The sequence below is a fragment of the Mesoplodon mirus genome (genome assembly GCF_964341445.2).
Source record: "Mesoplodon mirus genome assembly, chromosome: 11".
Classification (NCBI taxonomy): domain Eukaryota; kingdom Metazoa; phylum Chordata; class Mammalia; order Artiodactyla; family Ziphiidae; genus Mesoplodon; species Mesoplodon mirus.
The window spans coordinates 16,569,797-16,641,885 of record NC_138987.1 but is presented as its reverse complement, the minus strand read 5'-3'; the positions used below and the strand labels follow the sequence as shown (position 1 = coordinate 16,641,885).

The following is a 72,089-nucleotide window of genomic DNA, read 5'->3' as shown; positions in this document are numbered from 1 at the left end:
CATGGATAAATGGGCATTACATAATGATAAAAGAGTCAATTTTAATTTCTCTTAAATGTGTGTTCCTAACAATAGAGTGTCCAAAAAAATGAGGCTAAAACTGAAGGGAGAAACAGACAAATTCACTACTATAGTGGGAGCCTTCAACACTGTTCTTTCAGCAACTGATAGATCATCAGACAGAAAATCAGGATATATTTAACCAAATTTAATCAGTTTGAACTAATTGATGTTTATGGACCATTCCAGCCAACAACAGCAGGGTACACATCCTTCTCAAGCTCACGTAGAACATTCACCAAGATTGACCACACTCTGGGATATAAAATGTGCCTTTACAAATTTAATAGAATAGAAAACACACATAGTATGCTCTCAGACCCAAAGGAATTATAATACAAATCAAACAGAAAGATAGCTGGCAAATTCCCAAATATTTGAAGTTAGACAACACACTTCTAAATAACTTTTAGGTAAAAGAAGACAAATGTTTGAAGAGAATTTTTTGAAAATACTTGAAGTGAATGAAAATGTAAAGACAGCTTATCAAATCTGTGGAATGCAGTAAAAAAGCAGTGGTAGGAAGAAATTTATAGCATTAAGTACGTGTATTACAAAAGAAGAAAGATCTAAAATCCGTAGCATCAACTTCATCTTAGGAAAATAGACAAAATTTTTTAAAAATGTTTTTGAATCTTATGAATAGCCAAAATTTAAAAAAATGACACGATATATCTAATTTGTATATTCTTGTAATTATTTTACTTTAGAGCTATTTGTAAATATGAGAAATTGTAGTAAAGTAGTATATTATAGACTCAATGTTTACAGCCCCTCGAAATTCATATATTGAAATCTAATCCCCAATGTGATGGTGTTAGGAGATGGGGGCCTCTGAGAGGTGATTAGGTCATGAGGGTGAAGCCCTCATGATTGGGATTAGTGCTCTTATAAAACAGGCCCCAGAAAAGATCTCTTGCCCCTTCTACCATGTAGGTTATAGCAAAAACACAACCCTCTGTGAACCAGGAAGCACTCTCTCACCAAATACAGGATCTCTGGAACCATGATGCTGGACATCCCAGCCACTAGAACAGTGAAAAATAAATATCTGTGGTTTATAAGTCTCTGATATTTCGTTATAGCAGCCTTCGCAGACTAAAACACTGTGTCTTCTTCATAGATATTGTATGAAATAACTGTTGAGAACTATTAGCTTTTTATGGACTTCTTTTCAGTGATTGGGTGATGTGGACATAAAATGTCAGTATTTTTCTAGTTGCAGAGGAGGTTTGGGGAAGAATCAGCCATTTCTTTCCTCAACCCTCAAGTGCTAGTGTGTTTGAAACCCCTGGATTAGATTACAATTCATCATACTTTTATAACAAAATGCTATAATATATAAAGTCATGTATAAGTCTGTTGGCTAAATTTGTAATTTTTATATACAGTTGTCCCTTGAACAACACAGGTTTGAACTTGGAGGGTCCACTTATACATGGGTTTTTTTCAATAAATACGTATTACAGAACCACACTATCTGTGGTTCATTGACTCCACAGATGTAAAAGGACTGTGTGTACAGAGGATCCAAGTATGTGGAGGGCCCACTAACACCAGCGTTTTTCAAGGGTCAACTGTATTATTAATCTGTTGTAATTTGCTTGCTTATGGACTTGTGTCAAATGTCCAGTTTTTTAGTTTCAGTGTTTTAACAATCTTTGAGCAACTATATACCTATTGTGCCAGATGTCAGGAATTGAAAGTGGAAAAGTCTTGGCCCTGACCTTCAAGCAACTCATAGTTCAGTGAGATAAACAATTACAAAGGCATTTTCAAAATAATGGAAAATACTGTGAACTTGATTCATATAAAAATTTGGTTTGTGTTTTCCTATACTATAGGATAGGAAGTTCTTGTGGTGGATGTGGGTCATTGCTCAGATCTCCTCTTCAGTACTGAGGCAATTATTTCTCTAGCTGCCAGAATTTTTGTCATCTGACAGTTCACGTCATGGTCCCTTGGTGAAGGGAGCTACATTGCACAAGGTTAAGTCCCTTCTCAGAGGCAACTCACACACTGTATCTCGCTGATGCTGGGGTATAAGGAGTTCAGCTGTCTTGCTGAATTCGAGTCAAGTCTAAAGTCCACTCAGCTTCAGAGCTTTCCACCGGATTCACCAAGGTTGTAGCTGTGACCTCAACACAGTTCAACTTCTCCTTCTGTCTAACCCCTGCTTCCCTCTCTCCCTTACAAGGGTTGTTTCTGAGAGCTTTTATCAATCAACCTACTGCAAGAAAACTTTGTCTCAGGATCTACTTTCTGATGAACCTGACCTAAGGCATCTCTGAGTATATGTATATATATGTAAGAGTCTTAACTGTCAAAGAAAATATTGAGGGGCAAGTCTGGAAATAGGATAAGGCAATAATAAGGGAATCTATTAGGGAAGATCTAACGCTGGATTGATAGGGCGTTAGAAGATCTGTGAGATTTGGTCTAGATACTGTTGTTCCAGGTAACTTCACCCAGCAAAAGCATTATGGGTAACCAGCCCAGGATCCATACAGAGTAGATTTAACACAAAGAAAATAAGAGTAGTGTAGCCTTTAGATTGCTGTTATTGGGAATCTCTGTGACACTTGGGAAAGAGGTTTGAATGACCTCACAGACATGGAGAACTAGGGATATGTTTCTGACCTGACCCCAGCAAAATAAAGGGGCATCAGATAGGAAGCCCTCAAATATCTACATGCCTGATATCTATTATGGATTAATCATTACTAACATTGTCAAATATAAAATATTGGAATTTGGTTTTAAGAGCATTGGGTTAAAGATTATTAAATATTTTCCAAAAAGTAAAACCTCTCTCATTGAGAGTAGACAATGCAATTTTAGGGGGTTCATTGATAAATAGTTTTATTATTATAATTATTTATTTAAACATATAATAGGAAATATAACTACTATATAGAGATGGTTTTTCAGACTTTTTTTTAGAATAATAGTCATTAAGTAAATAATTATGAAGTAAAACTTATAATCATTAGGTAAGACAGAGAAGATAAAAGTTATGATGTTGGTAATCAACGAATTTTGAAGATCACTGAGTTATGGGGGAAATGACAGTTGTGAGTGAAAGGATGCAGGGTGAAAAAAACTTGGGATACGGAAATGGAAGTAAAGAGGCACATAAGGAAGTTTAGACAGATGAGGTTTTGCAATTCTATGTGTGGGTACCTGGGGATCATTTGTGGTGCTTTGAAGAGCAATTAGGGATGGTGAAGTCTGAACTCTGGAATGTGGCAGGGAAAGCTGGAAGGACTATCTCCAAAATTACCAGTCTGAAGGAGGAACTTGGACTTGATCTTGTGCCAATCTAAGAGGTCTTAACCAGTGAAGACAGATTCTTCTAGGTGTTTAAGGGATGTAACATGGAAGAATTGAATGTTGTATGCCCTGAGGTTGGGGAACCTCAGACCCTAGAGGGCTAGTGCTCAACAAATATTTACCTTGGCCAACCACGTGCCATGCTTGTTTAAGCACAAGAAATATAGCAGTGAAACAAAGGGCAAATATCCCCGCTTTGATGGAACTTTCATTCTGGCACCCACATCTAGGATGCCTTAGTATAAATTAAATTTGGAGGGAACTGAATTTTGATTTTTAAATTATGGATGAAAGTAACTTCACTTCTCCCAGGGTAGCTTTTGTCTGGTACTGATATCTTTTTCTAAAAATCTTTGCATGGTGCTTAAATTATTTCTGTTGTTTGGAATTAAACATTTAAGAAGTTTGTTTTTAATTTTAACATACTCAATTTTTTTTTTTTTTTTTTTTTTTTGCGGTACGCGGGCCTCTCACTGTTGTGGCCTCTCCCGTTGCGGAGCACAGGCTCTGGACGCGCAGGCTCAGCGGCCATGGCTCATGGGCCCAGCCGCTCCCCGGCATGTGGGATCTTCCCGGAGCAGGGCACGAACCCGTGTCCCCTGCATCGGCAGGCGGACTCTCAACCACTGCGCCACCAGGGAAGCCCATACTCAATATTTTTAAAAGAAATATTAAAAGCACTTTATAGAAATAGATGCTATTCTTTCAGGAAAATATGTTCTTTAGTACTTTCATAAAAATAGTTGGTTCAGAAAGTATTTCTTGTAAGACCAAGATTAAAGGTTTTATTTGGCTATGCCACGTTAGTTTAAGTGTATTTTATAGTCACAAAACATACCCTTTTGTTCCTTATTTCACAGAACTGCTGTGACAAGACACATATACTTACTATAGCTCAGTTACCAGCACTGAGCAAAGAACTGAAAATAAATGCCTATCAGTAAGGAGTGTCAATACCCTCATTCCAAATGCATTAGCTGGCCTGAAAATTATATTCTCAATGCTTATAAACAAACATTTGGTGATAAGAAAGTTTCCTTGGTGAATTATTTTCTACAGAAAATTAATATATCTTAATTGTTACATTTTTGTTTGGTGCTGATTTTAATAAAGAATGTTAGGTGCCTTCAAATCACATCTTTGACATAAACAGAGCAAGCTCCCAGGCCCATCTATTAGGTTTAATGACTGAGGCCAGGGTTTTCCTCCTGGAAGAAGCCCTTCCCTTGGAGCAACATGGTTCCAGATCTTTCATTGTCCCTGATAGTTCCTTTGCATTCCACTCTCCCTCCACTTAAATACATTCTTTTTTTAAAAAAAAAGCTAAAAAAAAAAAAAAAAAAAAAGGAAAGCTTATTTTTTTCCCTAAATTAAAATTTTGTTGTATGATTCCATTTTATGTGAGGTATCTAGAATAGGCAAATTCATGGAGAGAGCAAAGTAGAGGTCACTGAGGACTGAGGGGAGAAGGAAATGTGGAGTTGTTAAATGGGTACAGAGTTTCTGTTTGAGATGATGAAAAAGTTCTGGAAATGGATAGTAGTGATGGTTGCACAACGCTGTAAATGTACTTAATGACACTCCGTTGAACACAAAATGTAAAATGATAAAATATATGTTATGTATATTTTTACTACAATGAAAACATACCCAAAAAAGCCCTTGACACCACCAGATTTGCAATGGCATCATTAAGTACTTGTTAATGTAATGTTGGTGCCATTACATTTTAATTGCCAGCTGGCAACCACTGGGGTTTGCAACTTCATGGATTAAAAACAAAAAAAGAATCTTCCCCGTATTTCCTGTCATCTCTCAGCAGCTTTCGCTACGTGGTTTTACTCTTCTCAGACAAGTACATAATGTTCTTATCATTCAGAAGGTAACAAATCTTTAAGAGCTGTCTTGATAGCACCAACTTGTATGATTCTTGGCCTATGGGAAGAATTAAATACTTAATTTTTAGTTGGATTTTGTATTGTCTCAGAGCATGAGGAATGCCAGAGAAATATATTGAAACTGGCCTCAAGGAATGAAGATGTTTCATGAGAAGCCAACCTTTTGATGAAGAAAGCCCCAAAGAGAATTTAAACCTGAAGCACCATAGTGATCATGCCTCCATTTTCTGTTTTTTCCCCAGAGACTCATAATTATAAAGTAAGCTCACACATTGGTGATTTAATGCTTTTATAAATAATATGCTCAGACATCATCCTACAAAAAATGGGCACATAAATTATTTCTAAACAGTAATATTTCTTCAAGAAGTTAAAATGGTTTTATTCAAAATAGAGGCTTGTTTCCAAAAATAAAAACACTCATGTGATTTAAATGGGAAAACATGGTTCACTTTGTTGTCATGTTAATATCTATCTGCATCAAAACTTTCATCTCATGAATTATTAAAGAAATAACTTAAACAAGAAAAAACTACAAGGGATGAATTATTGCTATTGAAGGGACAACTTGAATCAAGTCAAATAATTCTCAGGGGGCTATAACTATCTCAGAAAAATTTCTTGAACAAAGCCATTATTTTACAGTACAGACATTAGAGTCCAACTTTTCATTCATTTGCCTACTTAAATTCTGGAGGACTGTTTTCTGTGGTGGAGCATTTATTTTTCCCTAGGATACAGGGTAAACTGAAAGGAGAATATTTACAGACCAAATAGGTGCCCTGCAGTAAGTACACTGCACAGACATGACCTGCATTTGCATGCTCCAAACTAAACAGGACATAACTTTCAGGTGAGAGTATGAATAAAAGGCAAGACGAAGAAGCAAATAATCTCTTAAAATTCTCAATTTGTTCTGAAATTTGCGTTACTTGACATAAACTTACATAGGTTATCCTATAGGACAGCCTCTGTTCTAAACCCTTTGCAAATACAGACTCATTTTATCCTTCCGTGTAATAAGGTGTGATCGTTAATGGGGAAACTGCCTGAGGTCACACACATAATCAGTGGCACAGCCAAGAATCAAACCTGAGGGCCTCCATGGTGGCGCAGTGGTTGAGAGTCCGCCTGCCGATGCAGGGGATACGGGTTCGTGCCCCGGTCCGGGAGGATCCCATATGCCGCGGAGCGGCTGGGCCCGTGAGCCATGGCCGCTGAGCCTGCGCGTCCGGAGCCTGTGCTCCGCAATGGGAGAGGCCACAACAGTGAGGGGTCCACATACCGCAAAAAAAAAAAGAATCAAACCTGAGCATTCTGGCCTCAGGGTGTGTGTGCTCAACTCACAATTCAGGCATTGCACATTATTGTGGTCTATCTCATCTGCTTGGCTTCAACTTTCAGCTTCACACAGAATGTTTTTCTTCATTTGAGAAGGAAGTATAGCATTGGCAAACTTTGGTGGGTTTGTGGTAGCAGGTTTCATTTCCAGCAGCACTAGTTAACTAATAAGTAAACAGGCACGGCTAGGAGATGGTCTTTCAGAGAACGTCTGGCTTTTATCTTTCTTTTGTAGTTTCCACTCACTTTTGATAGGCACATCTCCAAAGGTGGTCTTGTCTGTAAAATGTCAACATTTCCTCCATCACTCAAGGTGGGAAGCAAGCCTTCATGCAACCCAAGGGCTTTTCCCATGTGAGAATGCACAGAGAAAACTTCTATGTAAATCCTTCCTTTCTTTTTTTTATTCCACAATTTAGATTGCATGATTTCTCCATAATTACTCACACTAGAGTCACTATCAAGATGACTGATTATTTTAGTGCCTTCAAAGTTGGACTCACATAAAATAGTTAATTTCTTATGACTTTTGCAGACATCAAGAGCTTTAATTAATCATCTCTGTTTGCTGCTCTTTTCCATTTAAACAATGTTCTCCTTGGAGATAAAGATGCAAGCAAAGAAGTTAACTATTTTCCTGCCATTGCTTATGGGACAAAAGCAGCTGGTTGGAGTGCAGTGGGTGGAGTACAGAGCTTCTTCAAGCCTTAGTTCCAGGCTTTTAAAATTGATTATGAAAATTAATTATGATAGTGCATAACTGATAAGGTTAACATGAGTCTTAATTGAGATAATGAATTTCAAGAACACACCACAGTGCCTGGCACAGAAGAGGTGAGCTAAACATTTATCTTTAATATATCACATCAGCTTCCTGAGCAGTGGCCCAATTTTTGGCCATGATCGTCTTCTTGTTACTAAGGTATTAATACTTCAAGACTAAAGCAATAGCCTCCTAATTTCCTTGATTCCAGTTTCACCATCCTGCATATACTTGCTAGATTTGATTTGTTAAAATAAAATTGTATCATGTTATTATCTCATTCAAGTACCTTTGATGACATCCAGATGCTAGCATGGGAATTGGCACATATTAATCATCAAATGAGTATTTGCTTAACAAATGAATGAGTAAATAAGTGCCCCATAGGAGACTTTCAAGTCCTTCCACAGTCATACTCTACCCTCATTTCTTTCCTTATCTCCCTTTAGTTATTATCATAAACATGGACCATTTATTTATTGTGTGATATCCACATGTCACACACCACTGTAGTTGTTGAATGTTCAAGGATGAGAAAAGAGCTCACGGCTTCTTTGAAAAGTGTCCTTTTAAGCCAAATTTATTTATTTATTATTTCTTGCTTTCTCATTGCCAAGGTTTTGATAGTGCTGTTCTGCCAGCCTAAAAAAGCTGTCCCTCTACTTTCACACTCTTTTTATCCTTCAGGATTCAGCTCAAACTGTACCTTATTTAGCTTAAACACTTAGCTAACCACCCATATGTAAGGTGATCTCTCCCCTGTTCCTCTTCTGACTTGCTAAGACAATTATTTTTAATGACATCATACTTTACTTTGGCCAGGAGTTATAATTGTATAATACATTATAAGTTTTATGGTACTACAACTCTAAAATGTTATTATATATATATATATATATATATATATATATATATATATATATATATAGCTTATGCCCTATCTCCTTACTGCAGTGTAAGTCCTTTGAGGTCGTGCCCTTCACCTTATATTTTCTGTTTATTAGTATCCTCCACAGGACCTAGTATTAACATTTTCTTCCATAGTGGTTCATCAGTCAATATTTGCTGATTGATTGATTGCTTGATAGGTTACTAGATATTCAATAAATCTTGGCTTGGTGTCCCCGTACAACCTACTGATCAATTCTGTGAAAGGAATAATACATCTCTTGACTGCACTTGACAAAAGAGATGCTCCTGAACATTCAAGAGTCAGAGAATTAAGGAACTGAATACCTCCTTGTCATGAAAGAGAGGCACGTATCTCCATACCGTTATCTTAGTTCATAATTTACCCTGTCCTTGTTTCTATTCCCACTTCTCCTTCATTGTTCAGATTAGAGATTCTTTACCTGGAGTCTCTGGATCCTTATAAAGTCTATGAATGGATTTCAGCAGGGCTTGGAACCCACTAAAACGTCATGCATGAAGAAAGCCAGACAGTTATTTTACAAGTACAAAGTAGAGGTTTAAACCCAAGCTTATCTAACTGCAAAGTCCCTGTTTTTCCAACTATATCAACGTTTAGGTGATATTTTTCGTTGCTAGGTAGGCAACACCTTAGGCTAGGACAGGGGTGCAGTCTGATTACTGGACTGGAGTGTCCAAGGAAAGGTTTGTAACAACCATGCCCACAAGAGTGGCAGCGGCAGAGGCAACGACAAACACTTATATATTGTTTGAGATGTGTCAGGTGCAGTTCTAGATGCTTTATGTATTAATCTTTTTCTAAACCTTACCACAAACCTATAATGTAGGTGGTACTATGTCTAGACACATTTTATAGATTAGAAACCTGAAAAACAGAAGGTTAAGTTACTTACGCAAGGCACAAGGACACTGAACACAGTGGCGGTAGGTTGAGGGAGCAGAGGCATATGGGAAAGAAAGAAGGTGGCCAAGGTGATCGTTTTCTACTAACAATTGTGTTTCAAACCTGCATTCTAGGCCACCCTGAATTCCACTCTAGCCTTCTTTCTGGGCTAAAGAAGAAAATCTGTCTAGGGTGGCAAAAGAAAGAGCCAAACAACCCATTCCAGCTGCTGACCTTACTTTGAAGTCAGTCTGAGAATAAAACAGTCACATCAGGTTTGTGAAGATAATCACTTACTTCCAGACCTCTTTGAAAATAAAAGGGTGTCAGAAGGAGACCTTCCTAAACTCTGGCATTCTTTTTTTTTTTAAGATGTTGGGGGTAGGAGTTTATTAATTAATTAATTTATTTTTGCTGTGTTGGGTCTTCGTTTCTGTGTGAGGGCTTTCTCTAGTTGCGGCAAGCGGGGGCCACTCTTCATCGCGGTGCACAGGCCTCTCACTATCGCGGCCTCTCTTGTTGCGGAGCACAGGCTCCAGACGCGCAGGCTCAGTAGTTGTGGCCCACGGGCCTAGTTGCTCCGCGGCATGTGGGATCCTCCCAGACCAGGGCTCGAATCCGTGTCCCCTGCATTAGCAGGCAGATTCTCAACCACTGCGCCACCAGGGAAGCCCTGGCATTCTTTACATCTTAGTATGCAGGTACAATTTAAATCACTTGTATTTGATGTCAGTGAGAAAGAGTGACTAGCCTTGAAATGAACCTTGATAACATGCAGAATATAGTCACTCTGTTAACTAGTGGCTTGTCAGTAGAAATCACAGTTTAAGTGGTTTTAACAGCAGATTTGGTATCTGCTCTGTATTTGAATATTTCAAATATCTATACAGCAGCCAAGATTTCAGTGAACCCTACCCCCAAACATTCCAAGCCAGGATAAATTTCAGCCTCCTTTGCACAAGCATGGTTTCTAGCCTCAAAACTGTTTCATTTCCCATTTGATTGCAAGTGACCTAGGATTCTGACGATGATCCTTATGGCTTCTTTGTGACTTGCTGTATATGACTTTGCTGTGACTTAATTTCTTCCATCTAAAAGTGGATATGACAACATATGTAACAACATCTGATTAAAGGTACAAATTTTAAATAAAATGATGTTCAGTAAAATCCTTGGGATTTTGGAGGTGAGGTTCTTACTAAAACTTAAAAGATAGAAATATTTTTTCCTGCACAAAGATAAAGTTTAAAAAGAAGTGTAAAACTTGGTCACAGTTTTTAAACTAGTCTGCAAAGGCATGTTACCCAAGAATTTTTATTATTGATTTCCTATAACTTAAGAGTTTGATCTTTCTTAAAATGCAGTAGAGTAATGGTAAACTAGATTAGGTATGAGAAGGTTTGGGTATTCATTTCTGTTGGGCTTCTTACTAGCTCTGTGAGCTTGGGCAGAGCATTGGACTTCAGTTTTCTCATCTATAAACTGGAAAGAGTAAAAATGATTTCCCTTGCCCAACTCAAAGGATTGCTATGATGTACATCAGAAAACAATAAAGACTAACATTTACAGGGAGCTTAATTTATCCCAGCCATGCTCTGAAGTATATGCCTTATACCTTTTGCCTCATTTCATCTTTATTTCAACATTATGTATTAGGTAATACTTTTTATGTATTTTACAGATATGGGGACTGAGACTCAGGATAAGAATGCTGAGTTCATATAGCTTACTATCAGAGGGAAGAACCTGGATGTGAAACTTGCCAAAATGGTTCTGCTTTATAAAAGTAAGATGATCTACATATCAAGATAATGTGTTTTCTTCTCCTCCTGTCCTCCTCCTCCTCCTCCTTCTTCTTTCTTCTTCTTCTTTCTTCTCCTTCTCCTCCTCCTTCTCATCTCCTTCTCCTTCTCCTTCTCCTCCTCCTTCTCCTTCTTCTTTTTTCTTCTCCTCCTCCTCCTCCTCCCCCTCCCCCTCCTCCTCCTCCTCCCCCTCCCAATCCCCCTTCCCTCTTTCTCTCTCTCTCTCTGGTAACAATTACTACTGTTATTCATCATATACACTATAGCACTATAGTAGATTGGGTTTTGATAAGGAGCAAACCAGACCTGAGCAAAACAATAATCATGGTATGATCCATAGCTAATGATCTATCTTCATGTAATAGTCATTCATCAATTGTTTCTTGAGAATTTACTATATACTTTGTGCTGAGTGTGGGGACTCTTACAAATATGAAGAGAATGTGCTTTATTCCTTGGGGTAAGAGATGTACATAAAAAACCATAATATGAAGAAGTGATTGCATGTTATAAGAATGAGATAAATACAAGAGGAGTTCAAGTGGAAAAGTTAATTGATTCCAGGTAAGGGGATCATGGATTTTGCACCAATGTCCAGGAAAAATATTTTCCTTTTCCTAAACCATCAGACTAACTGGGCATGGGTTTATTAAATGCCAAGGAGAAAAGGAGTGGGGTAAGGTGTTAAAATTATGGAGACTGGGCTTGGAAAATAAGACAAAATAGCATGTGATAGTACCCTTCCTCCCTTCTTTAGATGCACACTCAAAATTTTAATTTCTTCACATTTCATCAAGGCAAAAGTATATTTACTGTAGAATTGTGCACTTAGATGGCTAGAGGAGGGAGGGAGGGAGGGTGGTGGATGGGAGGGTTATCCTCTCATGTTTCACAGATGTTGATTTCAAGTTTCTACCTGGTAACAGCCTACGGGCCAGGACATAAAGATACAAGTCAAAACATAGAGACACACACAGAGAACTGACAGCATCCAGCAAGGGAATTATAAAAACTCAAAAAAGCTTCCACTGGCTGAATAAATATCTCTCCTTGAATTTGCACTTTCTATTTACTAAATTTGGAAAGAGCCATAGACTTTATTGCCATTTTCAAAGTTCTGAATTATATAAAAGTGTAGCCTATGAAAATAAAATTTTTCATATACAGGCTAAATTAAATTGTGATCAACTTCTAAGATCTATGTGTTTTATTAAAAAAACACACACACAACTGGTAGACAACAAGAAAGGTTTTAAACTATGAGTAAGGAAAGTAATAAATGACATGCTTTTCATATAAAACCATGGCTTTCTTCCAGGACACTTTAGAAATACGTTTAAAATACATAGAAAACCTCCACAGCGTAGTACTTGAACTTGCACAAACAGCCCAAGGCAAGTAAGAATCCGAATGACTACTCATTTATTTTCACAGACCACACTAAAAATAATTTCATTCCATTTGCTGGACTTACACATCCTGAAAGCAAGAAAAAGCTGTCATTTCAGTAATATGATAAATGTGACTTATAAACAAGACTAGAAAGGGTGGATAAAGGAGTAGGGTTGGGGGTGGGGAAATAAACCCTTTAGTTACAATTTTAGGGAAATGAATCCACACGGTAAAACAAATTCCAAGTCAAGTTGCTCCACTGCTACACTACAGAAGAAGTTTAGAATCTTAAGCAGATGAAAAAGGAATAAAGCATTTAAATGGGGAGAAAAAAAGGCCGATAAAATTTCTGGCTACAATACAAGAGACATATCATTACCATATGATCTAATGTGGGTGTCAGCCGGATTGTGTTCATTGAGGGAAACCTTATTTTTTAACTGTGCTATGGAGTAGAAGCAGGAGGTTTTCAACCTAGTGACAGTCACAGAGCAGCACCTGCCCCCTCCTCCTTTCCACACCTGCAAACTCTTTTGCCTGGGCTGAATATTTAGTGTAATTACATCTCAGCTTTGAGGGCTCCTGTGGCAGATCCCCGGATTAAAAGGTATGGTTTTCAATAATTGTCCTGAACTCTGCTACAGACTAATAAAACTTTGATCAAGTTGAGAAAAAAGGGATTATTTGGTAAGAGGAAAAAAGAAAACAATGTGTGCTAAACTTTTAGTAACCTTTATGCAGCATTTTAGACAAGTATTGCTTGAAAACAGAAAGTAAATATTTGGTAAAAATGGTTGAATGCATTGCTTTAGTTCTTTCTCTCTGTTCTTGCAAAGATGTTTCTTAAGAAACTATAACCTAACACCATGACTGTCTTTACTGATATATTTTTTATTTGTGCTAATTAAATGTTTAGCTCTTTGGGAAATGTTTATAGAAAAGTATTCTAGACTGGCATATTATTCGTAGTTGGATTATATATTTAAGGATTTATTCTCCTCCTGAATTCTTGTATATTTTAAGAACTTTAAAACCTCAGAGAAGTGAACTCTGGTGATAACTTATAGAAGTCTAATGTATACTATAAAATAATAGAAATTATCACCAGAGAGGTGACAATAAACACTGAATATAATTATGCTGATTATTAAGGACTGAACTAAGATAATCTCACAGTTAGCTACATAATTTCTTAAATGTAAAGAAGAGACCCTGCCAGAATTTTCGCTGCAAATAAAATTTTACTATAAGATACATTCACTCTAAAATGAAAGTGTGGGTTATTTTTCTTTCTAATTTCAAAACAGGGTAACATGATGACCACTGGTTAAATGGACTCCCAGTGATGTAAATACCTGTGGCTTTTTCTTCAAATTGCTATTTTGACCAGAAAAAGAACCACATGCCTCCTATAGTAGCCTTTATTTATGGATGGATACTGCTTTCGCTGTTTATTTTTCACTTATTTCTATTGTTATGGAGGTTTTTAATTCACCTAGTGCTGGAGGATTTAATTTGCTCTGCATTTACAGCTTTACTTATCTCGTGAGGGTTAAAGTTTGACTTTGAAACTCACACCAAAGGCTTAAATGACATCATACAAATGTTGATCTGCATGGTATAATGAAATGAAGTAGTTTAAGAAACCAGAAATTATTATTTTTGATAGAACACATAAATTATGGCAAGGAACTTTAGTAAAGTAGTGACATTCTTAGCAATTAGCATTTTAAAAAGAGGCATACATTCTAAGAACACTTAAAACAGTCGAAATGAAATTTTAATAGCATATCATCTCAAGAATAGTCTCCTTGCTGTCTACATGGGCAACTGCTGGGTTTTTTTTTTTTTTTTTTTTTCTGATTTATTAAGAAAGGAAGGAAATGATTAAAGAAATCATCAGTATCAACAGCCCACATTAATTGTTTTAAGATGCTGAGTTTTTAAGTATTATGACACTAATTTTAAAGAAGTTATTTCATGGAGGAATTTGTATAAAGTACCTGGACACATATTATTCTTCCCCAGGACATTCAGGGTTAAAATGCACGCACACGCTTGCACACACACACACACAAATGATAAGTAATGGAAGCTTAAAAGCTGTCTGAGTTCAGCTTCAACCAAAAAGAATGTGTAGAGAATTTGTACCATTTTAACAAGAGTAAACAAGTGTAAATGATAATATTCCTCTGAGCTAATGTTTAGCATTTCCTTTTTTTGGATTTGTGAACCAGGCATTTTCTGCTCTGGAGAAAGATCAGAAAGCGACATCTGCATTAATTCTTGTTGCTATTTATTAAATCTGCAATTAGTTTGCTTCATTTTTCTCAAAAATTGTAAGACATTAAATATGCAAGGCTAGCAAACTTGTGGTAAACCATAAACATTGCATTTTAATGTGAAACAGACAGAAAACCACTCTCTTAGATCCAATCCAAGGGAACACTGCCAAAACAATAGGGTCTCCTTTAAAAGGCAATGCAGTAACTGAGTGGGAATGGGTTTCTAAAGGAAACCGGATACTGAATTTAAAGGGGCAGTGTGAATAATAATCTTCTTGTTATTATTTAAATGAAAAGTCACTATTCTGTATTGCATACGTGCTGCCTGAGACGTGTGTCAGTAATAAATACAAACTAAGAATAAAATTGTAAGAAATTTTAGAACATTTGTTTCCCCTCTAGTAGATCTAGGCAAACATTTCCAGAAGATACATTAAGGTTAGAGCATACAAAGACTTTTTCTTTTCTATATATGCTATAATTGGATAATGACTGAAAATAATTCTCTAATTCTAATTATGAATGTACAACTTTAATATGAACCCTTATAAGTGTACAATTAAAGATGATGAGACTAAAGATAATATCTACAATGTGTTCTGGGAATACTTTGAGCAGTTTCAGTGGGGTTTGAAAATATAAGAACTCAAAAATAGACTGTTCCCCCATAATCAACTACTTTTTGTTATTCAGATTTATTAAGATTTTGTTATTCAGATACATTTAGTTCAGCCAACTAAACAACTGACTTAATAACATAGATGTACATATCTATAAGGGCTTGTTGAATGAATGGATAAAAACTGTCTGGATTTGTCGAAATCATACTTTCTGTTTGTCGATTTGTTTACAAAATAGTCCTGTTGGTAAAATCAGATAACATATAAGTCATATAAAAATCAGATAGGATTTTCCATATATGTCTATTAGTTTATTAAAAACGATTAGTTTGAGAAACTAGCCAATAGATTTATTTTAAAAACTGAATCTTGCTTATACCAAGTTGAGGTTATCAATTTGATATCTTTCTTATGCTAGAAATTTGATATTGAAAAAAGATCATCATATTTTTAAAAATCAGACTAGTTGGTTGCCTAGAACAAATTGAATAACGTGTATTGTTAATAAACTGACGGTCAATTGAGTCATGTGCAAAATATTGTGCAAGGCCCTGGTACACAACAAAGATTAAGACACGCCCTGAAGGAGTACATCTTCTAGTGGGGGGGGCAGGCCAAGCATGCGAAACAAATTACAATATAATGTGATAAGATCTTTAAAAGAGGTAAGCAACATGCTTTGGGAGCATAGAAGAGAAAGCAGCATCCTGCCTGAATGAGCCAGGGAATACACAAGGGAATCCCATTATCTCATTTAGCCTTTACAACACTCTTACAAGGTAGGTATTTTAAATGGTGATTAGCTTTGAGTGTCAGGTTTGAGGTGGGGACTGGGAGTAGAGAGAAAATGGAGAGAAATATGGCTTGAAATATCAGTTGGTATCAAATTATGTGTGGTCTTATATGCAACAAAGGGGATGTAGACCTTATTGGCAAGCTGTGAGAAGTCAACAAAGGGTTTGTGGTAGGGAAAATTAATACAATGAAATTTAATTTTTAGAAGATGACTTGGGCAGCAGAGTGGAAGATGGCCTGGAGCAGAAGAAATATTCAAGGCTGAGTCCATTTGGAAGCTCTCGTTCAGGGAGTGATGAGAAGGGTCTGGACCAAGATAAATACAGTGGGGTGGAGAGATGAGATTGGCTTCCAGAGATATTTCTGAAGCAGGAACTGGAGCTCTCTCAAAACTTTATTTAATTGTGGCATGGCTTGTGTTGAGTGAGCACTGAAAATTCCGAAGTGGTTTATCATCATAACAGTTTTGCAGGTGGCTTGACTATATAACCCATGGTCTTAATTCAGACCCAAATTCAACCAAGCAGATTCAAATACTATTCAAATTTTTCTTCATAAGTAAATAGCTGTGCGAGTTAGTCTCTAATGTACCTTGTTACCTTCCAAATATATTTCTAACACTCTGCTCCTAACAATAAATAAAATATTACTTTTTATGCTTTTCTCTATGCTCATTCCACTGTCAGGTGTTACTGAAGAATAACCATATACACTAGGCAAGGCTACTCTTCTAAACCTTTCATTTGTTTCCTAGGTTCCTTGGTTGTGAAAATACATGAGATAAATCATGAAGGCAACTTTCATCTTCCTCTTGCTTGCACAAGTTTCCTGGGCTGGACCGTTTCAGCAGAAAGGCTTATTTGACTTTATGCTGGAAGATGAGGCTTCTGGGATAGGCCCGGACGACCGCTTTCCCGAAGTTCCTGAATTAGAGCCTCAGGCGCCCGTGTGCCCTTTCCGCTGTCAATGCCATCTTCGAGTTGTCCAGTGTTCTGATTTGGGTGAGTGGGGTGCAGGCTCTCTTTACCTACCTTGTCTGCTTTATTCATGGGAATGGCTTCTGTGGGAGTTTTAGCATTTTCAGTTTTAATTTCTGCAATTCCAACTGTGAGAGACAGTGCCACCTAATGAGGAGTAAGGGAAGCAGAACAGGAGAGAAAGAAATAGCTTTGAAGTGAGGGGACTTTCTTCTAAGTCAGGGCTCCGTCACTTTGCAATCTTGGACGAGTCACTTAAAAAGAAAATAATCTTTCTGAGCTTCATGGCTCCCTTTCTGCAAAATAAAATTTTGAACAAAATAATATCTTATGTTCTATGATTCCAGGGTGATAGCTTATTTTAATTTGATGATTTGCTCTCATGAAATCTTAGATATTAAGAAAACCTGGGTGACCTCTCTACTCTTGACTTAGCCCAGATAACAGTTTGAACATTACTAAATTGTAAAGTATGCAGTTATCAAGAGCAAAACAAGTAAACTTTTAGAACAGAAATTTATCTTTCAAGTACCAAAATACTCCCTTAATCCCTGGGTCTTAGTTTTGCCTCTGCCTTTGGCATTTTGTAATCTAGCTGTTTATATTCTTTAGAAAGTTTCAAAGGAAATCTTTATAACTAAGTTATGGTATAAGTATTCAACATAATCATGAAGCATATATCTCTATCCTAACACTGTAAATACAGTTTGATTTATTAGCTTTCAAGAAAAATTTGGCCTAGGAATTCCAAAAGCAATATACTCAGAAGATAAATCTCCAGAAAGTTCGAAGCCCCAGCAGATGGGCCAAAAGGGAATGAATTTAGTTTACATGGCAGCTGATTCACATTCCTCTTTTTTTTGGTTCATTTTTCTTACTGGAAAGAAAAAACATCCTCACAGAATGATTCTGCCATGGTGCATTTCCTTATAGAATAAACCTCATAGCTTTGTAGAGTACTTATTTTTGAAATCCTGTATTTATTCAGAATATGCTTTCTAGGAGTATTTTGCAGGAAAATTTGCTACTAACTCCTAGAATTGGAATAAACTACATACAGGAACCCAGAAAGATGTGAAACATGTTAAATAGTAACAACTGAAAAACAAACACTTTGAGATAGATTCTTTGATGCTGACATGTACTGTATAGCCATTTAAACCCAAATAAAACGTGTAAATAAAGGCTTTAAAAAAATGTCATGAAGAACATAGGGGTAAGACAGGAATAAAGACACAGGCCTACTAGAGAGTGGACTTGAGGATATGGGGAGGGGGAAGGGTAAGCTGTGACAAAGTGAAAGAGCGGCATGGACATATATACACTACCAAACGTAAGGTAGATAGCTAGTGGGAAGCAGCCGCATAGCACAGGAAGATCAGCTCTGTGCTTTGTGACCGCCTGGAGGGGTGGGATAGGGAGGGTGGGAGGGAGACGCAAAAGGGAGGGGATATGGGAACATATGTATATGTATAACTGATGAAATTTGTTATAAAGCAAAAATTAAAAAATATATATATATATATAAAAGGCTACAGGATAATTCCACTAGATTAATTAATTAACTCATTAATCCAGAAAGTATACTGAGATCCCATAACGGGTCAGATCTGTTCTGGGCCCTGGGGAGAAAGGGATGAGGAAGACAAATATGGTCCTAGTTCTTGTGGGTCTGATATTCTACTGGTGGTGGTTATTCCTTTTTTGAATTGTGTATTAGAGACAAGGGGGATTAGATTACTAGCAAATTCTACAGAAACTTTTATGGCATCTAGAGATTACCTCCATTACTGGTTTAGACAGGAAAATAATGATGTTAAAAATATCTGAAGAAGGGAATCACCATATGATGGATACACTAGTGGTAAAGTTTTTCAAATATTGCAAAAATGGCCAAGTTCCTAAGAAATGTGATGCAAGTTGAATCTCACTTTGCCTGAGAACAAGTTTAAAAGGATCCATAACTACCCCCCATACACATATTATCAACAATAAAGAGTTGATATTTTTAAGGAAGCCTTGTCCAGTCACTTCACTGAAGTTTTATTCTTCCAAAAATACAGTTTTACTTTGCTTTCATGATAAATAACTCATAAAGCTTGACTCTGATTAAAGCATTGGGACAGTTTTCTAATTATCTATCACAAAAAAACTCCCAAGCCTATTGCTCAAAACTAAACAGAAAAATGTAGCCTTAGGGAACATCAAGCTCACTTATGTGGATGTCTCATGATACAGTTTTTTGGTTGTCCTTGTTATTATTTTGCTTTGTTTATTTTGTGTTGTTTTCAGATGAGAACGTTTTCCAAGTTATCTTTTTCTCTAAGAGCCCAGAGTGTACGTCATCCCTTTGGGCTTACTGATCTTATATACAGAAGTAGTAGCTAAGGTTGTAATAATGATTCATTTGGGGGAACCATGTTTAAAGGGGAGTACTGAGTTCCAATGAGCAATGGTCTCATCCAAGTAACTTTTACTTTTTTTTTCACATATGCATATTTAAATATATTGTCCAAAAAATCAGTCAGATATTTCTGAAACAGAAAATTCATTTCTTAAAAGGAAAAGCAGTCCACTGCCTTTAAAGAAAACACTGTATTCACATTTTCAACTACTGCATAGCCTCTGTTCCCTTTATGATCATGGCAAGCTGTTCAGAGCCTTGACATTTTCATCTGTAGAGAAATCACAGTCAGTCTTAGAGATTCGATTATCTGTGTGAGGTACCTGACCCATAGTAGAGCCTCAATACATTTTTCTATATGATAATTATGTGGAGTAAAAGATGAAAGAAACATAGGAAAAAGCAGAGAAGGGGAAATGGGCAACCTCACTCATAGTAATGGCAATGCAGTTTATTTTATTTTTTGTTTTAAGTTATCTAGTAATCTGAACATGAAGCTTGAATTATCATAGCAAAGAAAAAATGCAATGCACTTTGGGGTGAGAAATGTGAATGCCTATTTATACCAAGGACTAATATTTTCTTAAGGATTATTCTTTCTAGAGCTTTTTTTTTTTTTTTTTTTTTTTTTTGCGGTAAGTGGGCCTCTCACTGTTGTCGCCTCTCCCATTGCGGAGCACAGGCTCCGGATGCGCAGGCTCCGGACGCGCAGGCTCAGCGGCCATGGCTCACGGGCCCAGCCGCTCCACGGCATGCGGGATCTTCCCGGACCGGGGCACGAACCCGTGTCCCCTGCATCGGCAGGTGGACTCTCAACCACTGCGCCACCACGGAAGCCCCTTGCTAGAGCTTTTAATGAGCAGAGCGGAGCTTCAGTGTTGAAGGACAATAGATCTTTGTCATCTTATTATCTACATAATGTTTAATATAAGTAAACATGTCTTTTTCAAATGTCTGACTATTTTTGCCAGTAAGAAGTATTTCTGACAAAGTTAAACAGCATCAAAATTTTAAACAGTTCTTTCAAAGCTAAGATATGAAAACTGTGAAATTAAAATTGAATAATCAGTCCATGGAAAACTTGAGGTGTTCAAGAAGATCCATTGACTGTTTTAGTCCCTAGTTCCAACTTGTCAGAATAGCATTATGTTTTTCTAGAGCATGGGGGATTGAAAAAGTAAACATATTTTAGCCTAAGAAAGTAATGAATTCTCCATTGATATTGGCCAAATTATTTGGCTGAACTTGTAATTTAACTTGTAATTTGAACCAGAATTTTATGAGACACATATTTTCTTTTCTTTCTTTATCTATCCTCTTAAGACATAAAAAGTCCACTCATAATTATAGCATTTATAAAAATAACAATATAAAAGTAAATGTAGGATTAGCAAATTCAGAACCCTATGGGTTTCCTTAAAATAATAATCCCACAATGTTACTCATTCTTGTCTGAATGCCCTAATATTAATCCTGTGATTGGATGCTTTCTTTTGAAAGTTGTTTATAAGAAATGTATCAATAAATATTGCTTTAATTTGGAAGAATAGTTAAAAAACAATACTTATGCTTATTTCACCTGGCAGGGCTGATGTGCCTTTAATGGCAGGGCTGATGTGCCTTTAATAAATGAGATGAAAGTCGGTACCAAATAATGCTTCTTGGTGACACTTGATCCACAGATGAATGGCTGAGCCAAAGAGTACATTAAGTAAGGGAACTGTCTTCCTTTAAGATACTAAGTACATAAAACAATTGAAATACCCTTAAGATATTTAATAGTGGGGCTTCCCTGGTGGCACAGTGGTTGAGGGTCCGCCTGCTGATGCAGGGGACACGGGTTCGTGCCCCGGTCCGGGAAGATCCCATATGCCGCGGAGCGGCTGGGCCCGTGAGCCATGGCCGCTAAGCCTGCGCGTCCGGAGTCTGCTCCGCAACGGGAGAGGCCACAACAGTGAGAGGCCCACTTACCGCAAAAAAAAAAAAAAAAAAAAATTTAATAGTGGAAAGATCTTGGGTCATGCAGTTCAACACCTCTGAACTCAAGTCCTGCTTTACCATTTATTACCTGTAACTTTGAAACTTTCAAAACCTGTTTCCTCACTGGATAAATGGGAATATCTCTTACCTTATTAGGTAAGAATAGAAAATATTTATAAAAATATTTTTCATAGTAACTGTGATATTCAGTTCTCCATTTCAGACAAAGTCAGCTAATAACACGAAGTTATTTCTCATGATGTTCTTTATTTTTATGTGAAATTGAGAAACACTAAGTATATGGCTTGTCAAGCTCGATACAAAATAGCACCTTCTCTCCCCTCCCCCGAAAGAAGGCCACATCACAAAACAGATAAAAATTAGAAAATTGTATAACTATCAAAATAGTATTCTCCAAATACTATTCCTTTGAACAAAATTGGTTTGGTTGAGTAGAGAGAACAATAAAGCTTTTGGCTATTTAATAATCACAGATGATTCATAGCCTGCATAGTTAGCCCTCTAGACATGATGCCAGAAGATGAAACATTTTATTTTGCCAAGCAAAAGCGCTGTAAATAACTAATGGTCCCTAAAATGTACCTCATAATGCAAAGGATATTTTACTTTTTAAAAATCTCAGGAAAATGTACAACCCTTTAAATTGCATAAAGTTAGTTTTCTTCTTTTTAATCATTTTGCTTCAATTGGTGGAAATTTTGTTTGTTAGTGGTCACCACTTGGAACATAGATGCCAGAGCTTGTCTCTTGTTTGGGGAAACTGGTTTTCCAGAAGCAAATCTTATGCATGAAGTAAATGAACCATTAGACTTCTTCCATGAAATCATCCTAGAAGAATAAATTAGGACTATTTGTAGAGGGGTAGAGAGAATGCTGGAAGCTTAGTTGCTTTCATTGTTTACATCTAGCTTTACAGCAACAGGGATGTGGGGTGACTCTCATTCAGAGTTTCAGATGCATCAAAAGGGTATCTCTAAGATGTGGTGCAAGAAGGAGGCTGTGCACAGAGCATGCCCATGGGTTGCCTAAAATAGTTTTGGGTAGGGATAGAGTATGACAGATCTCAGATGCAGCAAGAGGAATGCTCAGGTGTGATCCAGATAAACAAAGCCCCTGACTCAAGGGGCTAAAGGTGAGGAGGAGGAAGAGAGGGGTCAGAGAAGGCCAAAGGAAGCATCTGTCTCCTTGACCTGACAACTGACATTTCCCTGGTTTCCTTCTTAGTCCCAGGAGGGAGAGAGAGGCAGCTGTGTGGGATCAAGGCATTTGGTTAGACTGCAGCTGTGATGCATTCTCCTCTGGAACATCATTCCTGGCTCCAGAGGACAGGATGGGAATAGGTTAGTCAGAATATCAATGTCCTGGACGAATGCAGGAGACCCTCTAATCTTAACTTTTGTCCTTCAAAAGAGTAGCAAGAAAATTATATATTTCCTTGAAAATAAGGATAAAGAAGAATTAACCCAGTTTGCAATCTAGTCTTAACAAAAGGAAGAAGCCCTGTAGCAGCTACACTGTAACACTCAAGATTCAATTAACCCTTGGCTCAGTCTGAAGATGGTTTTGAGGCAATTTCTGCAGCCTGCCTACTTCTGTGCTTTCACTGTAATCTATATTTGCTTTGATGATTCTGCAATAATCAATCATATGTACATAGATAATAATTATTCATTATCTTTAATTACTTATTTAAATATTTACTTTCTCTACCAGAAGAAGAGCATGGTGATAATTTATCTTTTGGTCTTCCACTCCAAAAAATGCCTTATACTTGGTAGGTTCTCAAACATCAATAAATGCTTGATAAATGAATAAATGAACATATGCATGGCTTAGTGCTTGAATGAATGCATAGTTCTACAATATTCTTGATTCAAGCTGGAAACAGGGTGGAACATGGCTGACTGGAAATTAGGAGTCATGGAACTGTAGCATATCCTTTCTTATTCTTTTTGAGGATGACTATAGAACCAGGAAGCTTAAACCTTCCTTAAGTTATTTGGAAAGAGAATCGAATTAAAATGATCTATTATTTCTGAATCCAACTGCCATCAGAGCTGAATTGCTATTTTTTAAGAGGAAAAGAGGGAAACATTCCTGCCTTTGGAAGAAATGGTTTTTGATGGAGCTGGGACTCCTACATATTATTTTGATCATATGCCAAAACTAAAGTGTATCACCATTGACCTAATTATTAAATTGAAGACAGAAATATAAAAACTTTTTGGAAATCAACAAGAATAAATCTTGGAGTTTGGACCCCTGCCACAGGGCAGAAAACAACAAAAAAAAGGCATGATATTTTAGGATGACCTGGCCTTTGTCCAACATGATGTTTACCAGATTGATGAAATTTGCTAGCACAACAATACCATTCATCACTGAGACAACTAGAAAAAGAAGTACAATTCTTATTAACCTTTATTTCAGAAATGACTTTCTGGTAATGTCTTAAATAGAGTTTTATTTACTTTAATTAATAACCCTATTATTAATTAAAGAAGATAAAGTTTCCTTTACTGAATTTGGAAGAGCAACTAAATAATTCAGTCTAGCCTTGAAAATAATTGCATTTTGATGGAAGATTTAGAATTATATTAAAGAATGCTCATTGAAAAATAATTAAATTTAGGAAACCATTTTTTTCCTGTTACTATTGCTGAATAAATATTAACTCAAAACTTAGTGACTTAAAAAATAATTTTATTTTGCTCATGATTTAAGCTACAGGGAATTTGAGCAGGGCTTAGAAGGGCTGCTCTCACTTGCGTTCTCTCATGCATTTGTAGTCAGGTGTTGGCTGAGGCCATAGCCATGGGGAGGATGGCCCAGACTGGACCTAAGACAGCTCACTCTCATGACTGGCAGTTTGTTCTGCTGTTGCCTAGGAGCTCAGCCCTTCTGTCATCTGGAGTGTCTCACGTGGCCTCTCCAGCATAGTGGTCTCAGTGTAGACAGACTTCTTACATGACCCCTTGATGGCCCGAGAGCGAGCATCCCAGAAGAACTGGGTAGCAGCTGAACAACCTTTTCTGACCTAGCTCTGGAAGTCATGCTCTATCACCTTCACCACATTCCCTTAGTTCAGAGAGACAGCATAAGGCCATACCAGATGTGAAAGGACAGGAACTTGACTCCACCTTTTGATGGGGCTGGACAAGTGTGTATTGAATAAGAACATGTAAGATGGGAGATATCATTAATGCCAAGGAAGGCAGAAAGGACGGGAGGGAGGAAGGGAGGGAGGAAAAAAGGGAGGAAGGAAGGGAGGGAGGAAAAGAAAGACTATCCTAATATAAACAAAGACTGATATTTTACAGATTTGCAAGCCTGTAGGATTTGCCATAATTGAATTAGGGTTAAATTGACCGCGAACAGCTCTTTGGGGGGTCTAATTGTTTTTTGGGACTATGTGCCTACTAAACTGAGGGGTTATCATCCAAAGGTGGGGGGCTTGGTAGACGAGTTGTCCAAAGGTCTTGAACTTCATGGGAAAAATGATGACTATGACAAGCCCACAAAATGACTGACAAGAAAAACCAACTCAGAATCAAGTGCGTTAGGTGAAAAAAATCTGTGTGTGATAACAACTGAAAAATAGATTGCAGCTTCCAGGATAATATGCGTTATAATTGTACAGAAAATAAAAAACAATCATTTGTCACAGACTTACAGACTAATAATCAGCAAGATAAGAGTTTTACCCTCTCTTCTCATTATTATTATTATTATTTTTTGCGGTATGTGGGCCTCTCACTGTTGTGGCCTCTCCTGTTGCGGAGCACAGGCTCTGGACACACAGGCCCAGCAGCCATGGCTCACGGGCTCAGCCGCTCCGTGGCATGTGGGATCTTCCCAGACCGGGGCACGAACCCGTTTCCCCTGCATCGGCAGGCGGACTCTCAACCACTGTGCCACCAGGGAAGCCCTCTTCTCATTATTGATAATAATTACAGGTACCAGGAGTTGGGACCCTGCTATGCACTATACTAGGAAATTATTTTATAGAATAGCTTGTTGAATTCTGAGCCAGTTGCATCCTAATAATTTGGGAGATTTATTATGAGAATATATACCTTTATGAAAGAAGAATGTGAAGAGATGATTGTAACAAAGCATAGCAGAAAAGATCTTGAAGCTATGGCCATGAACTTTTCACAATGGGACAACAGAATATACTATGATTTTAAAACTAATCAGTCAAAAATTTATTTCTGTACATAAGGCAGTAAGATCAAAGCTCTCATGAAAAATAGTCATTTGTCCCTACTTACCCAGAACTTACAGAAAAGAAAGAAAACTAAAATGTGGTATAATACATAAGTTGATAGATCAGAATTTTGGAGGAGTTTGTTTTCTGGAGTGGTTATGACAAATATTATAGAGGGGGGTGGGGATAGTGGGTACACTTTAAAGGATTGTTAGAATGGAAATGGAAGAAAATGAGTGGGTGGAGTATTCCATAAAACAAATTATATGAACAAAATGAGTAGCTGGGAATAAGCACAGTATGTTCAGGGGACAGTGTAGATCAGCATCTTTTAAAAAATATGTACATCATTTCCATGCATCCATGGCATATCAGGTAGTTCTGGAGTGAGGACTCATGCATCTTGTTCTTGGTTTAGTTTAGCCATGAGCCACTGTGGAGAAGCCATTTAACTTCATTGGGTTTCTGTTTCTTTACCTATGAAAAGAGAGTATTAGACTGGCTTGAAAGTTCCTGATCTCTGGGACAAGTAAAATTTGTTGAATGTTGAACAAGTTACTTTCTTATGAAGGTCAAAACCAAATCCAACAAAAGAACAACAACCTGGCATCTGCTATCAGAATCATTTTTTAAAAGAAGGTATATTTAAAATGGAGGCAGGAGCTAGTCTCAGAAATGTGTGTGTGTACATGTGTATGTGTGTCTAATAATTTATATTAAAACTAACCAAATTGCCCTCATAGTTTTCTGATTATGATATAGGCGGATAAGAACCTCATCATAGAGTCTACCTGATCAGAATTTGGAAACCACAGATTAGCTGATACTCAATGGTCCTTCCCTTTGTGACATTCTAAGAACTCACAGCTAGGATAATTTCCCCTTTGTATTCTGCCTATACTTTTTGAGTGAGCTAGTTAATACCCCAATACCTTGTCTAGCCCTTAAATGTACAGCATGTTATTGGGTCTGATGTCAGAATAATTCTTGTTGGGGATACAAATAGGAATGGTAGGGGAAAAAAATATCCTGTTGGAAGCCAGGAAATTAGGCTTTTCATCTGCATTTTGTCACTCCTAGCTACATGAGCTTGTTCATGTCACTAAACTTTTTCTAAAAATCATCTGAAAAAATGATATTATCATACTGCCTTACCTGTCTCATTGGATTGCCGTGAGGTAAATGAGATAACATATTTTCAATTTTTTTATAAATTGTAAAGCTAAATAAAGTTTTAATAATAAAGTGCTGATATGTGAAGTCCCTCAAATGAATATGAATTTTCTAGTAATTCAGAGAAGATTGTAGGATTATGATTTTAATCATTATAACAACTCTCTAAGAACTAAGCTGCAGAAACCACAAGCCTGTTTTTTTTTATGTTAAATCTTCAGGGAAAAGATGTATATAATTCATCCCAAGCAGTTCCTGTTACTATAAAATTCTAGGATGACATAATCAAAATTGTCAGCCATCCAGATATATCATTTTCTCTTCACATCTGAAATGTATCTTCACTTTGGCATTGAACAATTGTTAAGGGGGCCACTATAATATAAGTTCAACAATGTATAAAACTAAGCATAAGTGGGAATTAAGACTTTGACAAAGAAGCCCACGAAGTAATGATGAAATGTAGGCAGTAACTTTTCTACAAATGAAAGGAAATGTGCCTTTTCTGTGTTGAAGAACACTAATTATCAAAGATTTGGCAGAAGTCTACCACTCTTAATTGCATGAAATTAGCAAACTGACATTTCTGAAAATGGCAGTGATCATCAGTGTATAGTGCAGTTAAATATCCTCCTACAAGGTAGCTGTTCTAGTGGTTTGCTGTTCATCGCTGAAAACACTTCATTTTGGTTATTTCTCTGTGAACTATTTCTGTAGTGAGTTCTTGGAATATATTTATGCATGTGCAGAATCACCTGCACTTTGATATTCAAATTTATAACCATAGCTGATCACTGAATTGGGAACTAGACTTTTTGCCATTATCAACAGAACAGTGATAATGTGAACAAAAAAGATTTTTTTGGAAAGAAATCAGAAGTTGGTACTTCAGATACATTTTCTGTAATTTTCATGGCAATATGAAGATAGGAATATGGTTAGCATGATAATTTACCTGTATGCTTACATAAGATTGAAAATTGAAAGGATATCTTCCCAACATAGCAGTTATTATATACCCTGTTTCAATTTTCCTTTTCATTGAAAACTGTAGATTGAACTCTTTTTTCCATGAGGATGTGGGCAATTTCTGTCTTGTTCCTGCTATATTCCCAGAGCCTAATAAATTAATGGTGTCTAAAAGGTATTCAATAAGATGTTATTGAATGAATGAAAGAACGATCTTCAGCACTTTAAGTCTAAGATATGATGGAGACGTTGAAAAGCGTTTCTGATTTATGTTATGCAATCTTAAAATATGAAAATGACCATAGGAATTTGAGTTAATAAAATATCAAATTTTTGCTTACATCAATATGGAACAAAGCCAATGGAAGAAAGAAAGGAAAAAGGCTATATAATTTAATATTTTCTCCGTTAACATTCATAATGATAATTTATTTTAAATGCCATACCTTTTGAATAAAAGCAGTTTATCCTTATACATCTAGTTGAATGACTATTGAAATGTCTTTTTCTAATGCCATAAGCATTTGGTTTTTCAATATGTTTACATTTATAAACTAAAAACAATAACTCCGTTATTTAGATCTAAATTTAAAGTCCAAAAGTAATGCTTCATATAATAATTTTTTTTTTTTTTTTTTTTTGCGGTATGTGGGCCTCTCACTGCTGTGGCCTCTCCCATTGCGGAGCACGGGCTCCGGACGCGCAGGCTCAGAGGCCATGGCTCACGGGCCCAGCTGCTGCACGGCATGTGGGATCTTCCCGGACCAGGGCACGAACCCGTATCCCCTGCATCGGCAGGTGGACTCTCAACCACTGCGCCACCAGGGAAGCCCTGTTTATGATTTTTTTTTAAACTCATTTGACTTTGTTGGAAAAGATAGAACAGATATTTTAAACTACAGTTGATATAATTCCTAGAAGAAGAAAAATATGGTAGCAGTAAAACTATCATTGAAACACTGATTTCTCTGTAAACACATCCTTTGTGATTCTGTAGTCATGTGTCCCTTTTCACTGAGTGCACATTGCTTTTACTCTCATGCTAGGTCTGGACAAAGTGCCAAAAGATCTTCCCCCTGACACTGCACTGCTGGACCTGCAAAACAACAAAATAACTGAAATCAAAGATGGAGACTTTAAGAACCTGAAGAACCTTCATGTAAGAATTATTATTTATTTGAGTTATAACAAGATCTTACTCAAAGTATTTTTGAAAACAAAACTTAGGTAAGGCCAAGATTACCATATGGTAATAAATAAGCACATAAATGTTTATTAAATTCTCTTTTTAGGGGGTGATAAAGGAGCAAAGCAACATGTTCATTAACCCCTAAAAAAACATCCAATTTTCTTACATACACCTCATATAACTTTAGTATTGGCTTTCTAAAAGATATGTTATATCTTGATCTTCTCACACATTTTATTGATTAAAATCTTTATCTTCCCAATTAGAATGTACTTCAATAGTGGAACAAAACACAAAATGGACTGATCTTAGTATTATTTTATTTCATTGTTTCTTTTGTTTTGTTTCATTCATTTTCTAAGACATGCAGATGGCTTTGTAAAGGCTCAAAGACTGACACCAAAAGAAAAAAATAAATGTCTATATAGCTATATAGTTTGCTTTGTATTTAAGATTATGCATGCTGCATCCTTATCTGTATCTGTGTTTTTATTCTTTTTCACTTCCTTCTACTCTATTGTAATGTAACACATCCAGTCTACCAGTCAGGATTCCAGCAGAAAAGAGATGGCATGATCAAGGCAAGATTTAGTTATCAACTTTTTGACAGCCAAGATGAGAAAAGCAATAAACATTTGTCCATTAGGAGAAAATTTTGCCAGACTTTTTTTTTTTTTTTTTTGTGGTACTAGGGCCTCTCACTGCTGTGGCCTCATCCCGTTACGGAGCACAGGCTCCAGACGCGCAGGCTCAGTGGCCATGGCTCACGGGCCTAGCCGCTCCACGGCATGTGGGATCTTCCTGGACCGGGGCACGAACCCCTGCATCGGCAGGCGGACTCTCAACCACTGCGCCACCAGGGAAGCCCAATTTACCAGGTTTTTAAAAGGAAGCAAAGAATTTTTCCTTGAGATTTTAAGATTGCCCATGGAACAGTTAACAAAAATAATAGCAAGTTATAAAATGGCATCATCAAACTACTGAAGTATCCAACAATATAAGCACATTACAATATAAGTAGTGAATATTTAAGGCACTAAGTAAGAGAAGAAAAAGACATGCTCTTATATCAGGTTAGCCGGTTAATGTTTTGAGAGAATATGGAACAAAGGGGACATAGAGGATTAGCAGAATTTTGAAAGGAAGAGAAGAGTTTTCTGTGCAAGAGGAAAGGAAAGGCAGAAGAAAATGAGCAGCAGACAAAAAGAGAAGAGGGCTAAAGTGAAAGATACAGGCTCCAAAGTAGTGGACGGTAAGGCTTGTGCTGGAGGTCTTGAACCCTGGACCAATGGGCTCCTTCTCCACTGACAGGCTACTGGACATGGGCCCCTACTCACCTCTCTGCTTTCATGTTATGATTTCACTAGGAGTGAAACGATGGAGATACCAACAAAGTTTGTCAGTGAGTATTTAAACTATCATTGGAATAAGTTAAAAGAGGTGATAATAAAAAATGAATATATTAGTTTTAATAAACTAAAGTATTAAAAAGCTTCATTTTTTTTGCATAACTTTAGCCTAAAGCTACTTTTTTAAGGAAGGAGAATTCTCTTATACCCAACTTCCTGTATGTTTAAGTATAATCTCAATAATTTGTTTAAATTCCTCATACCTTAAGTAAGAGATACCTAGTTTCTGTGACATTCTCACTAAATCTGGTGTTTGTAACAATGTGTTCTTTCTTTTCCATGTGTCCTGCTAAGTATGTTTTTAGGCAACTTATCATCTTGGCAATCTCTTTCTTTCTGCTTTAAAGTATACACTGGAAGAAGACAGAGTTCATTAGAGCTTCTAACCATTTAGAGGATGTTAAACAGCTATCTTTCTCTTACTCTTTCATTCATGACCATTTCTATCCCTGTTATTATGCAAATAAACATCATAATTTCAGCCAGGAAAGCCACCCTTGAATGAGAAGGGAGAGAAATAAAAATTTACCAAGGATTAAAATAGAAAGGATTTAACAGAAAAATGTCACCTTTTTCTCAATAATTTTATTAATTTACAACCGTGCCTCACTATGAGCAGTATATATTGCTTAAGAGTAGTTGTATACTCAGAGTGAAGTAAGTCAGAAAGAGAAAGACAAATACCGTATCCTAACACATATATACGGAATTAAAAAAAAAAAAAATGTCATGAAGAACCTAGGGGTAAAACGGGAATAAAGACACAGACCTACTTGAGAATGGACTTGAGGATATGGGGAGGGGGAAGGGTAAGCTGTGACAAAGCGAAAGAGAGACATGGACATATGTACACTACCAAACGTAGGGTAGATAGATAGTGGGAAGCAGCCGCAGAGCACAGGGAGATCAGCTCGGTGCTTTGTGACCGCCTGGAGGGGTGGGATGGGGAGGGTGGGAGGGAGGGAGATGCATGAGGGAAGGGATGTGGGAACAGATGTATATGTATGACTGATTCACTTTGTTATAAAGCAGAAACTAATAAAAAGAAAAAAAAATAATGTATATTCATAGCTAGAAAAAAACCCCCAGAGAATTAGTTAAGAAATTCATGTTAGAAAAAAAAAAAAAAAAAGAGTAGTTGTATACTTATATATAGCAGAAAAAATACATATTCTATAAAGTAATGGAAAATTCAGTATAATAATATCAACATTCAATATATTTCCTTTGAATTAAAGCTTAATAAATCTACTTTTAAAAGTTTTTAATTAAAAATAAACAAGGGCTTCCCTGGTGGCGCAGTGGTTGAGAGTCCGCCTGCCGATGCAGGGGATACGGGTTTGTGCCCCGGTCCGGGAAGATCCCACATGCCGCGGAGCGGCTGGGCCCGTGAGCCATGGCCGCTGAGCCTGTGCGTCCGGAGCCTGTGCTCCGCAACGGGAGAGGCCACAACAGTGAGAGGTCCGCGTACCGCAAAAATAAATAAAACAAAGATTGAATAATAGCAAACACTTCTTTAGCCATTACTATATACTAGACACTGTTCTTAATATCTTGTGTACATTAACTTATTTAATTCTTATAACTATTCTAATGAGGTAGACACTCTTGAGAACACGTTTAATACAGATGAGGATACTCAGGCGCAGTGAGGTTATGTTACTTGCTTACTGTCACACAACAAATAAGAGCCAGAGTTTGAGATCTAAACTGGGGAACAGTCTGGCTTGAGTCTGTGCACTTATAAATTGCCTGTAAATATTATAGTAACAATAAAATCCCTTAAACAACACCTGGTACAGTGTGAGCCCTACATAAATGGCTTTGGAGAAAATTGTACATACTGTTAAGTCGGGTTTCAACATTTTTTTTCAGTTTTATTGAAATATAATTGATATACAGCACTATATAACTTCAAGGAATACAGTATAATGACTTGACATACATATATTGCAAAATGATTACCATAATAAGTTTAATTAATATCCATCATCTCATACAGATATTAAAAAAAAGAAGAAAAACAAATGTTTTCCTTGTGACAAGAACTTTTAGGATTTATTCTCTTAGCAATATTCAGGCATACCACACAGCAGTGTTAACTATAGTCATCATGTTGTACATTACATCCCCAGTACTTATTTGTCTTATAACTGTAAGTTTATACCTTTGACCACTTTCTTTGATGAAGGTGGTAAAAATGCTTTTACTCCCCCTTCCACTCTATTTCTATTGTCAGTCACTTTTTTCATCACCTCTCCCCTACCTACCAGGCTAGATCACTTTTCTTTAGTTACCAGAGAAGTAGGCAGTCCCGATTTTTTGAGCCTGGGCTTCAATTTCAGGTTAAATAGTACTCAAGGCATTTCCTGACCCTTGAGCAACAAGGTCTCTCCTAATTCGACTTCTCTCGGCCTCTTACCTAACTAATGATAATCCATTTCTGCTTGTGATTCTTTTTTTCATCAGCCGATCTCCTGAAGAATAGCTGCGGTTCACCTTTGATTCTTTCTCTGTTTTGTCATTAACCAATGTAATTAGTCAGCTTTTTCCCATGTTGACATCTTTCCATTGCCTGTTATAATATAACTATGCTTTCTTAAATACATTTCCCTGTGTATGAAACTAACATTAACCATCTTTAGCAGTACTGTATATACATGAGTACCTTTTTTCACATATGGATCTGTTTAGATGAAGCTCTAATTTATATATATCTTAACATTTTACATCATGATGACCAAAATGTGTATGGTTGATTCATTTTTCACATTTATTTTATTCTGAAAGTGGAGATGCTTTTTGCTGGACTAGACCTTTCAACCAACACTGCCATTTGAAAGGTGCTTTCCAAAGAAGCAGATGGAAATATGCTATATGCATGATCATTTTTTAATCATCACAACAACCCCCTGTAGGTGTTATTATAGTTTCTACCTTACTGAAGAAATAATTGGGAACAAATGTCACACCACCCCAAAATTTAGCAGCAGTTATTATTACTACAGCATACTCACCAGTAGAGACATTGTCTAGTTATTATCTAGGAAAAGAAGTAATATTTTATTACCTGAAATTTCAGATAACACATCAGCAGGTTGATTCTTCATAATAGGTTTCAACATTTAACGTAAAGTAAGACAGATTTTCAGACCACGTTTACTTCATTTAATTGTATCAGTCTTTCAGAATTTTCTTCCAGGGGTGGCAATTAAGGACAGCCTTTGCCTTTATAATTAAGCATCCACCATTTTGGCTGCCTTTTAATGATGCAAGTTCTCTCTTCTCTCCTCTAGCTCCGGCTTTTACTGATTTTCTGGACATTTTGCTTGTTAATATCAATTTCCTATGACTTTAACCCTCATGGGTTTTTGAACTTTCTGTAATAGTCTTTGAAATTTCCTAGGATTTTGTTTTAATCAACCAATGTACCTGTTAGGATTAGTTAAAAGATTATGTATGGGCTTCCCTGGTGGCGCAGTGGTTGAGAGTCCACCTGCCGATGCAGGGGGCACGGGTTCGTGCCCCGGTCTGGGAAGATCCCACATGCCGCGGAGCGGCTGGGCCTGTGAGCTATGGCCCCTGAGCCTGCGCATCCGGAGCCTGTGCTCCACAACAGTGAGAGGCCCGTGTACCGCAAAAAAAAAAAAAAAAAAAAAAAAAAGATTATGTTACTTGTAATAAGTTTTAATTAGTCAAATAATGTGAACTATATGAGGATGTACATGGGTCATTAAACCAGCTGTTACCTTCAGAAAGTAGTCCTGCATTTCTGAGACAGAAAGTTCTCACTGTTCTATTACTCTAGTTCCTATTTTGCCCCTCTCCATTTTCATATGCTCCTAAAAATGTACTACAATTGAAAATACAAGTTTCTTAAACCTTGGTAAAATTATCCTAAATTCCTTAGGATTAGTTGATAAATTGACTTAAAATAATATCAATGTTGTTCTGTATACATATAGTTCATTGGAGGAGAATGAGGTAGTCCAAAAGTAGGTGTAGCAATATCTATAGTATAACAATAATGGATTACAGGTAACTTCCTATATGAATGGAACTCAGAAACATTTTTAAATTACCCCAAAAATAACATATTTGACTACATAAAACCCTTATATGTAAAAAGGGCAAAAACAGAAGAAAAATATATTGTCTCTGCATATCCTATTATCTATACCTTTATTCTGTAAACCAGTTATTAAAATACATTAAAACTTAAGAAAAATGTGAAGTTTTGTGAGCAAGCAATCCTTTTCCTCCAAACAATAAATGGTAGCAAAATAAAAAAGGAAATTTGTTTAACCTCTCAAGTGACAAGGAAATGCAAAGTAAAGCAATGAGCTACAATATAATGTGTTAATTTGGCAAACTTTTGGAAGGCGATTATATCTAACTCTGTGAGGCTTCAAGAAAATTTTACTCTCTTGCATTGTTTGTGATGTTATAAATTAGTGCCACCCTTTTGTAGTGGAATCCATGACAACAGCCAATGAAGATGGACTTTTAGGTTGAAAAGCTGACTGCAGAATGGATGCCTGTGGCACATGATTCTTTTCAGGTCACTCTAGTAATTTCAATATTTTGGAGTATTTATTGTTTAAAAATTAAATATCTCTATCTATCTATCTATCTATCTATAATCTGTATTTTATCAAATTTTTCTCCCCTTTACTCCTGATGTTCAGGTCCTCATATGTTTTCAAGTAAAGGAATCAGATCGGTTTAATTTTTTTCTGATTTCTTCTAATTTTGCAGATTTCTCTGCTAGTCCCATGAATGGAATGAATAAACCACACACTTGCTTTACATACATATTTATGTGTGGAAGGTTTTGGAATTAAGATGTTGCTTTTGTTCACTGTCTACAGACGTTGATTCTTATCAACAACAAAATTAGCAAAATCAGCCCTGGGGCATTTGCACCTTTGGTGAAATTGGAACGACTTTATCTGTCCAAGAATCAACTGAAGGAACTGCCAGAGAAAATGCCCAAAACTCTTCAGGAGCTGCGTGTCCATGAGAACGAGATCACCAAAGTGCGAAAGTCTGTGCTCAATGGATTGAACCAGTTAATTGTCGTAGGTACAGATATTCTTATAACTCTAAGACCAGGCAGGATTCAAGGTTCACCTTAAGAGATTACAAGTAAGCTTTAGCTACAGGAAGGTAAATTAGCTAGAACTTACATGTCTTAAGACTATAGAAATAACAGTAGCCGGGCCAGGAGAAATGGGATTTTGAATCTGTGCCTTAAGACGTTTTTATTCTTGTCCTTGAGGATCTGAGAATGTGGAAGAAAGCTCTAGGGCTGATGCTACACTAGCTGCCGCATGCCCAAGGTACAGGATGGAATTAAGTAGTGCTTATTAGAGATATTTGGAGGATACCTTTCTGTTGTGGGAATTTGTTCTAGTCTGAACATCTATAAAATCATTTGCCTTAAAATGTGTTCTAAAGCTTTTCTCTATGTGTGGTAAAATATTTGTAATTTTATAATTGGCTTAAAAAATCCTAGATTCAAATTATTTTAACAACATTTTAATATATCTTAGTAAAGTAATTGCTCCATAATAAGTGTGATTTATAAACACTTACTTTTATTGATTCTAGGCAGACCTGTGTATGGACCTTAAATAATTTTGTTGTTATCGTTTTTGTTACTATTGCTTTTTCATAAATCTTTGGGGTTTTTTGTTATTGTTCGTTTTTTGATTGTTTTAATAAGGGAAATTTTTACCCCATTTGCCATCCCTTTGAGAAGCATGTCCTTTAATTTCTCTCTTGTTTTTCAGGCAAGTTGTTATTAACCCAAATTTCTTCTTGTTGAACAGACACTACTCTGACTTGCAATATCCTCAAATTGTCCTCTAAAAGCTCTGCACTTATTGCATTTGTAGAACTTGGCACCAACCCTCTGAAGAGCTCAGGCATTGAAAATGGAGCCTTCCAGGGAATGAAGAAGCTCTCCTACATCCGCATTGCTGACACCAATATAACCACCATCCCTCAAGGTGACGTAAATTCTCCAAAGCAATTTGAATGTCTAAATCCAAAGGCTCTGACACTAAAACATGGTTTTGGAAACTTGAATGGTGACTCAAGTGGCCATTCTCTATCCCTTGAAGTGTTTCTACTGAACCTAGCTGACCACTGGGCCCGCCAGGCTCACAGTAGAGATGGCTAGACTCTTTCACCTATAAAGTCTCTTACATCTAACATAAAATGTAGGTTAACACACAATGATTTTATGTTATGGAATTGTGACATCACAAAGAAAAAAAGTACAATTATTTAAAAAATAGAGTGCTTTAGTGGTAATTTGTTAAAAAAAAAAATGATACGTGGAAGTACCTCTGATATTGAGCCAGTTTTTACGTTGAGTCTCTAATCCCTTAGTAAATTCCTTTCCATCTTAGGACATTCTAGTCATTACTATCTGAATAACAGGACTCACAGTGGTCACATTCTTATTTAAGAGTGGTGGTGTGTGTTGTAAAGAGTGTGGATTTTGGGGTTCATTTGCGTGAGTTCAGACTGTCACTAATTGGCTCTACGATCTTGGACCAGTTATTCAACATCTATGACACACTTTTTAAATCTGTAAAGTGGTAATAATATTAACATCCACTTCATTGGGTTGTTTTAAAACTAAATAAATAGAGAAATATCTGGCCTGTAGATAAGTCGTGGATTAATATTACTTTCTATTATTCATTGAAAGTGTTTTTTTTTTTTTTTTTTTTTCTTTTTGCGGTATGCGGGCCTCTCACTGTTGTGGCCTCTCCCACTGCGGAGCACAGGCTCCGGACGCGCAGGCCCAGCGGCCATGGCTCACGGGCCCAGCCGCTCCGCGGCATATGGGATCCTCCCAGACCGGGGCACGAACCCGTATCCCCTGCATCGGCAGGCGGACTCTCAACCACTGCGCCACCAGGGAGGCCCTGAAAGTGTTTTAAACACTCCTTTTGCCTAGGCAAAGTACAAACACTGGAGACAGGGCAGTGAATAGGATGCAGACCTGCCTTCAAGGATCTTATTGCATAGAACAAAGACACGCAAATAAACAGCAATCATCATAGTCACAGGGGTAAGCTCATCATGCTAAGGCTTAGCCAGGAGAGGCACATAAGCCAATCTTTGTGAGAGAAAAGGCATCAAATCACCAAAAATAAGTTTCTCTAAGATTTACATTTTTCTGGTCCCAGGTTTTTCAGTCTCACAAAACTGCCTCTGTATTCTCAAATTTTCCCCTTAGTCTGGCCCCTCCTCAACTTAGGTGTCTTATTCCTGAATTGGGTAGAAAATATAGGTACTTGCCCACAGAAAACAATTTCCCTTTACTGTGCTTCCACAGAAACTTCAAGTCTAGAGAGTACGGAGTCCATAGAATGGTTCCTTACTACCCCTTGACCTCTCCACAGTCTTTTTGCTACAAAGTATGTTTTTGATGTCCATTAATAGCAATTACTGGTGCAGATGATAGATAGATAGATAGATAGATTAGATAGATAGATAGAGGGAGATTGATTTATAGTTCACAAAGTACTTTCATGTTGAGTCTGACTTGTTACATGTAACAAGTAATTTTTTAATCCCCAGTGCAAGGATTTTATATTTGTAAATATATTTTTAATTTATATTTACAATAGTATATTTTATTATATATATATACATATACATATAATTTTCTGTATTTATCTTGCCTAAAGCCTTAGAGCTGTAGGAGGTGAAGTAAAGTAGCTAGAATTTAAGGTCCAGGTATTTTGCACTACTTGATGCTGCCAGATGATTTGCGTTAAGTACAATCTTTGGTTTTGCTGTCCTTCTAATTACATCTCCTACATATACCTCAGTAACACATTCATCACTTAGTGATCAGTTTTCCTTGATTTCTTGTCTGTGTCTATCCCTACGCTAGGTGCTCTTTTCTCATCCTCTCTAGCTTGCTTTTATTTACTCAACTCTTAACAATAGTAAAATCATAGTAAGTAAGTTTTATTAAGCACTTGTGCCAAATGCTTTTCATGGCTTCTGTTATATGAATCTCAAAACAATCCTTTATAGTAATATTATCACACCTGTCTTATACATGAGGAAAATAAGTCTTAAAGAGATAAAGTAAATTGTGACCAAGGCCTTAGAGCTAGGAAGTGGCACAGCTGGGTTGTGCTGGGCTGACATCAGGGCTCATGTGTTTGACCATTTCACTCTGCTGCCGTCTTAAGTCCTTCTTTCCTGTGAATATTTATGCCTGTGTCATGTATGAGTCTACCTATCCTAGGCTGGGACCCTTACGCCTGGACGTCACCACTTTCCAGGAGTCTTAATTTCCATATATTATGTCCCATCACTGATGGACATGAAAAGGCCATGGAGGAGTAGAGAGATTATAAATTCACACTCTGGAGTTAGACCAACCTGGGTGAGAGGCCTGACTCAATCATTTAGCTGTTCTGTGACTTTGGGCTAGTTATTCCACATCTCTAAAACCTCAGTTTTGTTACCTATAAAATGAAGGTATTAGTGACACCTATCTTCTAGGATATTTGTGAGGATTAATAGATGTATCAATAAATAAGAATTGTAATATATAGAGAGAGTACTTGGCCCAAAGTAAGCTCTCAATATATTTTCTCTTAAAAATGGAAAAGGGGGCTTCCCTGGTGGCGCAGTGGTTGAGAGTTGGCCTGCCGATGCAGGGGACACGGGTTCGTGCCCCGGTCTGGGAAGATCCCACATGCCGCGGAGTGGCTGGGCCCGTGAGCCATGGCCGCTGAGTCTGTGTGTCCGGAGCCTGTGCTCCACAACGGGAGAGGCCACAACAGTGAGAGGCCTGCGTACCGCAAAAAAAAAAAAAAAAAAAAAAAAAGGCAAAGGAAAAGAAAAAAAGTAATTTGGCTAAGTGCTATAGTGGCAAAGGCTAATGATATTCTTTATAAATTTGCCTCTCTCCATCCCACTGCAAAATTTCCTTCCACAGTCAAACTTCCCATAACTTTTTTTTTTTGGAAACTGATGTCCCAAAAGGGAAGACACTTAGAAACAAGGTAAGAATGATGGATGCGATGATAACTGGTGTTCCAGAGACACTACATTTTTTTATTGTCTTTTCATAGTGATAGGGAAAAAAGGACATACACTCATTGCTTTGTTATATACTCACTTGCTTTCTTTATAGAAGTATTTTAAAAATCCACGTTTATTTATTCTAAGGAGACTCAAGTTGAAATCCCTTATTCCAAGAGTGACTGATTTCCTGACATTTACTCATAAGAATAATGCCATTGTTATTTCATTTCCTTCATTTAAGAACATGTTATTTTAACTCTCTTTGGCCATCTGGGAGCATATTACTTTCCCCACTTAGTAGCTAGAGAGCCTACAAAATGGGTAATTGTGAATCTGTTTCCTCATCGATGAAACGAGGTTAATGAAAAATATACATTGAAAAAAATTACATGAGCTAAGTTATGAAAATGCTAATCTCAGTGTTCAGCACATAACAGACATTTAGTAAGTAGAAGTTCCTTTCCTTAGTATGTCTCCCACACAAATCATACTACTATTGAGAAACTAATAGTCATTTTCAAATCAAATATGGAATAAACTTTTACATTAAATAGATGATCTTGACAGAATTCAGTGGGTTGCAATGAAAATTTCAGACCAAACATAACCTGTGATTTTCCAGTTTTATTCTTTATGGACAAACAACAAATACTATTGGGTTGGCCAAAAAGTTTGTTCGGGTTTTCCTGCAACATCGTACAAAAACCCGAACGAACTTTTTGGCCAAACCAATTTCTGCTAAGCAGATGTTAGTTCTACATGTAACCAATTTGCTATTTTCTTTGTAGTTGTTGCTGTTCTTGTAAATGGAACAATATGCCATTTAAAATGCTGTATAAAAACCTAATAGAGCCACAGATGGCAGGAGGAAATGAAAATAAGAGATTTAAACTTTTAAATTTACATTACTAAATTTTTAGAAGTCGTAGCCATTCACGAAGTACTATCCAGAGGTTTAGGGGATACTTTGGATTTAAAAATTTTTCCCCAGGTGCCCCACATATGGCAGATCACTTGATTATAGGTCTCTGTACTCGTCTTGTATAAAGAAACAGTTTTGATTTTAAAGGAACAAGTAAGTGTTAGCTCTTGCTACACACTGTATTACAGAGGCATTTGATGTTTTTATGGAAAACTTGATTAAAACTAAAGCCAGCACAGTATATAAGTGTTAGTTATTAATTATGCTCATTAATAAAATACCTGGTTAAGTTTGTTTATAGGTTGCACTTATACATAATCGCTTTATTGTAGTGCAAATGCCCATCTCCTCATTTTACAGTTATTATCCTTTGCCAATGGCAGTGCTAGCCCATTAACAAAGCTGTAGGAAACTAATGAGATTCAGGGTTTTTCTTCAGTTCTACAACTGTATCCTGACAGTGGCTAAGACAAAAATCTACTACATGATAAACCCAGACCATGTTTTTGTCATAATAAATCTAGGAGCAAAGCAGAAAGGGCTTGTACTACTTCCCAAAACATATATTATTGTATAAAAGGGATGAAGGAAAAAGATGAAAAGCAAAACTGATGAATCAGATGCAAAGAAAATCCTTTGAAACTGTATGTCTTTTGGAAAATTGATGGCACAGTTCTCATTAAGTCTTTGTACATTCTCTAATTACAGTTATCTACTAATTTAACTTCTTATATTTCCATATTGCAGGTCTTCCTTCTTCCCTTACTGAATTACATCTTGATGGCAACAAAATCACCAAAGTTGATGCAGCTAGCCTGAAAGGACTGAATAATTTGGCTAAGTAATAATATTCTTTCATAACATTCTATCAGTAAAATGGCTAGGTATATTGTGCCTATATGCTCAGAATTAGAAACATGATGATTGATTCTTTTGCCTAAACCACATTTTTTGTTGTTGTTTCTATAAACCTCAAACTTCAGCTTGCCCAATTATTAATATTAAAAAAAAACCTAATGAAATAGTGTTCTTATCATAACCCCACCAAAATCACCCTTATTTTTTATGAATACCATATTGTTTTTAGATTAATTTAGATATATCATATGTACAAGATATTTGATTAAATCAGTATATTCATTCAATCTGTTCTAACTTGACTGTATGAAACAGAAGGCTAAGTAAATTATAACATAGTATTCAGAATTTGAAAATGTATTAAAATGAAAGCTACCAGACATGGGAATACTGGGCATCTCACACTACAGTACAGAATAGTTATCATGAGATTCTCTAATTCCTATTCTCTAAAGAGTTTAAAAATGTCTCGGGACATTTAATGTACTCTAAAAAAACTTTTTTTCTGAGCCTTCTTTTTTTTTCCTTATAGATGATCACTAGTGCCCATCCTGCTTTCTAACCTAACTTCAGTCTTTCTGTATTTGCAATGTGGTGAAGCAATAAAAAAAGAGTGCTGGCAGACCCTTTCAGCTGTCTTCAAGGAGCACTCTGCTCTTGATCCACACGTATTGCTGAATGTTCTTACAGAGAAGCACAGGGTTGTACCAAATTGGCTCTCCTTTTTTTGCACATAAATTTCATAGTGGATAAATAAATATAAAGCATATCATTTGTCTCTGAGAAATACCTAAGAGCAGATGGATATATAATGCAGTTTTTCCCATTTCTGTGGGTATCCCCCAGTGACCCAGTGGAGCGTGAGGCCTGAAGGTGTCATATGCATGTGACTATAGCTGCAATATATAACCCTGGTGTCTCAAATGATAAGAAATCCTTTATCTAAAGCTATTTTAATTATACTCTCTAATGAAGAAGATATTTTTCAAAATACTGTTATGCAATACCTACCTTTCTATGTTGATTCGGTCTCTCTAGCTGGAGAAAACTGTAGGAAGATAAGTTGCATTGTTTATTGTGTAGAACTGTGTAGAACAATTGCACTGTTTATTGTGAATTGTGTAAAACTGTCTTTTGGAGAGCTATTGTTATTGGATTATTATTATTAGGAGGAGGAAGAGGAGGAGTAGAAGTAGCAGTTGGGATTGACCATAGTATAAAATTCTAAATATGGTAAATCAGTCGTAATATTTGTGCCATTTTAGAAAAGTTTATTTTGTACTGAAAGTGGTATGGAGATTTTGAGTTTCCTCTCTTTAATATAAAATCATATGCTTTGTATCAAATAGAAGCATAGAAGTATAAAGAGCTAATAAACTTTGAAAAGGTCAATAGAAATGAAGATTTCTGTTTAAATGGATTTTGAATTCCATTCATTAAATCAGAGGAAAATACCTCATTGGCCAACAAACTTTCCCAACTCTTGACTTGACTAAATACATTTCTCTTTGGGATCAAGTCCAGAAAAATCCATCTATTAAGCCATCAAATCCTTATGTTTTTTGCTCCTCAATGATTTTGGAACATGAAGGGTATTTTGGTGATGAAAATCAAAACCGAGGAAAGGAGAAAAAAGCAGCCACTGATCTCAGAACATTGTTGCAGTGCAAATATTCTGATTAGTTACTAGGAACAAGTGAAGAGAAAATACTGTATGTCCCTCTGCAAAAAAATAAAGTGTTCTAATCAGGCAAACTTCCCTTTTCTTATTAAGCATATATATCATCATCTCCCCTAATAGATGGAATATTCTTCGATGGAAAGAATCATGGTGGTTTTTGAGCCATGTCTCCTCTGCCCTCACAAGCCTAGGATAAAAGTCTTTAACATAATAGCTTCTCAAAGACATTTGATGAGTGAATATAAATTAATCATTGAAAATGTAGTTTCCTTCAATAGATAATTAAGATGATTATATTCTAAGAAATATATTAGCCCAAATTAGATATGGGATTTAGAGTGCTATAAGAAATAGAGACATGATTCTGAAATAGAAAAGGAAAGACCAGAAATAAGAGATGAGAGTTTAAGACTGGGAAAAAACAAAATATTATGAGACAAGATGCCAGATTGATAATCAATAAGTAAGACAAACCAACTGTGCTATTAATAGCCTAAAATCAGTACACTTTAATCTCAGTTATTTCAAATACCAAGTCATGATTAAAATTGGAAGACTTTGGTTACCTAAACCAACATCTAACTGCCAAAAGGGCTCAAAGATCTCAACTAGCTGAAAGCAAGCAGGAATCATCCTACAAAAAGGACCCAAGTCTTTTTCACTAAATTTGAAGGAATCCAATAGATTCTTCCCCTTTCTCTTCCTAGGAACTTTCTGGTTCTCTTCCACAACCTTGTTGCCTCATCTCTCTCTGCCCTTTTGGATTGACAGAACCCTGGTTCTGACAGAGATTTATTCCTAGAATGTTGGGTACACAAGTTTGTCTTCAAGTCAACTTCTCCTGACTTTTGAATCCCATTTACTGTGAGGGGACATCACAGCTGCAGACTTTCACTTGTTAAACATCTAATTTTAAAAAAATACAAACCAAAACCTTGAGTGGCATTGTATAAGAAATGTCAGAGGGGCCAAGATCAGGGTCAGAGATCAGGGCTCTAGAGGCCAGAGATCAGAGATCAGTGTCAGGAGGCCAAGAATGTTGGCACCAGGCATATTCTGACAGTTAACAGATGGTCACTGATAAACTCAAACAAATGTAAAATGCTAATTCTGTTAACCTTTGTGGCAGGTAGGTTTATTGACTCATTAGAACCTTTCACTTTTTATTTACAACAAATAAATTTGCGTAATAAATATACAATTGCTTGGTTTACAAAGTGCCGGAAATGATAATGTTCCTTTCATTTTTCTCTCAAACGAATTCACTGTATTCATTATACAGTCAATTCAGCAGCTATTCATTGATCATATCAAGTTCTGTGTTAGTACTGGATATACCACAAGACAGTCACTTTTCTCAAGGCAGACCCACAAGTACACAGTCCCTAGAGTTTTACAAGAGGGTGATAACAGGATGCTATATGAGCATTCACTAGGGGTACACTGTATCCAGTCTGGTACTGTCAGAGGAGTTTTAAAGAGGGTAACTCTTGAGCTGAAACCTAAAGAACAAATGGGCTCTATCCAACTCAGAAAGTTTGGAAAAATCACATTAGGCAGAGCTAACAGTAAGTACAAAAACAAAACAAAACAAAATTCTTTTCCTATTGACTTGATTAATCACACAACGCCTGTAAGAAGGCATCCACGTGTAGTGTATCCATTCATTTCTGTTTTCTGTTGCAGGTTGGGACTGAGTTTCAACAGCATCTCTGCTGTCGACAATGACTCTCTGGCCAACACTCCTCATTTGAGGGAACTTCATTTGAACAACAACAAGCTTATCAAAGTGCCTGGTGGGCTGGCGGATCATAAGTACATCCAGGTAATGCAATGCCACTAACTATTGTGAGGGATATCTAGGGAGCAAATCCTCCCTACTGGGATGCTAGGAGGCAGGAAGCTCTGCTTAGAAATTCTTTTGCAGAGATATTTTTAATGATTCTACATATTCATTCTGGTTTTGTGAAATCTATAGGTTTAAATTAGTATTACTTTTTAAAAATTAGGACTACTGCCTTGAACTTACTATAATGCTTGTTTCCAGGATGTAATATTTTTTTTATGAAGCAGGGTAGTTTCAAGTCACAGATCTGTGTAACAAATACATACTTGTTGGAAAAGATGATACCATCTGTAGTGCATAGATATGGAATAAAATAGTAGTTGTAACTTTTAGCTTCAGCAGATGTCATATAGGTCAAAAGACAGTGTTTATCTATTGATAGTAGTGTGACTGACTGAATTAACTTTATACAAATTATCAAGTTATAGTGTATTCTTAAAGATAAGAAGATATGGTTCAGTGGCCCACTATGGTAATATAGCTTTACAGTCCATAAATCTATAAATGTAAAGCGTGCTTATTACCTTAAATAATCATAGTAATTTCATATATAACAATATAAGATTTCCATTGTTACCTTGAGGAAATTAAACAAACACATTATTTAAATTATATATTTTTAAAAGATCAATAATGTGGTCATCGACAGATTTCACATATTTGTATATTTCTTCTAATTTTTCAGGTTTTTTTAAAGATTATATTTAAATTGTTTCTTTCAGAAATTTCAGTAGGTACTTAGTTAAATCATGGTGATTCAGAAACTGTGTCTTAAACTGACACTGTTTTACAGATAAAACCGTTTTGTAAAGTTGACCTTTTGGTAATCTAGTATCTCAACTTCTTTGGGGTTCAAAATGGGTTTACCCTTTACTCTGCTGTCAACAGTGTCAATAAATTTCTGATCTCTTTTATTCTATTGAGTTGTGCCCAAAACTCCAAATTAAGTTTACATATCACAATTTACATTAGCTAGCTTTCAGTAAAGTGTAAGAATTCTACATATGAAGATGAAATTAAAGACGTTTCATTTCATGCTGATTCATTTTCAGTGGGTCTTTGGTGGTGGTAGAGTGGAGAGTAAGCATAGCTTGGAGCCACAAGTAAAACCGAGATGCTTGGAAGACCTAATAAAAATAGCTAGTGTTGTCATTATTAAGGTTTTTGTTGGTGGTGGGCTTTTTTGTTTGGTTGGTTTGGGTTTTGTTTTTAGATCTCAGAATAATAATTTTCATCTTCTTGATTACTGTTTTTCGAATTTTAGTCTGAACATATTACTGAGCTCATAAAATCAGTTTAATAGTTTCATTTGGAACATCCCATGGGATGGGATGGAATAAGTTGAATAGAATAGAAAATACCACTGTAATGGTAAGTATTCTATAAAATTTTTGTTTCATATGCATAGATCCATATATACTAAAGCTCAATATATAGTGTGTGTCTTACTGTGGGTCTCAGAGAAAAAATTCTAAAACATGTCATTTTGAAATCTTTGTTGAATATCAGCAAATCTCATGGACATTCACACAGAGCCCCACATTCAGAAGGACCTCACTCTTGGTTTTCAATCTCTAATTGGCATCCATGTACCCATTTTACCTGCATTTCTAGAGGGTCCCAGGGGTTTCACCTACTCTACTTTCTTGTCTATATCTATATAGTCCAATTATTTTTAGCAAAATCATGTAATTATTCAATCATCACCACAATCCAGTTTTAGAACATTTTGATTACCTCCAAAATATCCCTTTTATATATTTCTACTTGTTCTTAAGCTCATCCCCAGCCACGGGGAACCATTAATCGACTTTCTGTCTCTATGGATTTGCCTTTTCTAGACATTTCATATAAATGTAATCATACAATGTGTGGCTTTTGTGGCTGGCTTCTTTCACTTACCATAGTAATTTTAGGTCACCCATATGGTAGCGTGCGTCAGTAATTCACTCATTTTTATTGATGAATCGCATTTCATTGTATGGATATACCACATTTTGTTTGCTAGTACTACCCCTTTTGATAACTGTAGGTTTTGATTATGTTTAGAAATTAGAAATGAAGGCCCTCTAACATTGTTCTTATTTTTCAAAATTTTGGCTATTCTTGTTTCTTTGCATTCCATTCAGATTTTAGAACCAGCTTGTTCATTTCTTCTCAGATAGATTGCTAGGGCTTTGATAGGAATTGTGTTGAATCTGTAGATCAATTAAGGGTGAATTTTCCTTGTAATAACATTTAGTCTTCCAATGCACAAACATGGGATATCTCTCTATTTTGTCTTTATTTTCTCACAGCAATATTTTGGCATTTTTAGTGTGCAAGCTTTACAATTTTTTATTAAGTTCCGAAATTTTGTATTATTTTTGATGCTGTTGTGAATGAATTGTTTACCTTAATTTTATTTTTGAATTTTTTGTTGTTAGTTTATAGAAATTCAGTTGATTTTTGTGTATCTTTCTTCTACCCTAGTGCTGTACTGAAATTTTTAGTTGCAGCAATTTTTTGTGAATTCCTTTGGATATTCTACATTCAGGATCATGTAATTTGAAAAATAAAGAGAATTTTAAGTATTCTTTTTTATTTGAATTCCTTTAATTTCTTTTCCTTACTTCATTGCATTGGCTAGAATCTCCAGTACAATGTTGAATAAAGTGATAAAATTAGACTTCTTTGCTTGGTCCCTAGTTTAAAAGGGCAATCAACCTTTTGCCATTCAGCATGATGTTAGCTATAGGTCTTTTGTAGATGCTTTTTATCAAGTTAAAAACGTTCCCTTTGATTTCTAGTTTACTGAAAATTTTTATCATGAAAGCGTTTCTTCAAATGCTTTCTCTTTTCTATTGAGAAAATCATGTGATTCTGTCCTTTATTCCTTTAATATACTATATTAAATTAATTGATTTCCAGTTAAATAAGTTTTACACCCTTGAGATAAATCATGCTTGGTCTTGGCCATGGTGAATAGTCCTTTTATAATGTGAGATACAGTTTCCTAATATTTTGTAATTTTTTGTCTATATAGGAGATATTTAATTGTAGTTTTCTTTTTTGTGATGATTTTTGTTTGGCTTTAAGAAAATATTGACCTCATAGAACAGGTTGGAAATTTACTTTCCTTTTTACACAGACTAATACTTTATGTCTTGATATTTCCTTCTCTCGTTTTCACTATTAGCCATAAACTCTCACCAAACACCTCTCTCCTTTCTTGTTAATCACTTCTAAGAAATGGAGAATGGTCAATGACAAGAAGAAATTTTCAAAGTTTGAGAATCACACACACACACACGAACCTCACAGATACTGTTTTGATTTTAATATTCCTTGTTTCTATTTTTGTAATACATCTATTGTTCTCCTTCTAAACCCTTTCTTAATCAAGACCCTTTTCACCAGCATATGAGTGCAAGTGTTCTGGTAGGTGGAACAATATTTCAAGTCAATTTTTTTTTTTTTTTTTTTTTTTTGCTGTACGCGGGCCTCTCCCGTTGTGGAGCACAGGCTCCGGAAGTGCAGGCTCAGTGGCCATGGCTCACGGGCCTAGCCGCTCCGCGGCATGTGGGATCTTCCCAGACCGGGGCACGAACTCATGTCCCCTGCATCGGCAGGTGGACTCTCAACCACTGCGCCACCAGGGAAGCCCTCAAGTCAATTATTTTAAGGGAGTACCTCATAGGTTTTATAGCTTGCTTTAGAAATTATTGCCTTAGCATTATATTTTAGCCTTGGTTTTATGATCAATTCACTTCTTATTCTTCAGAATTCACATATAAATAATGGGAGTAAAAACTCATTTCTATAATTTTTTTTAAGTCTGATATTAATTTCCCTAAGAAAATCTATGAACAAATTACCATTATCTTAAACATAACCATAAAATATATTTCAGAAAAAATTTCTGATGAACTATAACATTATATTCATTGAGCTGAATTTGTAACATAGAATACATTTTTGTTAAAAATTTCTAGGTCTATATATTCCAAATGCAGTGACATTCAAGTTTTTCTTAGAGTTTGTGATTTTTAATTTCAATTCTAATACTCTATACCCTCTCTTACTTCACTATGTATTACTTCCTTATTTTATATAATTCATTAAAAGGTCTACCATTTTATCTTTCCCCTGAAAACATAACATTCCATGTAGACACAATTTATGAAATAGCCATGAATTCATTCATTTATTCATTCAACATATATTTGTTGAACACCTACTCTGTTCTAGTAGACACTGGAGATACAGTCATGAACAGGTTTCCTACCTCATAGAGCTTTTATTCTAGAGGAGGAAAACAGACAAAAAGCAAATATATGTATAATATTTTATATAGTGATCATTACGCTGAATAAAAATAAATAAATATAATTGGAACAGAAAATGGCAGAATGGGATAGTCAAGAAAGACTTCTTTGGTAAGGATAAATGAATTACATGAGTCAGTAAGACCTGGAGACATCTTGGAGAAGTTTATGCCAGAAGGAGGAAACAGTGTGTGTCAACCTGAGGAGGGACCATCCTCTAGAGAAGAGAAACAAGTAGGTTAGGGTGGGTGGATTGAACAGTGAGGAGAGATGAGCTCAGCATAGAAGGATGCCAGATCATGTAGGATTTGTCAGCCACTGTGAGAACTTTGGATTTTACTCTGCATAAGATGGGAAGCTGCTGGGGTATTGAGGCAAAGATGATATAACCTGCTTACTTTTTAAAATAATTGGTGAAAGGAAGGAAGGAAGGAAGGAAAGAAGGAAGGAAGGAAGGAAGGGAGAAAAAGAGAAAGAAAGAAAGAACAGATTTCAAGAAGGCAAAAGAGGAAGCAGGAAGAACAGTCAGAGCAACTTCAATGATCCAGAAGGAAATAATGGTGGCTTTGGATAAGGCTGTAGGAGTAGATATGGGGCAGAACTAGATTACATGTGCATTTTGAAGGCTGCACTAGTGGGATTTGTTGATGGTTGGGCAGAGACTATAAGAGACTATAAGAGACTATAAGGGAGAGTCAAAGATAACGTCAATGTTTTTAGCCTGAGTCATCTGGAAGGACTGAAATGCCGTATACTGAAATGAGGAAGACTAAGGGAGGGAAAAGCAAGGTTAAAAAGAGAGAGAGAAATCAAAAGTTTGGTTTGAGAAGTACTAAGTATTTAAACTGAAGGATGAATGTACTAAAAAAGAATAAAGTATATACGTGTACGGTCTCAATATAGTTAGAGGAAAATAACCATGTGCCATTATTTTGGGTTGTAGGTTGTCTACCTTCATAACAACAACATCTCTGCCATCGGCCCTAACGACTTCTGCCCACCTGGATACAACACCAAAAAGGCTTCTTATTCCGGGGTGAGCCTTTTCAGCAACCCAGTCCAGTACTGGGAGATCCAGCCATCTACCTTCCGATGTGTCTATGTGCGCTCTGCCATTCAGCTCGGAAACTACAAGTAGCTCCCAAGAAAGCCCTCGTTTTTATAACCTGGCAAAATCCCGTTAACGTCACAGCTCCAAAAAAAAAAAAAAAAAAAAAAAAAAAGAAAGCTAGATACTGGAAACCTAACTGCAATGTGGATGTTTTCCCCACGTGACTTATTATGCGTAAAGCCAAATATGCAGTTTAAATAATTGTCTACAATAAAAAAAAAATTTGCCTGCCATTTTCAGAATCCTTTTTTGAAGTTTATTATTGATGTTAACTGAGCTATTGCAGATATTCTTATTTCACTAAATGTAAAATTTGGAGTAAACAATTTAGTAGAGTTTTTAATTTCCAGAAGAAATCAGTAAAAATGGTATCAATCTTCTGTAACTCATAGGGGGATTAGCACCTTTGACATAGTCTAGCAATAATGTATTCATCCCCATTATTACTGATAAAGCCTCATTTGAGTGTGTAAATTCAATACAGGCTATGTAAAATTTTTGCTAATGTCATTATTTTGAAAAAAAATAAATTCACAAGTACATTTTAAATTACTATTGTATAAAAGCGTAATTGTAAATCTTCCCTAACCTCAATTTTCTGAAGAGAGTAAACATTGCTTTCTTGATAAAAACAGCACACCTTTTCAAGTTCTTAGGTATGCATTCTACCTCTGTCCTTTGACATTTGTGCATTATAACTTACTTTATCTATATTCAGTATTAAGCTGATAAGGCACAAACTGACTTTCTCTTATTGGTCTAAAAAACCACTATTTTTAGTTACTAAATACTAAATCAATTTTAAAACTATTACGTGTGTAATCAGGCTGAGCATTTCTGTACTTACTAGATGTATTAGAAATATTTCCTGCATTTAGTTAAACCTTCGATTTTAAAATTCTTTTTCTGCAGGATTTAGAAATAACTATCAAAGCAGACCATTCAAAAAGCCTGGGGAATGGGCTGATTTACCAAGAGTAAATATTTATCCAAAACTACATTTATGCTCTCACCATCTAATAAGTAAACATGAGAAAACAGTTTATTTCTTTTATAACCTTGGGTGTTTTCTGATTGTAAATACTGAGACCCAGATCCAAACTGGTAACAATAAAGGGAAATACAAAACAGTCCTGCTATTAGATGAGCCTCTAGCGGAGTTTCTCTGCAATTCTTTCAGCTTTGCGTTCCTTCATTACATTTTCAGGCTGGCTTCCCGTATGGTTGCAAAATATGAATCTCCTCCATCATTTACCCACACACAAAAGTATATTAACACAAAATTTCAGGAAAAGTCATGAGATTCTCTCTCATTATTACATACAAATTTCACAACCCTATAGAGTAAATGAGTAAATACTATTGTTATTCCCATTTTGTTGAAAAGTAAACTGAAGTTAGGAGAAGTTTAATAACTTTCTTATAGTTAAATACCTGGTAAATACCTGGCAATAGAGCTTTCTCTTTTAACCTTTGTACAAGTCAGGGTCTGGTAGAAAACAGAATTTGCCCCAGAGAATTTAAATGAGGATAATTTAATGAAGGGACTATTTTAGAGTGTGTGCAGAGTTTATGGCACGAAATTAGGGATGGTGAGGCACCTAGGAATGGGCAATGGAGGAAAGGCATTCTCACCCATGTGGCTAAATGGATAGCAGAAGAAATTGAGTTTCTGGAGCTAAGTGAGAGGACAGCCATGGAAGGTTCCCATGCCCAGGCAGCCATGTCCCTGGAGGGATTGCAACATCCACCAGAGGTGAAGTACTGAAGCAGGATATCAACCTTTCTTTCCTTCTACTTCACATCCTTTCACTGATCAAACCTAAAGGGAAGATAACCATCAAGAAAACCAGGAAGGTTAAGCCTCTTCCTGGGGCGGAGCAGAAAAGGGAGGGGAATGGATCTGGTCAGGACACTCAAAGAATAACTAGCCCAAACACTACAACAGTATCCGTAGGATGATTGAACAAATTCCACCAGCCTCAGCTAAGCATTACATTTACATCGTTTGTCATCCCAGGCACTTTTTATGACCCCAATTATTTTTCTTTTCTGCATTGATCAGAGGTGCTAATAAATACAAAAATATTTGATGAAACTTTGTCAACTGATTAGCTAAATCTGGTTTTCTATTATGAAACAGCAGACTGTTTTTATAATGGCTCTGACTAAAGCAGAATTTACTTACTGAAAGAAATATGGTTAGTATTAAAAATCGAAGAGTAAACAAAAGATGCACACTGTCAATATTAACGGGCAGTCAATTATGTATTGTACATAAATTTGGCAGAAAACCAAAATAATATTTGGATAATTATAAGAATCATGAGAGGGCTTCCCTGGTGGCGCAGTGGTTAAGAATCCGCCTGCCAATGCAGGGGACACGGGTTCAAGCCCTGGTCCGGAAAGATCCCACGTGCCGCAGAGCAACTAAGCCCGTGCGCCACAACTACTGAGCCCGCATGCCTAGAACCCGAGCTCCGCAACAAGAGAAGCCACCACAGTGAGAAGCGCGCACACTGCAACGAAGACACAACACAGCCAAAAATAAAATTAATTCATTAAAAAATAATTTTAAAAAACAAGAATCATGAGAGTCAGAGCACAGGGCTCTAAACTGCTGCAGTTAAGGTCATATTCTCCTCATACCAGTTACTGCCTGGAAGGTCCAAAGCTCTGTACGAGCTATTTAATTATCAAGTGATCGTGTTAGTGATATTTATTCATAGTCTATTATCAGGCAATAAATGGAAAATGCTATTTATTGCTTTAGCATACTCTTCATTCATTTGTTCATTCATTCATTCAATAAACAGCACTGAATATACTGCAGACATGAGATAGCTCCTGGTAGAAAGATAAAACCACCAACAGGAGCAACAACAGATGTCTATTTCTGGAGTTTGTTCAGTGCATACAACAAACTGCCAGCTTCCGTGTCTGGCTCTCTTTGGACCATGTCTACTTACCACAAAAATTCCATAAGAATGTACTATTTCCATTTCACAGATGATGAAATTGAGATACAGGAAATGCAGAGTCAGAATCATAGCCCTGATCCAGTTAGGGTCAGCCCTTGCTTATGCAGCGGTTTATGCAATTCATAGCATGTCAAGACCAAATGTGATAGTCTTAAAAATTATGAAGGGAATCTATCCATGGTTCTCAGCAGTTCCTCCGCATTGTGTTTATAGGTTAGAGTGTTGAGGTGCAGATGCCATAAAGATAATCACTATTATTTATTGAATACTATGTCTTAACTGTATATAAAGTATCTTATTTAATGTTTACAACAGCTCTGTGGGCTCTGTATGGTTATTTAATATCCCTTTGACAGATGAGCAGATGGAGCCACAGAGAGGTCAAGTAATTTTCCCATGGATACACAGCCTGTAAGTAAGAAAGGCAAACTTTCCGTCACTTCAATGTGTTGCTTTCTGCTACTTTAGAAAAGAATGTGCCCAACAATGAAGAATCACTGAACATCCATAGCATCTTCCATCTTCTTTGCAATAGTGTGCAGGGCTATAAAATAACGGGCATCCCACCAGTCCAAATTAGTGTTTTCACATTTCAAAAAAGATAAATTTGTTCATAAAAATTGAAAATATTGTACAAAAACCGTCCAACTTTGAAAATGTTCTATATCAATACTGTTCAGTACTGTATCCACTAGCCAAATATGGCTATGGAGTACTAGAAATGTGATAGAATTGAAGAACTTACTTTTAAATTTTACTTAATTTTAATGAATTTTAAGCTAATAGCCATATGTAACTGGTTGCTATCATATTCTAAATACTCCCAATGACTTTAAATATGATTTTCATGGTACAGAGTGGATTTTTATTCATGGAAAAGTATTTACTAGATCTGTGCCAGGCACTGGGGATATAAGAATGAATAAGATGCCATCTTTGACTTTAAGGTGATCAGAGTTTAACAAAGGACACAATCATTTAACCAAACAATAGAAGTACAGCGGGATAAATTTTATCATAGGAGTATACGCAAGTTACAGCAGCAGTTCAGAGGATCCCCCAAGGGTAGGAGAATAAGCACAGAGGAACATGGAAGACTTCACTGAGCAGGTAAGTGTTGGAGTGGATTTTGATGAATGTGTGAAGGTTCAACAGGGAGATGGGGGGCGGATTAAGTTCGACCACTCAGAAGTGTACATAGCACATCATCTCTGATCCACTGACATAGAGGAGGGTTTGCTCCTTTACTTTCTTCTGAAGCAGAAGCAGTGGTTTATATGTACATTTGATATACACAGAGCTGAGGATAACATTAGCAGAAGTGGCCTTTTTTTCTCTTTCCACAGTCTTGCTGGCCCACAAAGTATCAATTTCCCAAAATGTTCAATAGGAGGGAGGAAACGTCTTTCTTCTTCTCTCTCACACCTCTCAAGAGATCCCACTCTCATGACTACAGTGAAATGGTAATCTCTATGGGAAGGCATTTGGTGTTCAAGGTCTACGTCATCTCTAGACAATGTTTTCAGAGCTGGACCTTGAATGCTGCACTCTCCTCTCTAGTCTTGCCTCCTTCATGCTGTAGCTTCCTCTTGTAGGGGAAAAAGTGCAGCTACCCTGCTGCTTAATCTACAGCTGGGTGAGGAATGGATAGAGATAGAACGATGGGGAAGATTTTGGAGTTTCCTCTGCAAGGTAGATATTCCAGCACACCTTTTCCAGCAGTAGAACTGTTTCTAATTTTCTTCAGATCCATAGGAGAGAGAGGACTAACCCTTCAGCATCCCACTCTTAGGTATCAGCACAACTTTTTCTTGTATATTTTTCTTTTGAAATAAAGATAAATGCGGCTCATTTCCTTGACTTCAACATTTGCTATTCACATACTTAGGAGAGTTACTTTACCTTTCTGTGACTCATTTCCCTGTCTGTGAAATGGGAATAATAATAGTGCATACCTTATAGATTGGTGTGTGAACTAAGTGGGTTAACTTATTGAGTATAACTCTCAGATCAGAGCCTAATACATGAAAAGGGTTTAAATATGTTGATTGCTGTTGCTGTTTTTCCCCAGGCTGCATAGTTTGGGCTGCAATCATCTCAAGGGAAATTATGTCTCAAGTCTAGGGTGGGGTCTGAGATTGTGCATTTCAAAAAAGCTCCCAGGAATGTTGCTCTTCCTCCGTCTGTACTTTGAGGGACAAAGCAATAGGTCCTCTCATTTCCTCTTGGACCATGTCTGTCTCTTGTCTCCCACTGCTTGGCCCCTGTGAACAACACCCCCTGCCCCCCTGCCACTCACTCACTGTATTAGTGTCCTAGTGCTGCTGTAACAAAGTACCACAAACTGGCGGGCTTAAAATAACAGAAATTTATTCTCTCACAGTTCTGGAGGCTAGAAGTCCAAGATCAAGGTGTTGGCAGGGCCATGCTCCCTCCGAAGGCTCCAAGGGAGACACCTCCATGCCGCTTCTAGGTTCCAGGTAGCTCCAGATGTTCTTGGTTTGAGGCAGCGTAACTCTAACCTCTGCCTCCGTCTCCACATGGCCTCCTTCTCTTGTGTGTCTGTCTTTTCTCCTCTTTTATAAGGACAGCAGTTATATTGGATTAAGCCCTACTCCAATTCAGTATGACCTCATCTTAACTTGATTACATCTGCCAAGGTCACACTCACAGGTACTAGGGGTTAGATCTTGGACCTATCTCTTGAGGGGACATAATTCAACCATTAACACTCACTTCTTTTTATCTTTATTAGAATGCTTATTTATTTTTTGTTTTCCTTTTTATTGACACTTTTGTTTGACTGTGTGTGGTTTATATAACAGGCTGTGAAGTATGAATTTGGCCTTGACCCTTTGTGGCTGGGTAAGCCCCCTTCACACATTCAAGCTAGCCTAGGCTGTACACATTTTGGTCTTAAGAGCTGTCACCTTACCATATTCAAGTGACCCAAATTTTCCAGAACACAGTATTTATGTTCTTTTCATGCATCCCTCTTCAATGACCTTGATCTGGCAATGAAAGTTACTATGTCAATCTCGTCACATAAATCAGGTGTAACCTGGGTGTCCGCTTTTTTTCCTGGTTCACTCATTTTACTGAATCATCCCCATACCTTCCTTTTCTTTTTTCCTTCCTCCTTCTCCATAATACAATTCCTCATTCCACGGTTTATTGCAGCTGCAGATGCAGGATTTCATTCCCTTATCTTCCAGGCAAACAAAGAGACGCCTGATCCCTCAAGTAAACTAAAAACTAAAAACGGATACACAACACTTTCTCATTCATCCAGAGTTCCAGCGAGGCCTGTTCTAAGACTGCCCCTCAAGGCACACTGTTAACTCTTTTTTTTTTTTTTTTTTGCGGGCCTCTCACTGCCGTGGCCTCTCCCGTTGCGGAGCACAGGCTCCGGACGCGCAGGCTCAGCGGCCATGGCTCACGGGCCCAGCCGCTCCGCGGCATATGGGATCCTCCCAGACCGGGGCACGAACCCGTATCCCCTGCATCGGCAGGCGGACTCTCAACCACTGCGCCACCAGGGAGGCCCCACACTGTTAACTCTTTACAAGACTTCATTGCCCTTCAGACTCTCATCTCCTGCAGAATGGGTGTTATAGGTGGCTGAGTTATTTCATTTCTGATTTTGCTGCTCATTTTTTAATTCTCATACTTATTTCTAAGTAATTTCTTTTAAGAGATCTGTTTATATATTCTAGTGCACCATCTGTCACAGTTACTTCACGTCACAGGTCTGTGACAGACTGTCAGTTTCACAATACAAACCGTAACAGTGGAAAACAAAGGAAAACCAAGAGAGGGAAAACACTAAACTTATTAAAATCAAACATAAACATCCAGGAATGTAAAACAACCTTCAAATGGAGTTAAATTTGAAGTAAGAGAAAGTCCATATTTCCCCCCCAGTACACAATAACCAGAGAAGGACTGGATGAAATGCCCCCCTGAGTACATGACTCCCAACCATTGATTAGCCATCGATGGTTAGGAGACTTGCCCTCCAGGCTCCTTATTGCAGTAGGGACTATGAGGGCTAAATTCATGCTCCCAGGCCTTCACAGACAAACGTAGGAACACAAATTAATTTTTAAATCTACTCAAACATCAAAATAATCTAACCCTCCTATCTAGGCCTGACATATCTACTAGCACACATCACTTTGTTCATTCAACACATATTTATTAAAGACCTACTGTGTGTCTGACATTGCCCTGGTGGCGGAGATACAGCAATGAACAGTGAGTGTCTCACCCTCATGCAGCAGACATCACAGTGGGAGGAGACCTTCCGGGGCATGACAAATAAAACAGAGGAAAGAAAAGGATAAGAGAATAAGGAAAATGAGAGGATGGGACTTGCTATTTTATATAGGATGGTCAGAAAAAGACCTTCAGATAAAGTGACATTTGAGTAGAGATATGAAGGATGGAAGGAAGAAAGCCAAAAAAGGAGCCCAATGTTAGGCAGATGCATGGCAGGTTCTAGTAAGAAAGAGATCAAATGTGAACAGGTAAAATGAATAAAGGAGAGGGAAGATATGGCATGAGGTCAGAGAGGTAATGGGAACCTAAATCCTGTACGACTTTTTTAGGCAATTTTAAAGACTATCTTTTCCCCTGAGCAAGACAGGAAGCTATTGAAGGGTTTTCAGCAGAGGAATGACTTGATTCAACTGTCTATGAAAGGGTCCCTCAGGTTGCATGGACCCAGAAACAGAAATGGACCCAGGAGGGGTATTTAGGATGTGATTGTTATAAACAATAGATGATGATGTTTTTTGACCTGGTTAGTAACAGAGAAGATGGTGAGAATGGGTCACAGTATGGAAGTGTTTTGAAAATACGGAGGGCAAGGATGGCTGAGAAATCAAATGGGGTGTGAGAAAGAAAGACGAGGGACAGAGACGACTCCAAGAATTTTAGTCTGAGCCACCGGGAGGATGAAGTCACCAGTGAGTTGGGAAACGCTGAGGAGGCTGTGGTGGAGAGCGCTGAAATCAAAAGTCTGGTTTTGGATTTGTTCCTTTTAAGATGCCTATTCAATGAAGAGGTATACAAGAGTCTCTCAATCTAGGAGTCTGGAGCTCAGGGAGAGGGTTGGGCTGTAGACATAAGTTTGGGAGATGTCAGAGTATAGATTGCCCTCCTTTATCAGCACAGAAATGACTTGACTTTATCAAAACTAAGCAGTCATACTGTAATGTTAGCAACACATTTTATAGGGCCAATTCTGGCGTTTTGCAATGTTCTTGTGGTTTCTAAGATAAATAAACATATGTTTCCCTCTGGATGCCTTTGCTAAGATCCTGTCAGCATTTCCAAAACAGTCCTTGCTTGAACAATCCGGGAAATAAAAACCTCTTGAGGAGAAAGCATTTTATTGTTTTTGAAAAAATCCCTGTGTTTTCTCTTATGAGTTAAAAATTATATAAAAACACAGTCTAGTTTCTGTTTCCCTCGAGAGTTCACATTAACAAAATTACAGCTTAGTGTCTGCCTTGAATGTGGATTGATAATTTGCTGGATGTTTGACATTTATGAATAAACAGTCCTGTACCATAAAGAAAGCATATCCCTCAAACTGCAGGAGGTCTCGGTGGGCCTCAGGCACTGTACCAACACATTTAACTAGAAAACCACGGAAACACGTATAAATTCCATAGCTGATCATTATTTCATGGAATTCCAGCATAGACAATTCTGTTATAACTTCTATTGATCACTAGTTTATAAAGAATCCATGAGGCCACCTGATCTGGCATCGATATGTAAAAAAATATAAAACATTTCTCTTGAAATAATTTACTTTTTCTTATCTTCTCACAAAATCATGTATGTGGGGGATGTGTATGGAGGGGGTATCTTCTTGTAATCTTAACATGCTCATAAGAGAAAAAGTAAAATTCTAATTAATTTGATCATTCATTCATGTATTTATTTAATTCACACATTTATTGAGGACATAGAATATGACAGGAACTATGCTAGGTCTGGAGAAAATAAAAACAAAAAAATGTATATTTGATTTCCTGTAGTTAATAACAGTGGGATGTGAAAGTGAGATATTATTTCAATCAACTTTAAAAATGAATGAAATGGTAATACCTGAGAAGATTCTGAGAGGAAATGAAAGTCAAAAGTATTGTGTCCCTGTTCATGATTAAAAATTATAATGCTAAACAAATTTCCTGTGGCTGTCTTTGACTTCAGGAAAAACATCTGGAACACTGTGAGAAATACCAGGCCACCTACAACTCACAAAGCTTTTTCTGAGGTCTAGGAAATGATAAATAAAGCTTATGAGACCAGCTGTTCATGAATGCTGTTATTTTGATTAAGATCCTTTTCATAACATCTGGACTGATAGATGGATTTTTTCCTCTGGTATATCTTCCTAGCTTCAGCAACTCTCATGGATAAATATACTAGAAATCTATTTACCTAAGATGAGTGATGACGGAGTTTGTAGTTTCTGAAAGGGAAAGTTAGTGCAGAAAACTCAGCTACTCATGAGTGGGCTGTAGAACACAGCTGGGATATAAAAGTAGCTGTCACATCCACAAAGCCTACATTTTCTCAGATATCTAGGGTCCACTTTAAACTCCTTTCTGAGAAAGAATGCCTTTGGCCCTAGTGGGCAAAAACTGGAAATGAGGTAATAATGTAAACACAGTCTTTTCATAGGTTTCTAGAACTCCTTGACCTTGGTCCTTTTTGACTCTGAAAATAGCAAATTGATTTGAAGTTGTTTTGGCTTATTTTTTCACATGGGCAAGCACGTATTTTTTCCCAGTTTTACTGAGATATAATTACAAATATTATTACAAATACTACAAATAATAACATTATCTTTAAGGTATACAATTAACCCTTGAACAACACCAGTCTGAACTGTGCAGGTCCACTTATACTCGTATTTTTTCAATAAACACATGTAGTGATACGCAGTTAACGGACTCCATGGATGCAGACCCACAGATACAGAGGACTGACTGGGACTTGAGCACCCATGGATTTTGGTATCTGTGGGAAGTCCTGGAACCAACCCGCAATGGATACCAAGGGACGACTGTACATCATAATAATTTGGTGTTTACACACACATACTGTATATACAGTGGTGAAACGATCACCACAATAAGTTTAGTTAACATCCCTCAGTGTATATCCTTTCACTGGGTTTTCTTTCAGTAGTAATAATAACAATAGCAATACTTTGCATTGATATTACAGCCTTTGGTTGACAAGTGTATTCACTGATATAATCTCATTGCTGTTTTACGACCAACAGTGGAATTTGTTTATATTCTGAAAGAGACAAGGTATAAGTAATTTTAAAAGGCTTTGATAGAGAAATGAAATTAAACATAGGCCTAATCCATTAGCTAGGGGACAAAGAGTTGCATTATTGAGAGACCGGGGAAGAAAAAGATCCTTTTTCCTGCTCCGTGTTCTTACTGGTATCTCCTTTACATCTTCACTGGCTTACTCCCTCACTCTCTCATTTATCCATTCCCTTTCTGTTATGGCCCGAATGTCTGTGACATTCCAAAATTCATCTGTTGAAACCCTATCCCCCAATATGACGTTATTAGAAAGTGGGGCATTTTTCCCTAAGATCAGGAAAAAACAAAAATGACTAATCTTACCACTTCTATTAAACATTGTACGGAAAGTGCTAGATAATGCAGTAGACAGGAAACATAAATGAAAAGAATGAAGATTAGAAGATGTAAAACCATCTTCATTTGAAAATGACATGAATATAGCCATAAAAATACTAAGATAACAATAAAAGATACCTACAAAATTAATAAGTCAGTTTAGCAAGATCACAGAATGCAAGGTTAATATACAAGAATCAGGTTTGTTTTTGCTTACCAGCAGCAAAACCCTGGAATTTTTGTTATTCTGTTTATCTTAGAATTATAAAATACATGTTTGAAAACTTATGAATAAATTTAACAGGAGACATGTAAGACATATACATAAAAAACTATAAAATATCCCTTATAGAAATCAAAGGATAGCTAGTGGGAAGCAGCCACATAGCACAGGGAGATCAGCTCGGTGATTTGTGAGAGGGATGGGATAGGGAGGGTGGGAGGGAGACGCAAGAGGGAGGAGATATGGGGATATATGTATATGTATAGCTGATTCACTTTGTTATAAAGCAGAAACTAACACACCATTGTAAAGCAATTATACTCCAATAAAGATATTTTTAAAAAAAAGAAATCAAAGGAGACCTTAACAATGGAGACATATACAGTGTTCATCACTTGACAATTCATTATTGTAAGATAATTGACCTATAGATTCATCACAATTTCAATCATAATTCTAATAAAACTTTATATATAAATTGACAAGCTATTCTCAAGTTTACATGAAAATGCAAACAACTGGGTAGATACAAAGCTCTTTTTCCAAGAAAAAATTGATCATTTACACTTTTTAAAAAGTTCTGTGAAGATAGTGTGGCATTAGCCAAGGGATAGATATAAAAATTAATTGAACAAAAGAGAGATGAGCCCAGAAATGAGCCCATACATATACAGTCAAGTGATTTTCAATGACAGTGACAAGGCAATTGAAATGGGACAGAAAGGCACTTTAACAAATGGTCCTGGAACAACTAGATATTGGTATGAAAAACAATTCAAATTGACCATTACCTTATACTCTACATAAAAATTAAATTAACTCAAAAGGGATCATAAATATAATGTAAAAATTGAAACTATAAAATTTCTAGAAGAAAACATAGAAGAAAGTCTTTGTGAACTTGAGGTAAGCAAAGATTTCCTAGATATGATACATAAAACATGAACTGTCATAAAAAAAAGTTTGTAAGTTGGACTTTAATAAAATTAAAATTTTTATCTTCAAAAGACATTTTAAGAAAAATAAAGAATGCTACAGACTGAGAGATAACATTTCCAATACATATATTTAACAAAGAACTTTTATCCTGTGTGTGTGTGTGTGTGTGTATACACACACATAAACTTAACTTCAGTAAGATCAAACAACCTTCAAAAAATGGGCAAACTTTTGAACAGACATTTCATGAAAGAAAATATGTAAATAACCCAAAAAATGTATGGTAAGATCAACGATGTACAACATGTACAGATCACGTAGTCCTCAGGGAAATGCTGTTTAAAAGCTCATGATGACTATTGTTAATAATACTGTTTTGAATACTGGAAATTTGCTAAGAGAGTAGATTTCAGATGCTTTTACCACAAAGAGAAGAAAATGGTGACTCTGTGAGAAGACACATTAGTTAACTTGATTGTAGTAATCATTTGACTATTTATATGTCTTTCTAACCATCATGTTGTACACTTTATATATATATATATATATATATATATATATATATATATATATATATCTTTTATTTAAAGAACAGAAAACAAAACAAACAAAACACAATAAGATGCTACCCTGTACCTATGACAATGGCTAAAAGTAAAAAGACTTCTAATACAAACTCTTCACTGAGCAACTGGAATGGTCATATTTGGTTGGTGGCAAGGTATAATTATCCTACCAAAAAAATACTGGTTCTTTGTCAGTCAGAGTAAGGAAACCAACACTACTATTTTTTTGGGGGTGGGTTGTTCTTATTAAGACATAATTGATATATAACATTGTTTAAGTTTAAGATCTACAATGTATTGGTTTGGTAGTTCTTTAACTGAAGTACAGTTGACTTACAGTACGTGTAGGTATCAGGTTACAACATAGTAATTTGATACTTTTACAGATTATACTCCACATAAAGTTACTATAAAATATTGGTTATATTCCCTGTGCTGTATATTACATCCTTGTGTCTTTTTTATTTTATACCTAGTAGTTTATACCTCTTAATCCCCTTCACCTATCTTGCCCATCCCCCATTCCTCTTACTACTGCTAACCACTAGTTTGTTCACTATATCTGTGAATGTTTCTTTTTTTTTAATATTCATTCATCTTATCTTTTAGGTTCCACATATAAGTGTTAACATACGGTATTTGTCTTTCTCTGTTGGCCTTATTTCACTAAGCATAATATCCTCCAGGTCCATCCAGGTTGTTGCAAGTGGCAATTTTTAATTCTTTTTTATGGCTGAGTAATATTCCATCACACACACACACACACACACACACGTCTTCTTTATTTATTCATTTGTTGATAGACGCTTAGATTTCTTCCATATCTCAGCTATTGTAAATAATGGCACTATGAACACTGAGGTGCATATATCTTTTCAAATTAGTGTTTTCATTTTCTTTGAATATATACACAGGAGTAGAATTGCTAGATCATATGGTAGTTCTATTTTTCATTTTTTGAGGACCCTCCATACTGTTTTCCATAGTTGCTATACCAATTTACTTCCCACCAACAGTGTACAAGTTTCCCATTTCTTCACATCCTTGCCAACACTTCTTATTTGCTATCTTTTTTATGATAGCCATTCTGATAGGTGTGAAGTGATATCTCATCGTGGTTTTGATTTGTATTTGCCTGATGATTACTGATGCTGAGCATCTTTTCATGTGTCTGATGGCCATCTGTATGTCTTTGGAAAAATGTCTTTTCAGATCCTTTGCTCATTTTTTAATTGGGCTGTGCTTTTTTTTATATGAGTGGTATGAGTTATTTATATATCTTGGATATTAACCCCTTATCAGACATATCATTTGCAAATATTTTTTCCCATTCCGTAGGTAACCTTTTAACTTTGTTCACAGTTTCCTTCACTGTGCAAAAGCTTTTAAGTGTGATCAGATCTCATTTCTTTATTTTTGCTCGTTTCCTTTGCCTGAGGAGACAGATCTGAAAAAATATTGCTGAGACCATTGTCAAAGAGCCAACACTACTGTGTATCTAGAGTCAATTTCTGAAAGAACAAGAGCTTTTATATTCTTTAATCGTAGGCCTTAATTAATACTTTTTTGCACTCATTTTGGGATTGGAGTTTCAATAAGTTACATGCAAAATGGATAAAAATGGTATTCCATGTGCAACAGTGTAAGTTTGGAAATAGGCAATTCATTTTTATAACATCTTATATAGGCTTTTTGTTTTTATGTTTCTTGGCAGAGCCACAGAAATGATGCACTTTTGCTTTTCTATGTTATTTTTGAAACTTTCCTCTTTTCATTGTATCTGGAAAGATAAGATGACCAGGTGATAGAACCAGGAATTTCCTCCTTAGCTCAGCAAATTCACAGTCTAAAAATCATTGAGAAAGACCAGAATGCTGCACACCACTTAGTTTCCTGCTTAATATATAAAAGGATTATTTTTTAAAAGCCAAAAGAGAGAAAAAGACAAGAAGAAGCATCTGAAGTGTTTATTGATGGGCAAAATGCCAGCCTGAGTAGAGATCACTCAAGGATGAGAAAACATTGTTAAAACATCTAGAACTTTAGGAAAATATTCTGCAACATACAATAAAAAGGAGAACTGAACTGGCATTGGGGGGGTTGGGAATCACTGCTTTGAAAATCATTTATCTAAACAGAAATTTTGAAAAATTCTAAATAAATATTGAAAAAGTAGCATTTATGACACAAGAGATACTGAGAGAGGGAAAGAGAGATCTGGGTGACACGCAGAGTTTAAAGAAATGAAAATACATTATGAGAAAAATAAGATCATTTCAGAAACAGTAAAGAGGTAAATCAACACTGCATTGAGAAGGCAAAGGAAAAAGACAAAGGTGTGAATAGTCCAATGTGATGACAAATAAAAACAGAAGGAGAAAACCATCCCATGAGTAATTGCTGTTCTTTAAAAAGAAACGAATTCAAACTGTGCAAAACAAATAATCAAAAACATCACCCAGGTATAATGTGGGACAAACAACAATATAAAGGACTCTATCTACAGGAGGAAAATAATTACACCTGCCTTGGACTTCTCTACAGCACTAAACTCCAGAAGAAGATGGAGCAAACTTTTCAGTATTTTGACAGAAAGTTTTGTGACTATGTCCATGCACTCTTTTGTGTTATTTCCCTAAGACCTGGCTTATAGTAAGCAATTAATAAATAGTTGTTAATTGAATTAAGAGGCAATATCAGAAAAACAAACAACCCAATCCAAGAATGGGCAGAAGACCTAAATAGACATTTCTCCAAAGAAGATATACAGATTGCCAACAAACACATGAAAGAATGCTCAACATCATTAATCGTTAGAGAAACTCAAATCAAAACCACAATGAGGTATCACCTCACACTGGTCAGAATGGCCATCATCAAAAAATCTACAAACAATAAACGCTGGAGAGGGTGTGGAGAAAAGGGAACCCTCTTGCACTGTTGGTGGGAATGTAAATTGATACAGCCACTATGGAGAACATTATGGAGGTTCCTTAAAACACCAAAAATAGAACTACCATATGACCCAGCAATCCCACTACTGGGCATATACCCTGAGAAAAACATAATTCAAAAAGAGTCATGTACCACAATGTTCATTGCAGCTCTATTTACCATAGCCAGGACATGGAAGCAACCTAAGTGTACATCGACAGATGAATGGATAAAGAAGATGTGGCACATATATACAATGGAGTATTATTCAGCCACAAAAAGAAACGAAATTCAGTTATTTGTAGTGAGGTGGATGGACCTAGAGTCTGTCATACAGAGTGAAGTAAGTCAGAAAGAGAAAGACAAATACAGTATGCTAGCACATATATATGGAATTTACGAAAAAAAAATGTCATGAAGAACCTAGGGGTAAGACAGGAATAAAGATGCAGACCTACTAGAGAATGGACTTGAGGATATGGGGAGGGGGAAGGGTAAGCTGGGACAAAGTGAGAGAGTGGCATGGACATATATACACTACCAAATGTAAAATAGATAGCTAGTGGGAAGAAGCCACATAGCACAGGGAGATCAGCTCGGTGCTTTGTGACCACCTAGAGGGGTGGGATAGGGAGGGTGGGAGGGAGGGAGATGCAAGAGGGAGGGGATATGGGGATATATGTATATCTATAACTGATTCACTTTGTTATAAAGCAGAAACTAACCCACCATTGTAAAGCAATTATACTCCAATAAAGATGTTAAAAAAAATCTATAAGTGTAAGTTTTAGAAAGAAAAAAAAAAAAAGAAAGAAGGAATAGTAGAGAAAGCCTTTTCAAATCACTAGTGTACTGTAATAAACCCACTGAATTTTAAACAAGGAGTATGAGTTTTACTTATTAAGTAGTAATTAGCGCACCTGTTTTTCAACTAATCGTTATTAATATTCTTAGCTTTTTGTTGTCCAAAAGAATGTAATATGATTTTCATTCCCTTCATGTTACTGAAATAAACAAACATTGTTTCTTGTCAGTGTTCTACAGTCATTGATTAGTTCACCCAAAATCTGGGAAGTTTTTGATAATCCATCAGTAAATACTACTAACATAACATCCAAAGTACATCCTCAATACGTCCCCTTTTCATCAACGCTGCTATCATCCAATTCAACACCATCATCTCTCACCTGGGATGTGAAATATTCTGAGTGATTTTCCTGCTTCCACTCACCCTCTCTCTCTACCCCACTCCTACACAACCCCACATCACAATCTATAAGGCTTTACACAAACACTTCCTTGTCCAAACCTCTGCACTTAACTCTCACCTGTAACATGCTAATTTGGTCCTACCTCAGGGCATTTGTATTTGCTCTTTCCTCTGTCTGGGACACTTTGATCTGTGCTCAAATTCCATTTCCATGACCACCATTTATAAAACAGCATATATTCTCATCACTTTCCATCCCTTTACCTTATTTTATTTTTCATAGTACTTAAACTATTTTTGGACAGTGTCTTGTTTATTTGTTTATTATCTTTTCCCCCAAAAAACTCCTTGAGAGCAGGGGTTTTGTCCATCTTATCCACTGCTATCCGTCCAGAACAAAGGCTAATTCTAAACACACAGTTGGACATTCCATATATCTTGAGTGAATGAATGAAGGACTAAATGAATGAACGAATGTCAGAGCAAAGCAGATCATTTGGTTAGACTCTATACTCACACTCACAGCCAGCTACTCAGAAGGTTTGAAAGTATTATTCAAAACTGCAAGCTAGCTGCTTTTATTTACCTTCTTTTTCTTAATTTTGAGTGTTCAGGGTGAAAGAGTTAATAGAGATATTTTATAACAGGGGTTCTGCCAGAAGAACCTGAAGGAGTAACTTGGATTCTAGAAGGCGGAGGCAGGGGATAGGTTCAAGGTGACACAGATGAGCACATTTAGTAAAGTCTTCATTACTCCTTGTACTGGCCTTATCAAACAGGTGTGTGCCGGTAGCATTTGTGATGCTGAAAATTCACTTCTTTTTAACAATGTTACTTCGATTTAGCCATAAATTTCCAAAGAATAATTGACTGGAGAGAGAGAGAGAGGAAGAAAGAGGAGGAGGAGAAGGAGAAGAAGAAGAGAAGAAAGGAAAGGAAGGAAGGAAGGAAAGAAGGAAGGTGAGAAGAGAAGAGAAGAGAAGAGAAGGAGAAAAGTTCCATTTCAACAGCTGGATCAAATTAGAAAACCAAATGAAATTCTATGGGTTGTGCTCTGAAACCAGAATACTGCAGTTGTGGTAAAACACCACATTATTTTCAGCAAGCAAAATGAGGGAAAATCACATCTGTTGTACTGGGTTCTATAAATGTTGGTGAGTTACATCGATACCTTAGGGGACAGTCCTCAGGAATTCTGATCATTACTGATGAAATGGAAAATTAGAGTTAATGAAGTTTAAAAACAGTCACCTAAAAGACTCCTTTTTGCAAACTGAGCCAGGGTTTTTTTGAGGTTGGCTTGTGTTTACATGAAGCATAATGTCTGAAAAGCCTCCTTTGGTCATCAGACAGTACATTTATTTAAAACTATATTTTTGAGGTGAGGCAATGCTTTCTGAGTACCCAGAGTACTTTCTTCAAAACAAATATGGGCAAAGAATGAGGGAAGATGTTCTTGACAAAATGTATCATAATATTTTTTACATTATTTATAATAGAAATGTGAATAAATTCATAACATATATAGTTTAAATTTTTATTTTATCTTTTATCAAATTTGAAATACAAAGTATAATTTCATTTCAAAAAGCTATTATAATTTTCAAAGTATAAAAATTAAATTAAAAGTTTTCAAGCTTTTATCCAAAATGCCCACATACGTTTGACAGTCAAACTCTTCACTTTATTTCTGGTTGGGATAAGAATACATAAATAAGATCATAATTACAAAAAATACCCATAAAATAATGAATTCTGTATCCGCATTTAGGAATTATTCATTATTAGGAATTGATTCTTAGTAAGATGATTATTTTGATATTAAGTTGTGTAAAATTATGAGACTAGAGATAAAGATATCTTTAGTTCAAGGAGATAATTGTGTCAATGATTTCACTTTAAAATTTCATTGTTAGGTATGTATGCTGATGCAAGACCATATAGCTCTATATCACTGCAAAGAGAGATTATGAAATTATATATTGCACTTTTACTGATTTATTTGAATAAAACTGTTTCCTCTTTATTACATAATATTGGTATAATTTTAGTAATGTATTATATTTCATTACATGAGTTTACCATATAATCACTTACGCATGCTTTTTTCTCCTCTAATTTAGAATTTCGTCCAACTTTCTATTACTCTAAAATAATACATAATGTTGAAAAAATTATGTAGGGTTGAAAAACTTATTGTCCTGATTATAAATCACTTAATATTTTGATATCTAGATATGGGGATTACTGGATCAACAGCTTTGAACATTTCATTACATTTTGCCAATGAAACAAATTTTCTTAATGTTATTTCATAGGTCTAAAATGGTAACGGATTTTCTCTGCTTACTATTACTTTTGTTGTTGTTGTTTTACCTAGTTATACTTTGCTGACTTCATTATAATGATAAAGATTGTAAAGTCCAAAGAAGTTAAAAAACTGTCCTGGGGAGAAAAAAACAGCAAATTAGTGCAAGAACTAATCCTACCACCTGTCCACAAGTTCTGTATTCTTTATCATTTGCACGCAAACTTAGTGTTGATGGCATGTCTTAAATTGGCAACGAGAGACTGTTAAATCTGTGAGACTCATAGTATGAATATTTCTGAAGCACAAATTGGTTGAGAAGTGAAAGTTTAAAGACTCTACTGCGAGGCAAAAGGAACAAACTTAACTGCTTTCATGACACAGCCTACGAAGTGTGGGGAGATTTGGATATCTCCCAGACTTTTGGAAGACCTCACATAATCCCGGAACTACCTCCATTATGGTTTAATTCTTAAAAGATATTCATCAGACTCCGAATCGAATTCTGAATCCTTTGGCATATATAATATTTTAGCTGTGAGTAGATTAAACCATGATCTTCATGTATTTGTTCATTCATTCAACAAATATTTAAACTCCTACTCTGTGCAGAACTTTGTGATAGATGCTGGAGATTTTACGATGAAAACAACAACATAAAAAGCAAGTATGATCTCACTCCGTTGAGGAATACACACACACACACACACACACACACACACACGTGCACAGAGTAAGCAGACAAATAAATAAAAGGCAACTTGTAATAGGTGCTACTGAAGCAGAGCAGGACCCTATGGTCCTTGTCTGCAGAAAACCTTTAATAAGTTTAATCAGAGAAGCGAGAAAATGCAGAACAGAAGCAAAGGAAAGCAGTCAAAGACCAAAGATTAATAGTTTAGTCATTAAGCGTAGTCAAGGACTTTTAGCTCCTCCTCAAGGGCTATAGATAATATTCTGAGCCATGTTCTGTGAGCTGTCTTATAGATACTAAAACCCCCATCAGGAGGAAGAAGTTAACTACATGATGACCAGACTATAGCCATGACATAAGCTGCCACAATTCCGAGAGCTGGCCTCAAAGAAATGGGAACAAATAGATCCAGGAACTGATGATCAACTGTACTTAAAACAATCAAGATGACACTGATCTGAACACCGCATGACCAACTTCAAGATGACTGTCAGAGCTGACTGTGCCATTTCTGCATGTAGACCCTCCCTCTGCCTACAAAACTCTTGCCCACTGATTGTCATTGGGGGAGTTGGCCTTTGGACAGGAGTCCGCCCTCCCTCCTGGTTGCTGGCCTCCAAAGTAAAGCAAACTTTCCTTTCCACCAACTTTGCCTCTTTATGGGCTTTAGAACAACAAGCAGCCAGATCCCACTTTAGATAATATTATGACAAAAACAAAAGAGTAACTGAGACAGACAGCCTGCTGAGAGAAAAGCCCTAGGGCTTACATGTACCATGTGCAGTGGAAGAATCTGAATTGAGTTGGGGGTGGTCATGAGGGGTGGTGAGAGAATGAGTATCCAAAAGGAAATTGAAAACATGAGACAGTATCTCCTCTTTCAGGGATGGTGGAGCTGAGAAGTCAAGGAATTTGGAGGCACATGTCCTGTTTCTGAGGCCTGATTTTCTTCATCTTTAACACAGACTTAATAATTTGTATTTCACTGAGTTTTAACAAGGATCAATTCAAATAATATACATAAAAGGGCTCTCTATATTGTAAAAAACTAAAATGTTGATGATCTTTATTACCTTTGTCAAGAATGGTAAATGGTGAATTTCTCTAGATATCACTACCATGAAAGACTCTTTTAAGAAATAAGGAATTAAAATAAACTGCTTATGGAGCTCTGCATATACAACGAGATGCATTTAGAGAGACCTGATTAGAACTGGTGTTTTAGAGTGACCGTCTTCAAACACATAATAATGTCTTAGACATGTTTCACCACTTCAGTTGGAAAGATTCCTATATTAGTGGAAGAGGGAGACCTTGGAATTTCATTTAGGAAGAAAGTAACATTTGGAATTGAGGAAGGGAAGCAGAGGGTTCAAATTCAACCACATTAGCCCTATTTGAAAAATACTTACTTTGCCTTTCTTTTCTTTTTCTAAGGAATGCTCCCCAAATATATACTATAACAGTATTCCTTAAGAAGAATCATATATAAAAGCTAATAAAATTGAAGTAGTGAGTCTAAAAGTAATGGTACACTCCCTTCCTTTGTTTACTTTCTTGTTCTATTTAGTCTTCTTCTGTGTGGAAACCATATTAACTAAATGTATATACAGTAAGTCCCCTACATACCAATGAGTTCCATTCTGAGAACTCATTTGTAAGCCCAATTTTAAGTCCAACAAAGTTAGCCTAGGTACCCAACTAACACAATTGGCTATACAGAACTATACTGTAATATTATAATATTTTTCACACAAATAATATATAAAAACAAACAAAAAATAAAGAAAACATTTTTAATATTACAGTACAGTACCTTGAAAAGTACAGTAGTACAGTACAACAGCTGGCATACAGGGGCATACAGGGACATCTTTGAAAGTTCACAACTTGAAGGTCCGTATGTAGGGGAATTACTGAACATGTTTTTGTATATATATACATTACATATATACATTTACTTTACATTATATATATTTATATATGTAAAATAACATAATTATAAAATACGTAAATATATATTAATATATATTCACATTATGTATATATTTACATTATATATAAAACAATAGCAGGTGTTGTGTTTATCACAAAGTAATCATAGGAGCAGTAAAGGGAAATATAACTGGGAAGTAGGCAGGAAAATGGGGAAGGAGGGAGTTGGTGTTAGGAAGGATCCTGATAAAATTCTTGGACAAAATGATATTAGAAATTTGGTACTCATATTGGGATTAGTATTTTCAGTGGTTGTGATCCATGATCCAGCACAACCACATAACTGTTTTTCTCTTAGATACTCATCTTTCTCTTTTTTTCCAAAG

General features: G+C 36.4%; 1 protein-coding gene across 2 annotated transcripts; it reads left to right on the top strand.

Moving 5' to 3' along the window:
- The first annotated feature begins 12,714 nt into the window (after positions 1-12,714).
- On the top strand, positions 12,715-50,784 carry DCN (decorin). Of its 2 annotated transcripts, none has more exons than XM_082634442.1 (8): positions 12,715-13,009; positions 16,857-17,103; positions 28,883-28,995; positions 35,306-35,519; positions 36,335-36,448; positions 41,176-41,269; positions 44,654-44,792; positions 50,064-50,784. In XM_082634442.1, exons 2-8 carry the CDS (start codon positions 16,890-16,892, stop codon positions 50,256-50,258), a joined length of 1,083 nt encoding a protein of 360 aa, XP_082490568.1. In that variant the 5' UTR covers positions 12,715-13,009; positions 16,857-16,889; the 3' UTR covers positions 50,259-50,784. The 2 variants fall into 2 exon arrangements, with proteins under 2 accessions (XP_082490568.1, XP_082490569.1); XM_082634443.1 differs by lacking the exon at positions 12,715-13,009 and adding an exon at positions 15,937-16,086.
- Positions 50,785-72,089: the final 21,305 nt, after the last annotated feature.

What these genes read in the sequence shown, in the direction of transcription:
- DCN (XM_082634442.1), top strand. Translation starts at nt 16,890, where the DNA reads ATGAAGGCAACTTTCATCTTCCTCTTGCTTGCACAAGTTTCCTGGGCT. An exon ending in AGAACCTGAAGAACCTTCAT is followed by an intron (nt 28,996 to 35,305) that starts GTAAGAATTATT and finishes CACTGTCTACAG; the next exon opens with ACGTTGATTCTTATCAACAA. An exon ending in TATAACCACCATCCCTCAAG is followed by an intron (nt 36,449 to 41,175) that starts GTGACGTAAATT and finishes TCCATATTGCAG; the next exon opens with GTCTTCCTTCTTCCCTTACT.